This window comes from Spinacia oleracea, chromosome 6 (genome assembly GCF_020520425.1).
Source record: "Spinacia oleracea cultivar Varoflay chromosome 6, BTI_SOV_V1, whole genome shotgun sequence".
Classification (NCBI taxonomy): Eukaryota; Viridiplantae; Streptophyta; class Magnoliopsida; order Caryophyllales; family Amaranthaceae; genus Spinacia; species Spinacia oleracea.
The window spans coordinates 59,828,673-59,900,761 of record NC_079492.1 but is presented as its reverse complement, the minus strand read 5'-3'; the positions used below and the strand labels follow the sequence as shown (position 1 = coordinate 59,900,761).

Genomic DNA, 72,089 nt, shown 5'->3' with positions numbered 1-72,089 from the left:
TGTCTTTTGGTCATGGCCTTCGCCTTAATGACCCTATGATGATCCATCATTTGCACTTGCATTGTTGAGGAGTAGATTAATTTAGCAGGTTGGTAGATCAAAGTACGATCGAAATCATGTAGCTTGGGATGGTTGAGAGAGTTGCATTCTTTTGTGCTTTGAAACTATTTTAATACTTTAATCATGTTTTGGGTTTGTTGGATTTTTAATACTTTGGTTTTTGGGCCGTTATGGTTCCAACTTGTAGGAGGCCTCAATAATTATTATTTATGTTGGTTTGAAAGTTAGTTAACATTAGTTTCCGCTGCGTAATTCTGGTACTAGCCTTAGCCGTTATCACGGTGGCGGTAATAGTAATTCCTTTATTTTAAGTTGGAAAATGGTTTTATAAAAGCAAGAATTATTAGGATTTTACAAATACTCGCAACGTTTGTTATTTTCACGCATGCCAATGCACAACTTTGATCATTTATATCTTAAATTCTCTTTAAGCAAAAGTTATAAAGAGTTAACATTTTGAAAATACACATTGAGACGAATCTGACAAGATCCTACATAAATATGTTTTATGTTATAAATAAAACACCAACAATAATCAAAGTAGATTATGTGAATAGTGTAAAAAATCTAAACGTTGCGAGTATTAAAAAACAGAGGAAGTATAAGTTAGCGACGTGATACACTTTTATTTTCTTAAATCCATAACTTACTGATTTACTTACAAACCGTTATGAAATTAGTTGCGATGAACTTTTAAAGAAAATCTCGTGGCAATAAACATGCATGTCGCTTTCTGTTAGGTTATGACAAATATAAAACATATATTTCATGCGGAAAAACCATAAAGCCAGGAATCCGGATTAATTGTCACATAGTCAATTAGCATAATTTAGGATGCATACATTCGAAGCGTGCCTTCCCTGGCTGCTCCCGGACCGAACAAGAACAAGTTTAGGACTCCAAGTGTCATCCCTCCGTAGATAGTCCACGTCACGTTCAGATCCGCCTTAGATTCAATTAACTAGAATTTAGCCTAAGGTATTATGTTATTCGTTTATAATTTTGTGGCAAATTATTAACCTTAGTTTTTAACTTAAAACTATATAAATACTTTGAATTGATGTATTATAAATTGTGATTGCCATCACCTATTTATAGGGTGGGATTATCGGAACTAGAAACCTACTAGGATTCAACTTATCTAATTATATTAGAATTAGGTTCATATTAAATCTATTAATTTCAGTGTTTAACTCAACAACTAATTCTAGTAGTTTCAGGAAAATAGTATAATCGGATAAATCCTAAAAGCTTAAGGATTCGTAACATGCACGAACACACCAACACGCACGAACAGCCCGCAAGGGGCATGCCCGCGCGCACGGTGGACTGGCTCGGCCCAGCAGCTGGTACGCAGCCCACGAAGGGCGCGCCAGCTTGCTGGCCTTGCCGCATGCTGGGCTTGGCCTTACTTCGTTGCTTGGCTGGGCCTTGCTTGCCTTGGCGGGCTGCTGGCTCGCCTGCTGTGCGCGGGCTTTTCTAGGCGCGGGCCTAGCTTCGTGTTGGGCCTTGCGTCTAGCAAGCTCGTCCAATGTATATTTCGTACGTCACGCTTCCGACTAATTTTCCGATTCCGGAATTCATTTCCGATTCGAACAATATTTAATATTTCCGATTCCGGAATTAATTTCCGTTTCGAACATATATTTAATATTTCCGATTCCGTAATTTATTTCCAATTCCGATAATATTTCCGATTCCGACAATATTTCTGTTTCCGGCAATATTTCCGATTCGGGCAATTTTTCCATTTCCGATAATATTTTCCGATACGTACCATGTTTCCGTTTCCGGCAACATCTACGACTTGGATAATATTTATATTTCCGATACGATCCATATTTCTGTTTTCGGCAATATCATCGTTTCAGGAGTATTCATAATTTGCCTTTTGACGATTTCGGCTACCATTGGAACCAAGATCCGTCGATTCCGAATATCCATAAATGGAGTATTTAAGTCACTTAAATACTTGATCCGTTCACGTACTATTTGTGTGACCCTACGGGTTCAGTCAAGAGTAAGCTGTGGATTAATATTATTAATTCCACTTGAACTGAAGCGGCCTCTAGCTAGGCATACAGCTCACTTGATCTCACTGAATTATTAACTTGTATAATTAATTAATACTGAACCGCATTTATTAGACTTAACATTGAATGCATACTTGGACCAAGGGAATTATTTCCTTCACTTTCTTTCTTTTTTTTTACTTATAGAAAAATATAAAAGAACAAAATAAAAAACAAATCTAATTCAGTTCCAAAGGATGTTGCGCCACACGAATTTCCAGTTGAATTGTTGCTTGCTCCAAGTTATGAGCCTGTCGAACTTGATCTCGATCAACCTTGTGAATGACGCATCTTCTGAAATTCTTACCTTTATAGCGAATGCTCGAAAGCGTCTATTCCTGTTGATAGTCCGGGGTACCAAAATTCTGCAAATTTGTAACTAAAGTAGCAGAATCTGTAAAAATGCAGATTGAGTCAATTGAAAGTGAAATAGCTCAATCTATTCCTTGTAAACAAGCCTTAGCTGCTGCATGAGCCGCCGAGCTTGTTATACCCCAATCATCGTCTTCCTTTCCACCATTCACCACAACTGCAGGTGACGATAAAAACCATCCAATTCAAGCACGGTGACTAACTTTTTTCCATGTTGCATCAACTTGTTGTTGATATGTCATTGGACCCTCATTACCTTGACTAATGTCAATCTTAAGAAATCTTGGAGGATAAGTAGAACAATGTTATTCCATGATTGATATCCGAGTTCCGGTAAAAACCTTGTATTAAGTCATTATGTCTTCTGCCTGAGCTAAAACTACATGTATTGTGGGATTTTGTCCTATAGTTTCTAGAAATCCATAATGCCCAAAGAGCACTGAGAAAATACAGGAGTCTGTCCCCTTGACGACAATCCGATCTTATAAAAAGCTGGATATAGTAGAGAATCCATTCTTAGAGGGAAATATTTTCTTTGAAAGTAGAGTAGATTCCTAGCAATCCACATATCCAAACCTGCCTTGCTATCGAATGTTAGAGGAACACATGCTGATAATCCTTATCCTGATTCCCACAAATTTGGCACTCCACATCGATTTGTATTCCTCTAGAAAGTAAATTTATTTTTACTGCAAGACTCCGAAGCATAATTTTCCAAACAAAAATTTTCTACTTAGGAGGAATGTTCAAAGCCCAATGTTGTTTATAGAAAACTTGACTCGATTGTAGAAAGTTCACATTTGTATCTTCCTTGTTTAGATCATGTAGATATGCATAACCAGATTTAACTGTGTAATAACTTGATTTATGTCGTGGCCAAATCAGGTAATCATCTTCTCGCTTCCCAGGTAACTCTGTTGATAAAATAGCGAGCACCGGTGCTTTCAAAATTCTCCCATACCTTGACCGCATCCTATTGAAAAGTTTCTTGGTTTATAAAAGTAGATACTTTTCAATTTTGAGCATCTCTTTGGTTTATAAAAGTAGATACAAACATGGGATGAGAAAATAGGAATCCGACCATTCAACCATTTGTCTCTACCTGCGGAAACATTACCTCCAGACCCAATTTTCCAAGTGTAACCCTGGAAAAGAGTGTTTTCTGCCTTCCGAATACCACGAAATCCCTAGGAGGTCCCAGCCTTTATTTTAGTTGTTCTTCCTAGCGACAAGGTGGAATTATCTTTTGCATGATAATTCTTGGAAAGGAGGAGTTATGGTTTTCGATGCAACCTCCATGGTTGTTTCATCAAAAAGGCGGAATTGTAACAAGATATACCTTGAATGCCTAAGCCTCCCATCCCTTTAGGCAAGTGGAGTATTTCTTTTCGCACTCAGTGCATGTCTTTCAATCCTTGCTTGGCCTAGAAGAAAGTAGCAATCATGGAATCTAATTTGTTTGCAATCCCTAACGGTATTTCCAACACATGAGACACCATTGAAACCACCACCGAGTTAATCAAAATAAGCTTTTGTTGTTGTGATAAGGGAATGACATTCTAGGATGTTAACAATTTGGAAACTTTATCAATCAAAAAATTGAAATGAGTATAATGTTTCCCCTTGACGTCTATAGGGACACCCAAATGTGGATCAAACTGAGTTATTTGTGGCATCCTTAAAATGTCCTTATATACCTACCTTGATCCTCCATGGATGTTTTCTGGCTGAACTTCACAAAGGATTTCTGTAAGTTCAATTGTTGCCCTGAAATGGCACAAAACCTCGCGAGAATATTTCCAATCTTCGAACAAGCATCATCACTTACTTTGAAGAATAGCACAATGTCGTTTGCAAAAAGTAGATGAGAAATACAAGGGCCACGACGAGCAGGTTGAATTCCTTGAAAGAATTTCGACTCCCTGCCTAATGTTAGCATCCTACCTAGTATGTCCATGCTGAAGAGAAACAAAAAAGGAGAGATTTGGCCCCCTTGCCTGAAGCCACACTGAGAGCGAAACGGAGAAGAAACTTTCCCATTTAGAAGGACCTTGAAAGAGGTTGTTGAGATGCATTGATGGATTAACGAAATTCTCCTTGAATGGAAACCATAAGCCCTTAAAACCTTTAAAAGAAAATCCCAGTGCACACGATCATAAGCTTTACTCATGTCAATCTTGACAGCTGCTAGGTTCGAACCAGACAAACTGAATTACGGATTACAAATTACAAATTTAAAATGGATAAGATTTTATTAAACTTTTCATAATTTTACAAATATAAAAGATCTTGCACGTATTAGGTGTATAATAAATTTATTGTTGATCAGGGTAACTATTACTTAATTTTTAGTACCTTTTAACCTATTTTTGTTAACTTTATATTATACTTTTTGATGGATAAACATTTTAAATGGTTATATAATCATCTCTATATACATTATTAGTGATTTTGAAGAGATAATATTTAATAAAGCGAAAAATTTATCACTGTATACTCCCTCCGTATTTTATTAGGAGGAATACTTACCATTTTCGGCCATATTTTATTAGGAGTCATACTTCCATTTTTAATAACTTTTCTATCACACCATCTAATTAAGTAATATATCTAATTTACCCTATGACCCACCACCACATTAAACAATTAATTTCAAAACCCCCCACCCCTCCAAAATTTAATGGTCCCCACATGTTTACTTGATTAAAATATTTATCCCAACCCCACTTACTTTATTATTTTATTTCATTCAACTATTCTTCCTTAATACCCGTGTTCGACCATGTGTGACTCTTACTTAAATACGGGTGGAGTATTACATAAGCTTTACATTATATAAAGATCAAAATGATAAAGGTCGCAACATGCGACCTTTAAGCCATGTCACAATGATAACATGTCATGCTTATGTGTCATGATGTAAATTGGAAACTAAAATATTTTACTTATATAACTTATTATACATGTTTCATTAAAAGGAAGGAAAATCTTTATATTCTAATTTGTTTCCTTTTTTATTATTGACTACCTTATTACATATTTTCATAGTAAAATTATTGCATTGATAGTAAAAATATTCAGATGACGCATACCTATATGTACCAATTAAAATCCGACACGTAAGATTGCGACAACTAAATGTTGTCACAACTTGCGACCTTTATCATCACCCAAATATTTTGACTTAACTTTTACTCTGACATTTATCGTAAACCACCTTTAGATAAGACTTTGTGCTACAAATAATTCACACAAATTCTTATTTACAAGTGGTGTACAATCAATATTGTACGCCGAAATAAAAGTTAACTCAAAATGCTTAAAATGTACTCTTATATATGTAAAAATTATTTATTTTTAGTGATAATCTTTTAATTAAAATTATTTCTTCAAAAATCACTAATAATGTATAAAATTAATCATTTGACCTTTTAAAGTATTTATCTATTAAAAAAATTTTATAATATAAATATTACTATAAATATAGTAAAAGTTATAAAAAAAACTCGATAAAAATTATGTTGGTGTACAATAAATTTATTATACACCTTATGCATGCAATACCTTTTAAATAATTATTTCTATCGTTAAACCATTATACCACCGTTCATTATCGCTTACCAAAAGGTCAGCGTACTCCGTATATTTTAATGGTATTAACGGTAGGATAGTCAATCTCGTGTTTATCCGTAATACAAACATCCTATACCCTTTGACGACACAATTCAATGATAGCAAATTTGAAATTTCCCTTTCCATGAATTAACATAGAAAAATGAAACCGTTACGTTGTTGAAAATATTGCTTGTTAATGTATGGTTGAGGTTATTGTACATATATGTTTTAATGAGAAGTATACAAACAATTCACTTATAACAAAACACTTTCTTGCAATTTTCAAGCAACAAGTAACTAATCAAGGATTAAAGGGTAAAGTTATGTACTGTTTCGGGTATAAACAATCCCCACGAGGGTATTTATCTGATTGGGAAGAATGTATCTGGGATTAATGATGTTTTTATGATAGCTAATTGATTTGCTTTACGTGTCCCTCATTTAGAGGGCAGAATATTAGATATTTGTATTGGATGTGGAATGAATCTACCAATCACATTTGATTGGTATTTATAACTTATTTGTAGGTCATGGGGTGTGCCAGTTGTGGGTTTCTTGATGGCCTAGCTGGCTTTAGCCCATAATGAGAACCTAAGATCCCTGCTGGGCCGGATCATGTTTCCTATTTTACAAGACCGTAAGGCCCAAAATGGTGAAGCCAATTTGGGGCCCAACAACTTGCCCCCCAGACCCGTTCCTATTTTATAAAATGGGGCGGGTTGATTTATTTAGCGGGTTTTAAAATTCGAAGTGAGTCCCTTGGCCTTCTTCTGGGTTAAGTAAATAACGGCCTTCCTCGGGAGTTGTGGGAATTTGGGCGGTTTTTGTTCGATGTTTTGCTATCCTCGACTTTCGCTCCTTGTTGGGTATATAAACCCCCATACTCTGACTTCATTTCTTTTGGTTTGAATTTCAGAAAATTTTCAAAATTCTTCTTCGAATCTCCTCCTTTTCTCTTGCTCCTTTCGACTTCTGGTGACTTCACTCGGCGCGACGGGATCTGATTGGGTGTGCTTCGGTTGAGGTAATTCGTCTTTCTTTTTGTTTTTCTCTCTTTTTCTTCTGTTCCGGCTCTTTTCTGCTCGTTTCCGGTCATGGTGGGTGAAAAACATTCGAGTCAACGGCCGGACTCCTATGGGGCTGGTTTTTCTGGGCGTGTTGAAGACGTGGGACCTCGGAATCATCGCCGGAATTATTTCCGGGTCGAATCCGGTGATTTGGAGGGTGGTAATGCTGATGTGACTGTTGATGCAGTTCCTCTGAACTCTATTCCTCCGCTTGGGGGTCGAGGTGGTGAGAATTCGAGGTCGCTGACGCCGGATGATGTTCGTGAGGAATTTGGGGAACTTCCTTCTGATACGCCTACTTCTGAGGGGGATCCTACTGATGCTTCGAGGAGAGTTTGGAATATCGACCTGGATTTTGCTGAGGAGGCGGTTGATGAGGCTGATTTTGAGTGGGCTGACAGGAATGAGAATTGGGGCCCTATGACGCAGGAGCCTTACTCAAAATGGATGGAGACACAGGGCGGTCGAGCGCATTTGGTAGCGGAGTATTTGTACAGTGTTCGGCCGCAGACGGGTTATTGGCTTCGTATGCCGACACTGACGTCAAGGTCTTACTATCCTCCCCAAGGGGAGATAGCGATGTATCAGCACATGTTTGAGTTCGGGCTTCGTTTTCCTCTAGATCCCTTCATCATGCGTCTGCTGTCTGCATATAACATATGCTTGGCACAACTATCTGCCAAATCTACCCGGCATGTTATCTGCTATCTTTGGATCTGTCATTTCAAAGGTTGGAGCCCGTCCTTGCAGTCGTTTCACCAAATGCATGTATTGAAACCTCTGCGTGCTGATGGAATGGAGAGGGGGTGGTGGACGATAAACAACAAAGCCGGCTTTCTGACGGTGTTTCCTCCATTGCCGACGCTAAAGAATTGGAAGGACTCTTGGTATCTTGTAAGAGTTCCGACAGCTCCTGGCCACCCTTATCGTTTTACGGCGCCTCTGCGATTCCGTCGACCTGATCCTGATATGAGTAGAATACCTGAGGTTGTCGGGTCCTCGTGATCGCAGAATTTTGAAGGCCTTTTCTTCCGAAAAGCCCGACAAGATCCTTGTGCCCAAAAAATGGCTTCCGCATTATCATTGTCTGCAGATGTAGAGGGTATTGCCTTTGGGAGGTCTCAGCGACAAGTTCTCTGTAGGTAAGTGTGTTGGGCTGAGTCTGACCCTGATAGCTGTCCTCTCCTCTGCTTATTTTAGTTTGCTTATATTTAAATAGTTGCAATTTTTATTTTTTTATGCACATTATTGATATAGGCCGACCTTTTTCTTTCAGCCGACGTTGAGGCGGGCATCGAGTGGGGCAAGCTTGGTATTCAGAGTGATCGTCGGACTGTTATTCGACAATTGCCTCTTGACCCGGGCAAGAATTGGCTGACTGTGAAGCATCAGTCTGCTGTTCCTCGGGATATCTCTGCACGAGCATCGGTGGTGAAGGCGGATCCCTTTTACTCGTTGGGGGCTCGTGCTTGGAACGCGACCGAAACTTCTGCGCGGTCAGTTCCATTTTCTTCTGCTTTTACTCAGCCTTCTTCGTCCAGTCAACCACCAGTATCTTCTTCTCAACCCCCGATCTCAGCACCTTTTTCCCGACCTCCCAGGCGACCTGTTAGTGTTTTTGGTCGGCCTGAATCATCATCTCACGAGCTTGCTTCTGCCGCCGACAAAGGGAAGCAAAAGTTAACAGAGTCAGATCCGGTTGAGGATTTGGATCAAGATCCGGTTGAGGAGTTGGATCAAGCTCCTTTGATAAGACGGGTTCCAAGATTTCGTCGGCTGCGATCTATGGAACATCTGATTCCTTCATCTCCTGCCTTTGATGCAACCGATGAGTTGTACTCTGACCTTAATCCTTCGACCCCTGAAGATCAGCGGTCTAGCCCAGTTCGCATTGTGTTGGAGGATTCTCCTGAAAAGAGGGCTGTGTCTGACCTTATTGACGCCCCTGATCCGAAACGCCCTAAACATGGGCCTGAATTTCAACCTTCTGTCTCTCAACCCGCAGGATCTGCAAATACCCTTGGGAATTTGTCCATGGGCGGTATTAACGATTTTGTGGATAGTATGTCTGGCATGGCTCAGGTGACGAAGCTGTCTATCCCAGAGGAGGTTTGTCAGCGGTTGTCTGGGCCGAGCCAGATTCAAAATTTTGATTCGGCTCAGTCAACCGATTATTTGGCCATGATCGAGTTGTCGCGGCGGTGGATGGAATCTTCCTTTCTGCCAGCTGATGTTCCCCGCGGCCCTGTTCCTGACCCTCTTGGCATGACCCTCTTCCATTTTATGAAGGTAAGTAGTTTTGATAGGTTTAATTTCCTTTTGACATTGATCTTGTCGGTCTTTCGTGTTTACTTATGTTTTATTTATCTTTTTTAGACATTTGAGTATCTGGCTCTGTATTCTCGGTCTGCCTATCATGAGAGAGGGATTCAAGCTGAACGGCAGAAGAAGATGGTTGAGGATCGGCTCGAGCTGGATCGGCTGATAGCTCAGACAAAGTCTGCGGGCGAGAGTTTGCAGAAGGAAATAGAGGATCAGAAGGTTCTGCTGAAGGCGAGGGATAATCAGGTGAAGGCCAAGGGTGATCAGCTCAAAGCCAAGGACGCTCAGTTGGAGGAGAAAGACAAGGTGTTGGCTGAGAAGGAGAAACTGATCAAGGAGAAAACTGCTGAGGCTAAGTCTGCTGCAGCCCAAGTGACTGATCTGGAGAAGAAACTGCAAGATGTCACGGCTGAAAGGGATAGTCGGATTTCTGTCAAGGAAAGTCAGGAGCGGGGAAATGCTCGTTGGAGGGACGGGTTTCGTGATGCTCGGCGTTCTGCGCAGAAGGTGGATCCGTCTTTGAAGTGGAGCGAGGTGATGAAGGCTTATAAGGGAGGTGCCCACAAGTTTCCCTCTGCCGAAGAGGCTAAAGAGTTATCTGACTTGCTTGCTCGGAAGGCTCGAGAAGCAACTGATAGGAAGGCTGCTAGTGCACAAGGTCTGACTGTGGCTGCGCCTGGGTCGTCTGGTACACAGACAGCTGCGGAGGGGAAGAGCCCTGGTGATGTTCCGAAGGAGAATCCGAATATCGCCTAGGAAGTCGGGCAGCCGTCTCCCGAATCTACGGGATCTTGCGGGGAGCTTTGATGACTTTGACCTTGTTTTTCTTTTTTGATGAATTTCACTTCTGATGCTGCCATTTGTACAAACAGTTTTATCTTACTTCTTTTTGCTTTGCTGTTGTACGGTTGGTTTTTTGTCTGTTTTTGGGGACAGTGAAGGAAATAATGCCCTTGGTCCAAGTATGCATTCAATGTTAAGTCTAATAAATGCGGTTCAGTATTAATTAACAAGTTAATAATTCAGTGAGATCAAGTGAGCTGAATGCCTAGCTAGAGGCCGCTTCAGTTCAAGTGGAATTAATGATATTAATCCACAGCTTACTCTTGACTGAACCCGTAGGGTCACAAAAATAGTACGTAAACGGATCAAGTATTTAATGGCATTAAATACTCCATCTATGGATATTCGGAATCGACGGATCTTGGTTTCAGTGGGAGCTGAGATCGTCACAGGCAAGAAATGAATACTCCGGAAACGATGATATTGCCGGAAACGGAAATATGGATCGTATCGGAAATATAAATATTATCCAAGTCGTAGATGTTGCCGGAAACGGAAACATGGTACGTATCGGAAAATATTATCGGAAATGGAAATATTGCCGGAATCGGAAATATTACCGGAAACGGAAATATTGTCAGAATCGGAAATATTATCGGAATCGGAAAATAATTCCGGAAACGGAAATATTAAATATTTGTTTAATTCCGGAATCGGAAATATTAAATATTGTTCGTATCGGAAATGAATTCCGGAATCGAGAATTTAATCGGAAGCGTATCGTACGAATTAGCATCGGACGAGGCCTGCCAGACGAAGGCCCAGCACGAAGCCGGGCCATCGCCCAGCAAGCCAAGCGCAACAACCACACGCCAAGCATACGACCAGGCCCAGCGCAAAAGCCAGGCCCAGCCGAAACTTGGGCGCGCGCGGGGCTGCGACGAGTAGGCTGGCGCTGTGCGTGGGCCGCAAGGCCTGCGTGCGGTGCTAGCGTATTACTCGAAGTGTGTTACTCGAATCCTAAGGCTACCGGGATTCGTCACATGATTAAATCTAATCCTAAAAGATTTAGTTTATTTAATTAGAGTCCTAGTAGGATTATAATTAAATAAATTAGTATCCTAATAGGATTCCAAATCCTTTTCCATAACTCTATAAATAGGTGCCTAGGGTCACATATTTACAACGAGCTTTCAAGTATTCAAAGTGAGTTTTTGAGAGAAAAATTCAGTCACACATTTGCCTAAAAGTGCCGAAAATAATAGTACCTTAAGATCATTCTAGTTGGTCAATCTTAAGGCGGATCCGGACGTGCTGTGGACTATCTACGAAGGGACGACACTTGGAGTCCTAAAGACTTGTTCTTGTTTGGTTCAGGCGCAGCTAGGGAAGGCACGCAACAAAGAGTATGCATCTAAACTATGCTAAATGATTATGTGTAAATAATATGTATTCCTGGCTTAATGGTTGTTTCCGCATGATTTATGAATTGTCATATGTATCATAACCTAACAGTGGTATCACGAGCCTCTTATTATTTTCATAATCTAAATTGCATGAACATGGTTAAATATTACAAATCTGCAAGAATTAAAAGGGGTGATTAATTTTCGTAATTGTTAATTAATTGCAAATTGCGTTTATTTAATTATACGTACGCAGTTTTTCGGCAGTTTCTTCGTTACTCATCCAAATCGAGTGATTTTTGTGTCAATTCCGCATGTAAAAGGCATTCTAAAATTCTCAAATTCGAAGCCTAACTATGACTTTTCGGAGGTTTTAGTTTTTCGAATGCCAAATTTCGTAAATTTAAGATGTTAAATTAAATATTTGCGATTCTTGTTGATAAATCTTGAATTTTAGATTGACCTATTGTATATGTTTAACAAGTTTGAATGCCTAGCCTTGTTAATTATGCAATCTAATTTGTAATTATGATTAATTTGTTGAAAATTAGAATAATTTAGAATTAATTTGATTTTCATAATTAATTATAATTTAATTAGATACCTATGATTAAAAACCACCATAAAAATTGTAAATTTATGATAAATTTTAAATTTTTATGACCTAGGCTTGAATCCATGTTAATCGGAAATCAATTGAATAATAAATTTTCGATTTTTCGCCCTAAAATTATGAAATTAATATTATTTATTAATTTGTCATTAATTTTAAATATAAATTTTTTAAATTTTATGCGATTCGTTCATATAACTTGCACGCACAAAGCAATGGACGCTACGTGTTACCCTTAAGGGGTGTTGTATAGTGCGGGCATGAGACGACGAGCAAGGGAGCTCGTCGCCCATGCGGCACGAATGCAATGAGCAAGGCCATGGTGCACGAGCACAAGGAAGCAGCCCTGCCTTGTGTCGTGGGCTGTGAGCAATGGACGCATGGGCGACGGCGAAAGCAAGGCACAGCAGTCGCGTGTGGGCAGCAAGCGAGCTGCGCCACAAGGCGCACTGCCTCGCGCAAGCGCGCGCAGCGAGCGCTGGCGAGCGCGCGCAGCGAGCGCTGGCGAGCGCGCGCAGCGAGCGCTGGCGAGCGCGCGCAGCGAGCGCTGGCGAGCGCGCGCAGCGAGCAATGGCCCGTACAAAGCGAGCGCTGGCGAGCGAACGCAGCGAAAGATGGCTCGCGTGCATCGAGCGCTGGCGCGCGCGCAGCGAGCACCAGCTCGCGTGGTGACTTGCGCGCACATGGCCAGCGATGGCTGTGTGCGTGTGGCCCATGGGCGTACGTTGCGTAGGGTGTTTGCGTTGCGATTAGATCGTTTTGAAATTTTAATTTGAAATTTTCAGTTTATGTAATTTTAATTAATTTTAAAATTAATAATTTAAATTATTTTCTTGGATTCTAATTTTGAATATTGTAATTATAATAAATTTTATTTATTCTAATTATTTTACTAAAATTAAAATCATGAATTAATTTAAATACGACTGAAATTAAATTAAACTTTTTGGATTCAATTATAAATTTATATGAGCTTTAAATTTTAATTAAATTTGTATGTTTCCGGTTAGACTAGAAATACATTTTTATGTTTAAAATTAGTAAAGCATATGAATTTATTGGTTTAAGTGGGAGCCCTTTTAGTCATAAACTCTTGATTAGGTCTACAAATCCTTAAGGTTAAAACAACTTGATTAGAATTAATAAGGACTGAATAATTGGTAGATTATTGGTGCCCTTGATTAATTGCTGCAAATGTTTACGTGATGCATAATGTATTTAACTAACCAGCTATGTGGGCCATTCATGATAATGAATGGGTGAATGGTATATATTGTATATGTACTGTTTTGCAGGTTATGAAGTGACTAGTATGGCCCAAATAGGATAGAAAATATGGTCTGCGTACCATTAATTTGAATGTAATTGGTCTAAAGTACCAAAGTTGTTTTTCAATTCAAATATGGTCTGCGTACCATCAAATAGTTGTAATTAGTTTTAATTATAGCTTATCCTATTTGAAGAAAATGGTGCCTCCCACGTAGATTTTCAAGACGGACTTTGAAGTTAAAGCTTCAAGATGAAGTCGGGCCATACTAGATCACATTTATCTTATGCATGTTTTAAGTTATTTATTGCTTTTAAATATGTCTTAAAATGCATGAGATCAAAAGCTTGATTATGTTGCATGATTAAGGATTTTAGTTCACTTAAAATCTAACCAACATAGTAAGAGCCTTAAGTTCCAAACTTAAAAATTGATTTAAAAGGTGCCATGCCAAAATATACACTTGCTTGGATATCCTTTACATCAATCTAGTAATAGTTTTCGCTCAGCGAGGTGTTACTTATTGGTCCTAAAGGGGCAAGGTACACAAATAATTGTGAGTACATGTTAGTTTTGGTGAAACTCAACGATATAAGTAAGGAGTCCTTTTATGTCGTGGCAAAACCGATAGGTTTACCTAATAAGTTCTTAGACGTACCTGTCAACCAAGAATAGTTTCTAGACTATTAGCAAAAGCTTTTGCTTACCTAAGATGTTTTAGGATTAAGTCGACAAACTGTGCTTAGTTCTTCAATGATTTTAGGATCTTGGAATCATTTTATTCACACCTGCCGGAACACATAACTTGAATAAAATGCTTAATGAACATTGAATTATGCATGTATGCTAGAATTTAAGTTTATTAAGAGAAACTGTGAATGGTTATTTATTTGTTTATTCTTTTCAATTGTAGTTTTTAATATGGCAAACATCAATTCATTCAACATTTGATCAATTCTCGAAAAGGAGAAATTGAACGGGAAGAACTTCCTTGACTGGCAAAGGAACTTGCAAATAGTTCTTATGCAGGAAGAAAAGGAGTATGTCCTAGAAGAGGCGATGCCCGAAGCCGCAGGCGACGGGGTCACTCAGGCAGCCCTCAATCGTTGGATTGATGCCAACAAGGATGTGAAATGTCTAATGCTCGCCACCATGAGTGCGGATCTGCAGAAAACGTTCATCAACTCAGATGCTTTCACAATCATCAGTGAGTTGAAGAACATGTTCCAAGATCTGGCTCGAGTTGAAAGATTCGAGACTCATAGGCAAATTCTTGAGACCAAGCTTAAGAAAGGCGAGCCCGTAAGTCCACATGTTCTCAAAATGATTGGACTCATTGAGAATATGAGTCGGCTGGATCAGCAATTTTCTCAGGAAATGGCTATAGACACCATCCTCCATTCTCTTCATAGCGGGTATGATCAGTTCAAACTGAACTACATTATGAATAGTCTGGACAAAACGCTCACTGAGCTTCACGGTATGTTGAAGACCGCTGAAAAGACGCTCAAAAGTGATAAGCAGGATGTGCTTATGGTGCGTGGGGGCAAGTTCAAGAAATCTGGAAAGAAGAGGAATGCTAAGAAAGGTGGCAACAAGGCCAGCCCAACTAAGCAAACTGGCGCCAAATCTGTAAAGAGGAAGGTCAGTCAACCCACTTCTGAATCCGAATGCTTCTACTGCAAGAAGAAGGGGCATTGGAAGAGAGATTGCTTGAAGCTAAAGGAAGATCAGAAGAACGGAACAGTCGTTCCATCTTCAGGTATTTTCGTTATAGACTGTATACTTGCTAATTCAACTTCTTGGGTATTAGATACAGGTTGTGGCTCACACTTATGTTCCAATCCACAGGGACTAAGAAGAAGTAGAAAGTTAAGCAAGGGTGAAGTCGACCTACGAGTGGGAAATGGAGCACGGATTGCTGCATTAGCTGTAGGAACTTATTATTTGTCGTTGCCCTCCGGGCTAGTTTTGGAACTGGAAGAGTGTTTCCATGTTCCAAGTCTTACTAAAAACATCATTTCAGTTTCTTGCTTAGATGCTAAGGGATTTTCCTTTTTAATAAAAGACAATAGTTGTTCGTTTTATTTTAAAGAGATGTTTTATGGATCTGCTAGATTAGTCAATGGACTTTATTTATTAGATCACGACAAACAAGTATATAACATAAATACCAAAAAGGCCAAAAAGGATGATTCAGATCTCACCTATCTGTGGCATTGTCGATTAGGCCATATAAACTTGAAACGCTTAGAAAGACTTCAAAAGGAAGGAATTCTAGAACCATTTGACTTAGAGGATTATGGTAAATGCGAATCATGTTTACTTGGCAAAATGACAAAGCAACCTTTCTCTAAAGTTGGAGAAAGAGCAAATGAACTATTGGGTTTAATCCATACAGATGTATGTGGACCAATGAGTACAAATGCTAGAGGTGGTTTCAGCTACTTTATCACTTTCACTGATGACTTCAGTAGATATGGTTATGTCTACCTAATGAAGCATAAGTCTGAATCCTTTGACAAATTCAAGGAATTTCAGAGTGAAGTAGAGAATCAATTAGGCAAGAAGATTAAAGCACTGCGGTCTGATAGAGGCGGTGAATATCTGAGCTATGAATTTGATGACCATCTGAAAGAATGTGGAATTCTATCAGAATTGACTCCTCCAGGAACACCACAATGGAACGGTGTGTCGGAACGGAGGAACAGAACCTTGCTAGACATGGTCAGGTCAATGATGGGTCAGGCCAAACTTCCATTAGAATTTTGGGGACATGCACTAAATACAGCTGCACTCACTATAAATAGAGCTCCGTCTAAAGCTGTCGAAAAGACTCCATATGAGTTATGGTTTGGAAAGCCTCCAAATGTGTCTTTTCTTAAGATTTGGGGATGTGAAGTATACGTCAAACGATTAATTTCAGACAAACTTCATCCAAAATCTGACAAATGTATCCTTATGGGCTATCCAAAGGAAACAAAGGGGTATTACTTCTACAATACATCTGAGAACAAGGTGTTTGTTGCTCGAGATGGTGTCTTTTTGGAGAAAGATCACATTTCCAAAATGACAAGTGGGAGAAAAGTAGACCTCGAAGAAATTCGAGTCGAACAACAAACTCTAGAGAATGCTCAAGATGACATTCAGGATGAAACTCAGAGATCTTTAGAAAAATCTGGTGAGAATCATGGTCAATCTAGAAATGTTACCCCGCGTAGATCGCAAAGATATAGATCTCAACCGGAAAGGTACTTAGGTATTTTGACGAACGAGAGCTATGACGTTCTATTACTTGAAAGTGATGAACCTGCGACTTACAAACAAGCTATGATGAGCCCTAGCTCCAAGCAATGGCAAGAAGCCATGCAATCTGAATTAGACTCCATGTCTGAAAACCAAGTATGGGATTTGGTCGATTTGCCAGATGGCTACCAAGCCATTGGAAGCAAATGGGTTTTCAAACTGAAAAAGGACAAGGATGGGAAACTTGAAGTTTTCAAAGCTAGATTGGTTGCAAAAGGTTACAGGCAAGTCCACGGTGTGGATTACGACGAAACCTTTTCACCAGTTGCAATGCTAAAGTCTATTCGGATAATGTTAGCAATCGCTGCATATTACGATTACGAAATATGGCAGATGGATGTCAAAACTGCTTTCTTAAATGGCGTTTTAACAGAAACTGTGTTTATGACACAGCCTGAAGGTTTTGAGGATCCAAAGAATGCTAAAAAGGTATGAAAGCTAAAGAAGTCAATCTACGGATTGAAGCAGGCATCCAGGAGCTGGAATATACGTTTTGATGAAGCAGTCAGTGACTTTGGTTTCATCAAGAACGCAGACGAATCTTGTGTATACAAGAAGGTCAGTGGGAGCAAAATTGCTTTCCTAGTATTATATGTCGACGACATATTACTTATCGGAAATGACATTCCTATGTTGAACTCTGTCAAGATTTGGCTTGGGAAATGTTTTTCGATGAAAGATCTAGGAGAAGCACAGTACATATTGGGCATCAAGATTTACAGAGATAGATCTAAAAGGATGATTGGACTTAGTCAAAGCACTTATATCAATAAGGTGCTTGATAGGTTCAAGATGGCGGACTCCAAGCGAGGCTACCTACCCATGTCTCATGGAATGACTCTAAGCAAGAATCAGTGCCCAAAAACACTTGATGAGCGTAGACGAATGAATGGGATTCCATATGCATCATTGATTGGTTCAATAATGTATGCTATGATATGTACACGCCCGGATGTTGCGTATGAAGGAAATAATGCCCTTGGTCCAAGTATGCATTCTATGATAAGTCTAATAAATGAGGTTCAGTATTAATTAACAAGTTAATAATTCAGTGAGATCAAGTGAGCTGAATGCCTAGCTAGAGGCCGCTTCAGTTCAAGTGGAATTAATGATATTAATCCACAGCTTACTCTTGACTGAACCCGTAGGGTCACACAAATAGTACGTAAACGGATCAAGTATTTAATGGCATTAAATACTCCATCTATGAATATTCGGAATCGACGGATCTTGGTTTCAGTGGGAGCTGAGATCGTCACAGGCAAGAAATGAATACTCCGGAAACGATGATATTGCCGGAAACGAAAATATGGATCGTATCGGAAATATAAATATTATCCAAGTCGTAAATGTTGCCGGAAACGGAAACATGGTACGTATCGGAAAATATTATCGGGAATGGAAATATTGCCGGAATCGGAAATATTGCCGGAAACGGAAATATTGTCAGAATCGGAAATATTATCGGAATCGGAAAATAATTCTGGAAACGGAAATATTAAATATTTGTTCGAAACGGAAATTAATTCCGGAATCGGAAATATTAAATATTGTTCGTATCGGAAATGAATTCCGGAATCGGAAATTTAATCGGAAGCGTAACGTACGAATAAGCATCGGACGAGTCCTGCCGGACGAGGGCCCAGCACGAAGCCAGGCCATCGCCCAGCAAGCCAAGCGCGCCACACGAACAGCCAAGGCCACACCAGGCCCAGCGCAAGGCCAGGCCCAGCAGGCCGTGGCAGCGCGCACAGCGCGCGCATCGCGCGCAGGAGCTACGTGGGCTTGTAGCTCGCGTAGGCCTCGCTGCGTGGGCTGCTGCTCGCACGCACGCGCATGGGCGGCCCATCGTGGCTGCCGTGTGTGTGTGCGTAAGTGTTTGTGTTCATGCACGATTCCTAAAACGTGCAGAGTTCGGTTAATGATTAAATTCCTAATTCTATTTGATAAATTAATTAATTAGAGTTCTTGTAGGATTCTAGGTTTAATTAATTTGTATCTGAATAGGATTCCAATTCCCTTTCCATACCCCTATAAATATGTGGCCTGGGTTCACAATTTATAACGAGTTTAAAAGTATTCAAAGTGAGTTTTTGAGAGAAAAATTCAATCACACATCTTGCTCAAAAGTGCCGAAAATTCTAGTACCTTAAGGGCGATTCTAGTGGGTCAATCTTAAGGCGGATCCGGACGTGCTGTGGACTATCTACGGAGGGACGACACTTGGAGTCCTAAAGACTTGTTCTTGTTCGGTTCGGGCGCAGCTAGGGAGGGCACGCAACAAAGAGTATGCATCTAAATTATGCTATATGATTATGTGTAAATAATATGTATTCCTGGGTTAATGGTTTTTTTCCGCATGATTTATGTAATATCATATGTATCATAACCTAACAGCGTACGCACTCAGTGCTACGAGCAGATACCAGTCAGACCCAGGAGAGGCGCATTGGACTGCTTCCAAGAATATTCTGAAGTACCTGAAAAGGCACAAAGATGACTTCCTGGTCTATGGTGGAAATGATGAATTAATTGTTAAAGGCTATACGGACGCAAGTTTCCAAACCGACAAAGATGATTTCAGATCACAATCTGGGTTTGTCTTCTGCCTCAACGGAGAAGCAGTAAGCTGGAAAAGTGCTAAGCAAAGCACCATTGCGGATTCTACAACTGAAGCGGAGTACATTGCTGCACATGAAGCAGCAAAGGAAGCTATATGGCTAAGGAAGTTCATAGGTGAACTTGGTGTAGTCCCCTCCATTAAAGGACCAATAGCCCTGTATTGTGATAATAACGGAGCTATTGCACAGGCGAAGGAGCCTAGACACCACCAGAGAGTCAAGCATGTACTTCGTAGATTTCACCTTCTACGAGAGTTCGTTGAAAGAAAAGAAGTCCAGATAAGCAAAATTGGAACTGATGATAATATATCAGATCCATTGACTAAACCTCTGCCGCAGGCGAAGCACAACTCGCACACTGCAGCTATGGGAATCAAGCATATTGGAGAATGGCTTTGATATCCTTGTTTAATGTTTTAAAGTTTTAGAGTTTAAATCTTTGTAAAACATTATTGGTTAATCATTCACAATAAATGAAAAGAATTCATTTTTCCATTTAATTTGTGGTTTATTAAATGATGAGTCCCTTCAATTTGACAATATATTCAAGATAGACTGCCAGGACCAGTCCTGTGACTAAGAAATGTCTATCAAGTGAACTTGAATGTCAAAGGTTGAAAATGGTCCCTAGTCGGAGTTTTCTATAAAATTGGACGCATAGAAAATGTTAGACGACTAGAATGCAAGATGACTAGTAGTTCTGTTTCTTGAACTATGTGGACATGGCAATGTCATAATCATTTGCATAGATACTTACTTTGGGAAGACTAGTATCGGACAAGACCTATGAAACTTTACTGTAAGAGATGAAAATCTGTCATAAGTAAATTTCATTAAAATTATTAGACACTAAATCCTCAATACCTGAGTGATTTGAGATTACTTGTTTGAGAACTAGTTACTTTGACGTTGACCAACCGTCGCACCGTAAAAGGAGGCTATAAAGGCAACGCTCAGGTAATCACCTATCAAACGAAGTCTAATCTCAAGATCGCAAGATTGGGATTGTCCTCCCATAAATCGGGATGAGATGCTTAAAAGTTGTACAAGGCCACTCGGAGAGCTAAAAACTGTGAAATGCATGGCCGTGCTCGGATGAATCATAGGCTATGATTATCTGTTTATTTGATCAGTTGAACTCTGAAACCGAGGAACACCTCTGGACATAATAAGGATGACAACTCTTACCTTATGTTCAAGAGCAAGCGTCGAGCGACAAAGGAATTAGGAAATGCACACTTGTCCCTAAGGACAAGTGGGAGACTGAAGGAAATAATGCCCTTGGTCCAAGTATGCATTCAATGTTAAGTCTAATAAATGCGGTTCAGTATTAATTAACAAGTTAATAATTCAGTGAGATCAAGTGAGCTGAATGCCTAGCTAGAGGCCGCTTCAGTTCAAGTGGAATTAATGATATTAACCCACAGCTTACTCTTGACTGAACCCGTAGGGTCACACAAATAGTACGTAAACGGATCAAGTATTTAATGGCATTAAATACTCCATCTATGGATATTCGGAATCGACGGATCTTGGTTTCAGTGGGAGCTGAGATCGTCACAGGCAAGAAATGAATACTCCGGAAACGATGATATTGCCGGAAACGGAAATATGGATCGTATCGGAAATATAAATATTATCCAAGTCGTAGATGTTGCCGGAAACGGAAACATGGTACGTATCGGAAAATATTATCGGAAATGGAAATATTGCCGGAATCGGAAATATTACCGGAAACGGAAATATTGTCAGAATCGGAAATATTATCGGAATCGGAAAATAATTCCGGAAACGGAAATATTAAATATTTGTTTAATTCCGGAATCGGAAATATTAAATATTGTTCGTATCGGAAATGAATTCCGGAATCGAGAATTTAATCGGAAGCGTATCGTACGAATTAGCATCGGACGAGGCCTGCCAGACGAAGGGCCAGCACGAAGCCGGGCCATCGCCCAGCAAGCCAAGCGCAACAACCACACGCCAAGCATACGACCAGTCCCATCGCAAAAGCCAGGCCCAGCCTAAGCTTGGGCGCGTGCGCGGGGCTGCGACGAGTAGGCTGGCGCTGTGCGTGGGCCGCAAGGCCTGCGTGCGGTGCTAGCGTATTACTCGAAGTGTGTTACTCGAATCCTAAGGCTACCGCGATTCGTCATATGATTAAATCTAATCCTAAAAGATTTAGTTTATTTAATTAGAGTCCTAGTAGGATTATAATTAAATAAATTAGTATCCTAATAGGATTCCAAATCCTTTTCCATAACTCTATAAATAGGTGCCTAGGGTCACATATTTACAACGAGCTTTCAAGTATTCAAAGTGAGTTTTTGAGAGAAAAATTCAGTCACACATTTGCCTAAAAGTGCCGAAAATAATAGTACCTTAAGGGCGATTCTAGTTGGTCAATCTTAAGGCGGATCCGGACGTGCTGTGGACTATCTACGGAGGGACGACACTTGGAGTCCTAAAGACTTGTTCTTGTTCGGTTCGGGCGCAGCTAGGGAAGGCACGCAACAAAGAGTATGCATCTAAACTATGCTAAATGATTATGTGTAAATAATATGTATTCCTGGCTTAATGGTTGTTTCCGCATGATTTATGAATTGTCATATGTATCATAACCTAACAGACATCTGCCAATCTGAAACAAAATGTTTATCTTAGGTTTTTCTGGTGGGTCTACTGATGTCCACCTTGTCTGACCTGATGGTGTGTTCGTTTTTTATTTTAAGAGTAAAGAGTGACTTCGTTTATATTTGCATGGATGTCTGATCTTCTCATCTTCTGCGTGTGATGGCCTATGTGCCTGACCACTATGCTTTTTTTGCGGGAGATATTGCCTGCTGTGATTTTGCAGATAAATACATTTGTTTTTTATTTCTTTATTCTATGGTGATCCTTTTATTTGGCTTTCATTTATGTGGGATACATGGTCAGCTACATGTCGGTAGATCTGACTCCCTGTTGTGGGAAATATTGTCAGACTTTGTGGTCTGACTTCCCTTATTTTGCCTTAGGATTTATTTTTGGTGGGAAATATTGTCAGTTTTGACTTCCCAATTTTTGTGATAATCCTTTTGTTTGTCATTTATTATGTGGGAAATATGGTCAGCTGCGTTTTACCGGTGATAACGCTAGATCTGACTTCCCTGTTGTGGGACATATTGTCAGGTGTTACTTTTAAGCAAGCCTGACTTCCCATGTCTTGCCTTTAGGATTTATTGGTTTGTGGGAAATATTGTCAGCTGCGTTTTTCCATAGGATTCGCTAGATTCTGACTTCCCTTTTTGCTTTGGTGGGAAATAATGTCAACCTTGAGGCTTAAAAACATTGCTCATGTCTGACTTCCCAAACATTGGATATCTTTCCTTGACTGGTTTACAAATGGTGTGAGGTGAATGTTGTCAGTTATTGAGGACCATTTTAGTTTTTATCTTACAGAGGAGGTTCTAAACTCTATAGGCCTATCCGAGGGGGGATAAGCCGATGGGTTTAAACAAAGTATTTCTTCAAGACATCGGCGTTCCAGTGACTGGTGACTTTGCTGCCGTCTGGACGTTGGAGTTTATAAGTCCCGGGTCTTTTTCTTGGTATATTTCGTAGGGTCCTTCCCAATTGGCGCTCAGTTTACCTTCTGCTTTTCCTTTCCCTGTGGCTGCTGATTTTCTGAGGACCAAGTCTCCGACTTTGAGGGGCCTTAACCTTACTCTGCGGTTATAGTGTCGGCTCACACGTTGCATGTAAGCTGCCATTTTGAGTCTGGCGCTGTCTCTCCTTTCGTCGAAGAGGTCTAATTCTTCTCTAAGTCGTGCCTCATTTTCTTCTTCCGAATAGCATCTGAATCTGAAGCTCTCAGCCCCTATTTCCACTGGAAGAACGGCTTCCGATCCGTATACCAGGCTGAAGGGGGTGTATCCGGTGGACTCTTTTTCGGTGGTTCGTAGCGCCCATAGGGTTCCTGGTAGCTCCTCGAGCCATTTACTTTTCTGATCCTCAACTCTTTTTCTGAGGGCTCCCAATATCTGCTTGTTAGCGGCTTCGGCTTGGCCGTTACTCTAGGGGTGGAAGACTGCTGACTTCGCTATTTTGATCCCGAATTGGTCGAGCCAATTGGTTAAGGGAGAATTGTCGAATTGTTTGCCATGGTCCATTACTAGGGCTTTTGGGATTCCGAAACGGGTGATGATGTTCTGCCATATAAATTTCCTGACGCTGTGTTCGGATATATTTGATAGTGCCTCGGCCTCGATCCATTTTGTGAAGTAGTCAACCCCAACGATTAGATATTTCTTTTGATATGTTGTTGTAGGGAAAGGTCCTAGTAGATCCAGTCCCCATTGGGCGAAGGGTAGGGGATTGAGGATCGGCGTTAAATCTCTGGCTGGCATGTTGATAACGGGGGCGTACTTTTGGCACTTCTCGCATTTTTGGACCATTTGTTTAGAGTCTGCTACCATTGTGGGCCACCAATATCCCGCTCTGAGGGCTTTATGTGCCAGGGTACGTCCGCCGATGTGGTTTCCGCAGATGCCCAAGTGAATCTCCCTTAGGATGTAGTCGGCATCCAATGGGCCGACACATTTAAGGAAGGGAGATTAGAATGATTTGCGGTATAGCTCTTCGTTGATTATGCAGAAGTGCGCAGATGTACGTTTGATTCTTTGTTGGGTGTTTTTATCCTCTAGGAGACTCTGCTCTTTTTTGAAAGCTATTATCGGGTCCATCCACGAAGGACCGGTGCTAATTGGAAATGCATCTACTGTCTCTTCTTCAATTGATTTTGTTTGTCTGACCTCGACGAAGACTAATCTATTTACATCTGCCAGACTGGAGCTGGCGAGTTTGGACAGGGCGTCTGCCTGGATGTTTTGGCTTCTGGGGATCAGTTGTACCTCTAATGATCGTAGGTTAGAACTTAGGGCTTTGATTTTTTCCAGGTAGAGGGTCATATTTGGATGAATGGCTTCATATTCTCTCTGATTTGGTTTGCAACGAGCTGGGAGTCTGTTTTGAGAAGCACATGTTCTGCTTCGATGGTCAGACACAGCTCAAGACCGGCGATTGCTGCTTCATATTCTGCCTCGTTATTGGATGCCTTGAAACAGAATTTGACTGCGTATTCGATAATTTTCTTCTCTGGAGAGATGAGGACGACTCCGGCACCAGACCCGCCGATGGTGGATGACCCATCTGCGTAGATTTCCCAGGTTTTCCGAGTTTCTTCTAGTGTTTCTTGGTAGGAACATTCTGCTAGGAAGTCTGCTAAAGCCTGGGCTTTGATCGCCGCTCGCGGTTGAAATTTTATTCCGTATTCTGTCAGTTCGAGAGCCCATCTTGCCATCCTTCCTGACTTGTCGATTTTCTCGACCGTTTTGCCTAGCAACTGGTCTGTCAGGACAATTATCTGGTGGGCGTCGAAGTACGGTCTAAGTTTACGAGCTGCGATGATCACTGCGTATGCTACTTTTTCTATCATTGGGTACCTGGTTTCTGCTGAGAGCAGTGTATGGCTGATGAAATAGATGGGTTGTTGTTGTTTGTCACTTTCTCGGAGTAGTACTGCACTGACAGTTGCTGGGCTGACGGCCACATAGAGGTATAGCGTTTCTCCTTCGATGGGTCGGGCCAAGGTAGGTAAACTGGCCAAGTGTGTCTTGAGTCGGCTAAAGGCTTCCTTCTGTTCTGATCCCCAGACCATGTCTTTATTTTTTAATGCTTTGAAGAAAGGAATTCCCTTGTCTGATGCTTTTGAGATGAATCGGGAGAGTGCGGCCATCCTTCCTGCCAGTCTCTGAATGTCCCTCTTCGTCTTCGGCTCTGGAAAATCTATGGCTGCTTTAACTTTATCGGGGTTGGCATCTATTCCTCTTTGGCTGACCATGAAGCCTAGGAATTTTCCAGATCTTACCCCAAAGACACATTTCTTTGGGTTTAACTTCATTTTGTACTTTCAAAGATTTTCGAAAGTTTCTCTGAGGTCCGCAACATGGTCGGTATCCTTCTTGCTTTTGACGATCGAATCGTCTACGTATACTTCGACGTTTCTACCTTTTTGGTCGGCGAAGACGTGGTCCACCAGTCTTTGGTAAGTGGCCCCTGCGTTTTTTAGACCGAAAGGCATCATGACGTAGTTATACACCCCTCCGCTAGTGATGAATGCTGTTTTTGTTCTATCGTGGCTGTCCATGAATATCTGATGATATCCGGAGAAGGCGTCCATGAAGCTGAGGAGGGCATGGCCGCTGGTGGAGTCTACGAGTTGATCTATCCGAGGAAGGGGGTAGCAGTCCTTTGGGCATGCCTGATTGATGTTGGTGAAGTCTACGCACATTCGCCAGGATCCGTTGGGCTTCTTCACCATGACTACGTTGGCGAGCCATTCTGGGTATTTGCCGGGTTCAATGAAGCCAGCGTTTTTCAATTTTTGGACCTCTTCTGACACTGCTTTACTTTTCTCAGCACAGTAGTTGCGTAGCCTTTGCTTGATGGGTTTCGACCCTTCCAGGACGTTTAGCTTATGGGTGACTGTTTTGGGGTCGATTCCTGGCATGTCTTCTGCTGAGAATGCGAAGATATCTTTGTGCTCCCTTAGTAAGTCGATGATCATGATTTTTAGGTCCGACCCTAGGTCTGTGCCGATCCTAATGCCTGATGGCTCTCCGCCATCGAGTGAGACTTCTTCCATATCTGTGTCTGTCTGGGGCTCCCCATTGTCGGGTCTGCCCTCTATGTCTGCCATCGGCGTGGGTTTTCTTGAATCATCCGACTTCCTTTTGATTCTTCCCTGTGTTGTGCTAGGGTCGGATCTCTCTTCGGCGGAATCTTCCTCGGGGTCGTCTTCTCGATGATTCTTAGTTTTGACTGCGTTGTAATTGCATCGTCGAGCTGATTCTTGATTTCCTCGTAATTTCTCGGGTATGCCGGAGTCGGAAACATATTGTATTGTCTGGTGATAGGTTGATGCTATGCCCTGGATTTTGTGGATTAGCGGTCTTCCCATTATGACGTTGTAGACTGTGGGAACGTTGATAACTAGGAAGTCGGTCAGGTTATTTCTTGCTGTTTGTCGTCTTCCGATGGTTACAGGAAGTGTTATTTTTCCGTCGGGAACTACGGATGAACCATTGAAGCCGATGACTGGGAAGTTAACCTTGGTCAGCTGTTGAGGGTGAATTTTAAGTTTATCGAAGGCACATCTGAAAAGTATGTTGGCCGAACTGCCTCCGTCTACCAAAACCCTGTGGACGGTGTGGTTGGCGATGTCCACCGATACCACAAGTGGGTCTTCATGGTCGTATGTTACCCCTCGACAGTCCTCTGCTGAGAAGGTCATCGTCGGGACCTCCGGTAGAGTGTCTGCAACGGCGCTGAAGTTGACTTGATGCTTCAGCGCTCGCAGATGCGTTTTGCACTGGTGGTTTGATTTTGTTCCTCCGTGGATAAAGAAAACATCCGTGCCCTTTTCATCTGAATACTGCCTGTAGTTGTTTTTGGCTTGGATCTGTGGTCTCGCCTTGGGTGTTTCTTTGGCTTTTTTCTCTTCTCTATGGTCTGCCAGGTATTTGGCCAGGTAGCCTTGTCGGATGAGATCTTCTATGTTGTCCTTCAGCTGGATACACGCCTCTGTAAGATACCCATGGTTGTCATGAAAATCGCACCACTTGTTTGGGTTCCTTTTTGCGGTTATCATTCTGCCGGGTTTCTCCCATTTGACGCCCGCTCTGCTCAAGGCGAAAATACGACTTCTGGTTTCCAGTAATGGAGCGTAGGTTTCGTATTTCGGTTGTAGCTTGGGGGCCTCCCTTCTGTCGGCAGTGAACAGTTTTGGTGGGGACTCGTTCCTGGCTATGGGTTCTTTGCCTTTGGTTACAACTGTCCCTCTGTCATCCTCTTGTCTGTCCTGTCGACTTGCAACAGTGGTGTTCCACTCTTCCGTTCTGATGTAGTCTTCAGACAGATGATAAGCTTCTTCCAAAGTGGCCGGCTGTTTCATTAACAACTTATTGCGATATTCGCCCGGCTTCAGACTGCTTTGCAGAGCGAAGAGCGCTACGTCGGCTTTGACGCAGCTGATCATTGTGGCTTCTTTTGTGAAGCGGGCCATGAAATCCCTCAGACTTTCATCTTTGCCTTGAGTAACCGCCATTAGTTCGTGTGTGCTTTTTTCTTTGCGATAATTGCTGATGAACTGTAGTCTGAATTTCTTGACGAGGTCGTGGTATCCTTCTATCGACCCGGGTTTTTGTTTGAGGAACCAGGTCTGAGCAATACCGGTCAGAGTGGTCGGGAAGTACTTACACCAGGTGGTTGTCGAGTAGGGTTGAAGGTACATGTGGCCTTCATATGTAGCTATGTGTTCCCGGGGATCTGTGGTTCCGTCATATTTGATATGTGGCGGTAACTTGACCCTGGATGACACCCTTTTCTCTACTACGTTTTTCGAGAAAGGAGAGTCTTTCTGGGTCATGATCTCGTCAGAGTGCGTGTCTGCCAAGTTGGCGGGGTTGTTTCTTCTTTCTCCTCTGGATCTGGGTGAATTGTGTGTTCTGGGAGAGCTTTGGAGCGGAGGCGAGCGAGTTCTTCTCGGGGGGGTCCGAGATCTCCTCGGAGGGGTTCTGGTCCTCCTCCTTCCTTGGATAGTCTGGCCTGCTCCTTCTATTGGAGGCCTTACATATCTGACGGGTGAGAGAGGAGTTCGGTTAGTTTGCTGACTAGGGAGGACTCGATGCCCTAATCTTTGCCTGACAGGGATTCTGCTTCCCAGGCGATCCATTACGGATCCCCTGGTTGTTGCAGATCTGGCTGTCTGCATTGCGGCGATCGACGGGGGAGTAGGGGAGCGCCCCGGGTATAACTGTCGGCGTAGAGATTGTCGTGCTGGTGGACGACGTTCATGGGAGCGGCGTCTGCTTCGGGAAGGGGTCAGGACTGTCTGATGGTTGGCAAACAGGGTGGATGAGGTGCCCTTTGTCCTATTCGCCTGGGCCACGCATCGCTGCATGATATCCATGGCTGCTGCGATTTGTGAGGCGGTAGGAAGGGTGTCTGCTCTTGAGCTGGTCTCCGCTCTTCTGGTCGTCCTGGTGGTGTTTGTTCTCCTGCTTTCGGAGGTTTGACGGGTCGATGGTTCTGTGTCTCGGGAACCGGTGGACTCCGAGGATGAGCAGCGTATGATGCGGGATCTGGCCATATGGTTATTATTCTTCCCCACAGACGGCACCAAATTGTTTCGGGTATAAACAATCCCCACGAGGGTATTTATCTGATTGGGAAGAATGTATCTGGGATTAATGATGTTTTTATGATGGCTAATTGATTTGCTTTACGTGTCCCTCATTTAGAGGGCAGAATATTAGATATTTGTATTGGATGTGGAATGAATCTACCAATCACATTTGATTGGTATTTATAACTTATTTGTAGGTCATGGGGTGTGCCAGTTGTGGGCTTCTTAATGGCCTAGCTGGCTTTAGCCCATAATGAGAACCTAAGATCCCTGCTGGGCCGGATCATGTTTCCTATTTTACAAGACCGTAAGGCCCAAAATGGTGAAGCCAATTTGGAGCCCAACATGTACATTTAGACGTCATAGAAGGCCTAACCCTGATTTAATTAACTAATAGGATTAACCACAATGCGTTATTGTTGTCGCACTAAAAAGTACTTCGTACTTAATTAATCAACTGAATGCCTTGTGCCCAAAGGCCATACAGAGATCAACCAACTTACTCATAGAGATCGCCTATGATACGTAGCATAGGTACAAGTATTTAAAGTAACACCTTCCTAAAGTTCTAAATCATAATGGATGGAATCAACAGACGATTCTTGGTTAAGCTTTGCAAAATCCTTGATACAAGGTGTTTCAGTTGGACCAGTTGTTAGCTACTACCTCCGTTTCAAATGATCTGTACACTTTTTGTTTTAGTTTGTTTCATAATACTCTTTACATTGGTGATTTATTCTATTTTTAGACACAAAAATTTAATATTTTACCCTCTTACCCCCACAACATTTATTCCACCTACTTTCTTTTACTTTATCTATTTTTTCCTTACATTAACCCATCTTTTTACACACTTATCTTACTTTATCCATATTTATTATATTCCTTCATCTTTTTACACACTTTCCGTATTTTATTTTAATATTTGTGTAAATAGTAACCGTAAAAATCATTTTAAAACGGAGGTAGTACATTGTAGCTTGCGTAAAAAGAAGTTTTATACACATGTCGCATTTTGAGTGGAGCTTGCATTTCAGTTTTTCAATCAAACTGGTAGCTCGTTTGGGGAACAACAACTTGCAAGTTACTCAATATTTTTGTTCCAATGGCAAGGTTGTAGCAATTCATTTTATTATTATCGCAAGCAGGTCCTTAAATATGTACCATTGGAGTTGCTCTAAGCCCCTCGTATTTCCTTGATCGAGGCAAGGATGCCCATGTCCTTCCCTCAATTCTACACCAAATTATGTGAAATATGTGATAATTTCTTTTAGCACTACCTAATAAAGTGGACTTAGTGACGATCTCAATCAAATTCAATACTTAGTGACGATCTCAATCAAATTCAATACTTGTCAAATATTGTGTAATCTCGTATCCTTCTCATTAATAACACACGTATATATATAGTACAACTCATTACCTAAACCCTAGATTACATATTAGGTAACATACCATATGTAGGACTCATATTAGGTAACATACCATATTTAGGACTCTACAGAATATTCACAGAATAATATCTAATATCTTAACATATCTTAACATCCCCCCTCAAGGTGGAGCATGTAGATCTCGAATGCCCATCTTGTTCAAAAAAAACTCAAATTGCTTCTTCCCCAACGCTTTAGTGACGATATCTGCTAACTGAACCTTCGTCGACAGTCTCGACACATACGACGGGCTGATGACTGCCTTGTCTCACTCTCATCACTACACGTCGTCTCATCGACACCTGTCGTTGCTGAGACGACGTCTGATTCCACTCGACTGGGTGTATAATGTTGTTGTTCCTCCCTCACAGGCGACGACACCCCTTCGTCGACGCCATTAGTCAACGACACTAGTCAACGACACGTCCTCATTGTCACATGTATGCGACAACACTCCCTCAGTATCACCCGTAGGTGACGACACTCCCTCAGTATCACCCGTAGGTGACGACACTCCCTCAGTATCACCCGTATCATATAACATAACTCTATCTCATATGATATTCTATCCTCTAGGATAACTACGTTATCCTTAACTCCCTCCCTCAATCGTAACGGCAGTTTCACGAACGTTGCGATTGGAATCACCATTCTTCGATTAAAAAAAAATCGAGCAAGAACGCCATTCTTTTCGAACCTGCACTTTTTTTTTTTCTCTCTTGATGAGAACGCCTTTCTTTTCGAACTCACCAATTATCTCAATATGAATACTCGAATTGGACGCGATTCCAAGTACGAGTCTTTTCTCCAACACAAACCTCATCTTCTACCAATTTGCAGCGGAATTATTATATTAATTACGAATCCCGCCGGTGGGTTTATTTTTCTAACCCACCGGCAGGGGATAATTTTTTTTTGTAGACGGGTCGTAGGATCTCCCTAAGCTCTTGATACCATGTCAAATATTGTGTAATCTCGTATCCTTCTCATTAATAACACACGTATATATATAGTACAACTCATTACCTAAACCCTAGATTACATATTAGGTAACATACCATATGTAGGACTCATATTAGGTAACATACCATATTTAGGACTCTACAGAATATTCACAGAATAATATCTAATATCTTAACATATCTTAACAATACTTCCATTGCAATATGCCAAACTTCGAATTAGAACAACTACAATATGATTTTATGAAACATAAATTACATAATTCAATATTTTTTCATATACAAACTTCGAATCTGAGTTTGTAAACTTGTTCAGCTGTCAATATTGAACCTTGTTTGGTATCAGTAACAAATCCTCAGGGGAACTCTGACATTCAAGTTGTCAAGTATTCAACCTTGCTACTCTATCATATACAGTACATAGGATAAAAATTATGTGTAATACACAGAAAGTAGATGAAAAATCGTGCAGTTGATCAAGAGTGTCCTGTTCCGGTTTCCTCGAGTTCAGGCAGAAAGTTTTGGTCCGGGGCTGAAATTGGCCGGATTTTTTTGTGACAGGAAAAAAACCCACAATCAGCACTAAAGAATTGAGGTTTGAAGCAAATTCTCTACATTGCTGAAATAACTATCAATCTCATCTTCTGTACTTGTGTGGCTGTTGAGATATGTAGGACTTGAATCAATAGGATGAAGAAGACTTGAACTGAGCGGCGACAGCTCTGTAGAGAAGCTGCTGCCGTTGCTAAAACTCTGGTAGCTGTTGTTCGACATAAAGCCTGAGTTGTCTGTTGATGAAGCGCATAACAAACCGTTAAAAGATGGCATATTTTGCATGCAGGGTTCAACAACTTGATTAACAGTCTGTGAGGTTGGAATTGGATGATCTGGGCCATTGACTAAGATATTGCTAAGATTTTGGTTTTGAATTCTGCTGAAGTTTGGGATTCCATTTTGTGAAGTGGCCAATCTCAGAAGTTCTGGGTTTAGGAGGTTCTGAAGATTAAGCAAGATAGCAGGCAAGTTCAGCAAGGATGAATTCTGAGGAGTGTAGAGCATGGATGAAAGGTCAAAATAATCGAGGCGAGGGCCATGAGTTACAGGGTCGATTCCCATTCGAATCAACTTCTTTCGAATGTGAGTGTTCCAATGATTCTTGATCTCATTGTCTGTTCGTCCTGGTAATCTAGCAGCAATTGCAGACCATCTGCAAATTTTATCAAATAGTAAGGATATCATTAATTCCATGTCTATTATGATAACAACTTTGTATGAAAATGAATGCTTTATATAGTAGAAGATAGAATTGAATTACTTGTTTCCTAATATACTATGGAGTTGAATTATGGTCTCTTCTTCTTCAAATGAAAAATTTCCCCTTTTGATGTCTGGCCTGAGATAGTTTGCCCACCGTAGACGGCAGCTCTTACCACACCTTTTGAGACCTGCATACAAAGAAAGTCATTTAGAATTGCACATGTACTAGCAGGATTACACACTGAAAAAACAGTAGTAGTATTGAAAAAACAGTAGTGTTACTCGGACTAATTGGTACGGAGTATATCCGTGTCAAGAATGAAGAGTCCAAATAACATAGTTGACATATAAGCTACCTGCTTTGTTTGGAAGAGATCTCCAGTTGCCAGGACCATATGTCTGGATGTAGTCAATAAGCTTCTGATCTTCCTCAGATGTCCATGGACCTTTTTTCAGACCTTCTTTGTCACAGCAGGGTTTTCTTCCCATCTTTTTGTCTGAGTTTATTTTTCTAGAGAAACCTAATTAATCACCTTTTTATCTTTTTTTTTTGTGTGAAGGGGTTCAGGATTGTTTGTCTGCATGGGAAACATTGACCTCTGGCTGAGTATATATATACTATATAAACAAAGGATAGTCAAATTTCCAGAATAAAAATATTATTGATTGTTGCGATTAAACCAAAAATTAGAACAAACTTATCTGATTCGATGAACTGAACGAAGAACAATTGTTGCGTCGTGGACACCCACTGTCGTAAAAGACGATTTCACGCTACTTCCCGGTGCAGCAGAACAGAATGCGGTCGCCCTCCAGGATTAGCGCAACTCCGACGTTGTGTGCACTCACAAAGCCGGATGGAGTCAGAACATATGCCCAAAACCGAGAGCAATTTTTTTGTTTGAGAGAGGAAATGTATTTTTCGTATTTTTGTGTGAATGAATTATATATTTTTGAAAGAATCCGAAATCTGATTTAATCAATGTTGTAACTGACGCAATTAATGGTAATTAATCCAACGGTTACATAATCAATACAGATTACCAAGTACCAAGGCCCAAGGCCCACGGCCCACGGCCCGAGCCCGGCCCAGCGCGCGCGCGCGTGTGTGTGATGTGTCCACCCATACCACTCTCACACTTTCTTAAACAAGAGTTACACTCATTCCCCAATTAATAAACAAGGAGAATATGAAGAGTTTTTTTCCATGTGGGACTCTTTATTTTCACTCACTTTTTTCCCTTTGTGTTTCCCAATGAGAATTTCCAACAATCCCCCACAGGTTCGAATATGCGGAAAAGAAAGGAAAAAGGAGAAGGATATTGGTTTTGGGCAAAACAAAACAATTGAATAGGTGCCAATGTCTTTCGACTTGAATTAACACTTAGTGACATTTAAGCTATGATCTCTTTCCTACCAAGTGACTTTCGTATTGAACTTGATAGGGTGTTAGAAACCCGTCACTTAAAGCACGCAACTGAATATGTATGACACTCTGACTCCGCGAATAAAGTGACGCCTTATACTGGCCATACGTCCGACCTGGATATGCTCATAGGTGCTCTAGAGAATAGCCCACATCGCAATTCTCATAGGAAGCGGCCACACTTCCACACCTACGTAGGTGAATCCCATCAAGTGTGAGCTACATTCACACCACCAAACATATGGTATGGGTTCATTAAGAGCCGTATGCTCAACCTCTTTCCGATTGTAGCAAGCACATTATAACATCTAGGGGATGGACAAAAAAAGTAAAATTTTGTGCTTCCGAATTATAACATAATGTCGTCCTTTGAACTCTATGAGTAGGAGTTCATTATTTTACAATTCATTCAATGGGCTTCAAGCCCATCCCTTCCGATGTTTCCAAAACTAGTTTTCTACACAGGCCTTTCGTTAACGGATCCGCAATGTTCATTTCAGACTTTACATAGTCTAGTGATATCACCCCACTTGACAACAATTCTTTGACGGCCTTGTGTCTCAAACGAATGTGCCTTTTCTTCCCATTGTAGGCATGGTTGTTTGCCACAGCAATAGCCGCTTGCGAATCACAATGAAGTGCAACTGAAGGAGCTGGCTTCCCCCACAGCGGAATATCTGCAAGCACATTTCTCAACCATTCTGCCTCATGACCTGCCAATTCAAGAGCAATAAACTCAGATTCCATAGTAGACATAGCAGTACAAGATTGTTTACAAGATTTCCAAGACACAGCTCCACCCCCTAGGGTGAAAACATAGCCACTGGTAGAGTTAATTTCATCATTGCTAGAAACCCAGTTGGCATCACAATAGCCTTCCAAAACTCCTGGAAACTTGGAGTAGTGCAAACTCCAATCCATGGTACCCTTAAGGTACCTAAGCAATCTCCTCAAAGCATCCCAATGTTCATGACTTGGGTTATGAGTGTACCTGCTCAACCTACTCACAGAACAAGCTATGTCAGGTCTAGTGTAGTTCATCAGAAACATAACACTACCAATAATCTTAGCATATTCAGATTGGCTAACAGGATCACCATTATTTTTCTTTAAGTGGATGCTTGGATCATAGGGAGTCCTAACTGGATCGACGTCAAAAGAGTTAAACTTTTTAAGTAATTTTTCAACATAGTGAGCTTGGCTAAGACAAATGCCATTTGGAGTTCTCTTGATTTTCACTCCTAAAATCACATTTGCCTCACCCATATCTTTCATTTCAAATTTAGAACTTAGAAAACTTTTTGTCTCATTTACACGATCCAAGTTAGTCCCAAAAATTGACATATCATCCACATAAAGACAAATAATCACACAACCATCAGAATCATGCTTAGAGTAAACACAGGAATCACCTTCATTTACATGGAACCCATTACCTGTCATAGTCTTGTCAAATTTGTCATGCCATTGCTTTGGAGCTTGCTTAAGCCCATACAAAGACTTGACTAATTTACAAACCTTATTCTCTTGACCAGGAACAACAAACCCTTCTGGTTGAACCATGTAAATTTCCTCATCCAAATCACCATTTAAAAATGCAGTTTTAACATCCATTTGATGCACAACAAGATCATGAATGCAAGCAAGAGCAATCAAAGTTCTAATAGTAGCAATTTTAGTGACAGGAGAGTAAGTATCAAAATAATCAACACCATGCCTTTGGGTGAATCCCCTTACCACAATTCTAGCCTTATACTTGTCAATGGATCCAGTGGATTTCAATTTTTTCCTAAAGATCCATTTACATGTAATGGGCTTGCAACCCCTAGGCAAATCAACCAACTCCCAAGTGTTGTTACTTAGGATTGACTGAAGTTCACTATCTATTGCCTCTTTCCAAAACACTGCATCAACAGATTTCATAGCCTCTTCATAGGTTCTAGGATCATCTTCCAAAATAAAGACATAAACAAAGTCATCATCAATCAAGTAAGGTTCAGTTAAGAAAGCAGTAATAAAATCATCACCATAACTGGTTTCCTTTCTTGCCCTCTTGCTCCTCCTTGGCTCCAATTCAGAATTCACATTAGAGGTGGGAGGAGCAGCAACAGGAATACTGGAAGAAGTGCTAGAAGAAGGCACATCATTGATACAAGATATTTTCAAAGGAAATATAGTTTCCAAAAACTCGGCATCTCTTGCCTCAATGATGTTACCACCTGCATAAGAATTGTTAGCACCCTTAACAAGAAAGCGATATGCAGCACTTTGGTAAGCATAACCAATAAAAATACAATCAACAGTTTTAGGACCAATCTTGTCCCTTTTGAAGCTGGGTATAGCCACCTTTGCTAGACACCCCCACACTTTCAAGTAACTTAGGTTAGGTGCACGACCCTTCCATATTTCATATGGAGTCTTGTCTAGCTTCTTGTGAGGTACCCTGTTCAAAACATGACAAGCAGATAATATAGCTTCCCCCCACATGTTATCAGAAAACCCAGAACTAATAAGCATAGAATTCATCATGTTCTTCAATGTTCGGTTCTTCCTTTCAGCAATCCCATTCTGCTCGGGTGTGTAGGGAGCCGTTGTCTCATGAATGATCCCATTCTGCTCACAAAATGCCTTAAGAGTGTTAGGGTCATACTCACCACCCCTATCACTCCTAAGTCTCTTGATCTTCCTATCAAGTTGGTTCTCCACTTCGGCCTTGTATTTGAGGAACATTTCCTCAGCCTCATCTTTTGACCTGAGAAGATAAACCATGGTAAATCTTGAGCAGTTATCAACAAAAGTAATATAATACCTTTTACCACCCCTGCTCTCATAATTTTTAAAATCCCCCAAGTCACTATGAACAAGCTCTAGTACTTCATTTTGTCTATCTATTGATTTAAATGGCTTCTTTGCAAACTTGGCCTCAACACATACTTCACATTTTGCAAAATCAGTTTTAGAAAAACTGGGGATCAAATTAAGTTTTTTAAGCTTTTTAATTGAAGCAATGTTGAGATGACCCAACCTTGCATGCCATAAATCAATAGACTCAGCAATATAAACAGAAGAAGTACTAGCATTCTTATTCATAATTTCAAGTTTGACATCAAGAGTAAATAAACCCCCATTACAGAAACCCTTTCCCACAAACTCCCCATTGTGAGTAATAACAAGCCTATCAGAATCAAATGAAAGTTTCAATCCAGCCTTCATTAGCAAGCTACCAGGAATCAGGTTCCTACGCATTTCTGGAACATGCAACACATTGGTAAGAGTAATAAGTTTTCCAGAGGTAAGAGTGAGAACGATCTTCCCTTTGCCTTGAACAGTTGCAGAAGCTGAATTACCCATGAAGACATTTTCACCATCAATTTTGTCGTAGGTAGTGAACATGTCTTTGTTGGTGCAGATGTGTCTCGTTGCTCCAGTATCAACGATCCATTCAGCAACATTACCTGTCAAGTTAGCTTCTAAAACAACAGCAATAAAATGGTTAGGATCAGAAACTTCATTAGCTTCAGCAAGGTTGGCTTGGTTCTGATCAGGCTTCTTCTTGGATCTGCAATCTACAGACTTGTGACCAGTTTTCCCACATTCAAAGCATTTCCCCTTGAACTTATACTTCATTGGTTTCCCTTGAGGCTTGAAAGGACTGCCCTTTCCCTTAAACTTATCAGAATATGCATTAGGCTTAGGTTCTACAAGGTTAGCCTTAGCGGAACCGGAAAACACAAATTGACCCTTATCCTTAATACGATTTTCCTCCTCAATTTTCAGGTGACCTACAAGCTCCTCTAAGGTAAGGTCCTTCTTATGCATCAACTGATTACGAAAATCTTTCCAAGAGGGTGGGAGTTTCTCAATTAAAACTATAGCAAGAGTAATATCACAAATACCCAAACCCTCGGCAGCCATAGCAATGCAAATATTTTCATAAGCATGAATCTGATCAATAATTGGTTTATCATCTTGAACTTGAAAACCTAACCACTTACTGACACAATAACGCTTAGTACCAGCATCATCAGTTCCATACTTCTTTTCTAATGCATCCCAAATATCCCTAGCATGACCAAACCCCATATAAATATTAAGCAATGCATTCGACATATGATGCAGCAACATGCCCTTACACGTCCTATCATCTTTAGCAAATTTCAACTCAAAAGCATGCAATTCAGTTTCATCATCAGGTTCGACAACATCATCAAGCACATAAGCAACCTCAATTTGTTCTAAATAGAATCGCATCCTAACAGCCCAACGTTTATAATTCTTGCCATCAAGAGGTTCTAACTTAGACATATCAGGAATCATGAATTTCGAAGTCAAAGGCATAATAATCGTCTTTTAGAATGTTGCGATTAAACCAAAAATTAGAACAAACTTATCTGATTCGATGAACTGAACGAAGAACAATTGTTGCGTCGTGGACACCCACTGTCCTAAAAGACGATTCCGCGCTACCTCCCGGTGCAGTAGAACAGAATGCGGTCGCCCTCCAGGATTAGCGCAACTCCGACGTTGTGTACACTCACAAAGCCGGATGGAGTCAGAACATATGCCCAAAACCGAGAGCAATTTTTTTGTTTGAGAGAGGAAATGTATTTTTCGTATTTTTGTGTGAATGAATTATATATTTTTGAAAGAATCCGAAATCTGATTTAAGTAATCAGAATCAAAGCAAGGCAACAGACAGAAACGGTTGAAATCAAACGGTCAGATTTAATCAATGTTGTAACTGACGCAATTAATGATAATGTCCAGTTACCAAAAAGAATAGGGTTGACCCACAAAACCCACCCCACGCCCGCGAACCGCATTCCCAAGGCCCACGGCCCGAGCCCGGCCCGACGCGCGCGCGTGTATGTGATGTGTCCACCCATACCACTCTCACACTTTCTTAAACAAGAGTTACACTCATTCCCTAATTAATAAACAAGGAGAATATGAAGAGTTTTTTTCCATGTGGGACTCTTTATTTTCACTCACTTTTTTCCCTTTATGTTTCCCAATGAGAATTTTCAACATTGATATCATCTACTATTACCAAGAAGTAAGCAACGTGGCGTCCCCTCCATTTGAGGAAATTATTAGGATTTATTATTATATGTAGAGAAAATTAGTATGTAATCACCAATTTAGATAGGCAAGACACTAAAATTAGTATCAACACCTTTATAAGACTAGAACTGCAGCTAATGGGGAGTAAACCTTTATAAGCATTGTAGTGTTTATAATTTTCTTTTATGAGGCAATTATATCGTACATCAGGGGATTTGTGGGCAGCTTGTACCATTGAGTGTATCGTGCACCGACTTGTGACATGGTAATACACGTGCTGCTTGGATGTACATATGCCCAGATGTACGATACACTTTGCTTGGATGTGCATATGCCCAATGTATGATGAAGTATACATTTTGCTTTTAGAGCATGTATATTGGTTGGTTCTTTAAAATGACTCTTGAAGTGGTTCTCTACTCTCTCTCTACCACCATCTCTCTACAAGACACTATCCAGAACTCCTTCGAAAAAAACACCCGACATTGATTGTTTCTTCAAAAGAGCTCTTTAATTTCTTTTTTACAATTTGGTGGTCCAATGTCCATAATTAATTGTCTTTCACAACCAAAGTTACTCTCCACTTTTCAACAAGAATCAATCCTTGGAGGTGTCTTGGCTGAGAGCCCCTAAACAGCCACGGCCAAGAGATAGTTCTTGTTGGAGAGCTACTCCAAGATCCTCAATGTACATGCTCTAAGAGTGATTGAGGTCAGTCTAACTATTTAATTTAGTTCAATTTTTTTTTTTGAAGGGATTAATTTAGTTCACAACTACAACAATCAAGCCTTAGTCCCAAAATAATTGGGGCCGGCTAACATGAACCGTCAATAAGAAACCATTCGGGAAACTACTTAATTTCACAATTGTTTAAAAAAAATATGATGAATTCTCATGTTCATTTTTTCTCTTAATGAACAACTATCCGACCTAATGGAACCCTTTTGTGAGCTGCTCACAATCATATTGATTCCTTCATAGCTGTAACCTTTAATCATCAGTTGAAACCATACGAAGTATGTACCAGCCTGTCTTAAACATCTACGGTCTAGCAGAAGAAAAAAAATTGAAAGACACTAGAAAAGTTCACATCACATCCGAGTAATCCGACTAAAAAAATCAAACTAGACTAAATCGTTTTGAGTTAAACTAACCTTGGACGTACTATCATACTACATCAATTAATTCAGATGCAAAAACGGGGTTAAAAAATTAATGAAGTAGAAGAAGAAAAAACAAAGACCAGGCCAAAAAAAATCCGATCACCTTATTTCAAGTAAACTCGGTCACCTTATTTCAAGTGAATAGACCATAGTCCATAGCTACTTGATATAACTTATAAGTCATATAACCACCTTGAGGCTTCGGCCCCCTTCCAAAAAAAAAAAAAGAAGGAAAAAAAAAATTTGAAGAAGAATTGGGAGTCATTATAAATTTGAGTACTAAATTCAGTGCCCTGGTTAATCAGAACCTAACCTGTCATCATATGGTGCAATACTGCTTACAATACCCAAGGTAACTGAAAAAAATGACAATAGGAAATTCCTTAAGTAAATCTTGGGAAGTAGCAATGTCTTCCCAAATGGGAAATCATGAATAAACTTCATACAGCATTTCTGAGTTATATTTTACAATCAGGAACAAAAATAGTATCCTTCAGAAGAACAGAAGTGCTAAAATGTTATTAGCAACTGTTGTAGAAAATATACTAGAATGTAAACCTGTGATACTTAAACATCTTTGTATTATTTAAGTTGCTAAAATATTTGACAGTTGGGATGATTGTCTATACCATATGCATCAACCTCTTGATGTTGTACGCCGCCGACAGATAATGAGCAATACGATTGTCAGATGTGTGCTTGGCCGGTGATCCTAACAACAATCTGCACAAACTATTCAATTTAGAAGAGCATACTAGGAGATTTTCTTCCCCGGAGGGGTGGGAGCATTGCAGGAAATGTATTCTTGTCCGTGATTAAGCAATCGATGTATACAACAATCAAAATGTACAACAGTGTACTACACAAACCACACCTAGTTAAAGTGATTTGTTGACATCTTACATTCAAGCCCATACGCGTTCAGGTCAAGGGATTTCAAAATTCCTGCTAAATAAAGCATGTAAAAGTAATTACCCCGTCATATTTAACATGCAGCGAGAAACGTTTAACAGTGGCAAAATGAATATCATATTGAACAGAAGGGCCAAACTATAAGCAAACAGGTTTAGGTACCCAGAATTTTCACCATATTTTTTTTTAACGTTTGTACCAAACAAGAATAATAAAAAAACTAAAAATGAGTATAATACTGTAGAATATATGAGCAGGGTTAGGTATATCAATGTCTAAAAGGGTCAATGATCTTCATTTGAAGAAAACTAATTCGGGTTATGATTCCTAGACAAGTATCAACAGAACTCGAACAAGTTGCTTTTGCCTAACTCAGGAATTACTTAGATGCTGAAGTGTTATCAACAGAGATTGTTGGCTACATTAGAATAACTATCCAAATCTTTTAGATTTGCAGGTGTGAACGAAAATATAAGTAAATTAATTCTGCAACGGAAAAAAAAACATTAAAAGACAGTTAACTCATTGAATCTTCCACTACCACAAACATTTGTATGATGTAATAGTTAGATTATCAAAAGTCCATGATCCACATAAAGTAGTCAATCCATGTAAGCCTATATAAAGAATACACGTAATAATAAAATTACGTTTTTCTGTCTACTTCCCTTCAACATTGGAGTCACTTGTCAAAGAAGTATGTGTTTTACCATATTTTTCTGAGGTTCAGGGGCAACTCAGAGGCTACAATAAAAAGTTCATAGCCTAATTTATACACATATATTGAACAACTCTGAAATTTAGATGCAACCACACATTCACAGATGATAGCGGCAATCTCAGATACTAGGAAGTGTTTTAGCACAAAAAGCACTTGCACTCTTGTACTATGCTACACGACTATAAGAAAAAGTACACGACTACAAGAAAACAGTAGGCTAAAAATAAATAAATAATAAAAACTATGTTACTCTTAAGTACTCCTCCGTATTTAATTAAAAGATACACTTTGACCGGCACGTAGTTTTAGGAGAGTGTGTTGAATTTATTAAAATAAGATGAAAGTGAGTTAGTGGGTGGATTATTTATTGTAGTAAAAAGATGATGTGAGTAAGTGCCACAAGAAGGAGAGAAATATTAATATAATAGGAAATGGGCACCATGACATGCCAAAAAAGGTAAGTGTGTCTTTTAATTAAATACGACCGATTATAGAAAGTGTATCTTTTAATTAAATACGGAGTGAGTACGTAGACGGTAATACAATTCATAATTTACAAATTTAATATTAGTAATACAATATACGATCAGAAATTCAGAATAAGTAAGCTAGAAGAATTTACCTTCATTTCCTAAGCTCGTAGCTTGTTAGTACAAGATTATTAGTTACGGAATGATAATGAGTTCAAAATCTTCCACGAATTGCTCCATCAGAATGTCCATGGTAATATATCTTCACTTTCAAGTTACAAGTATGTATTCTTCATTAATTTTCATTTACCGCTTACTACCACCTAGCAACGTGGGTGTAAGTGGAATGAAACATTGAAAACCAATGAAGAAAAAAAATAGTAGCGGAGATGCATGACCATATACATTCACATGGGACATTCCATTTAACATCACAAACTCATTAGCATTCCCTAATAGTTCTGTACTCTATTTGCATCCCAAGTTCCAACAAAGGCATCGAATTTCTTTTTTCCAGTATGAAGTATCCTGAAGTAGTCATATCACCAATGCAAACTCTTATCAGTCAGAAATTCATTTGCAACTTCTTTCTGAGCAGAAACAAAAAAGTTAAAGATGTTTAATGGCCATATGCACCATTATACCCTTTCCCTTATTGCAGTGGAACCCTCATTAAAAACAATTGTAATTGAAGGGTATGGCCGTATGGAAATGCATGAAAACAAGTAAGCAAAGTTTTAAAAAACAAGAAAGGAAAAGGAAATTCCATTTCAAAATGCATACTGCCATAATTGGACTATCAGTTATCACAGTGCTCAAATTATGGTCCCTAAGCCATTCAAAAACATAATCAAAGAAAAGTGCCCACTAAGCAAATGTGAAGAGTAACTCCATCCACTATAAGATTGCCTTTCGGAAAATTGATATTTTTTGGGGGGAAATAGGTCTCAAGAGGATGCAATGAGTTGTAAGTTGAGAATTCTCTCTTTGTTATGTAAATAAATGAGGTCCCATGGGAAATTCAGTAGCTCAATGATTCAGCTGAATCTCAGAGCCCCTTTCCACACCCTTCCACTCAATGCCAGATCAATGGCCAAGCACCCTCAACCGATGTACATTACGTATTTACTGATGTGTGAACCTTCTAGGCATATGGTTGTGGTGAGAATTTAACTCACATCTGATTTTGTACTCTGTAGAGTCATAGTCCCTCATTCTTAGAATACTAAAATGGTAATTCTTTCCATTTGACAGACATTAGTCTGAGAGCTTGTAGAGTTGTAGGTGTCCTCAGGGAGCATAAAACTATATTCCAAATTTACAGTGTGTCATTAACCAGGTTAAGGGAACATATTTATTGTTTTTTTACAGAACATTTCAATCTCATGGCACTAATTTAAGCATAAAAAGTCACTGTATGATGGGGAAGAGCAGGATGATTATCCAAATACCCAATTGCCCATATGGGAACAGAGGAAACCTTAACAAAATTTATTTGCATAGTGATTCGTCTTTGGTCTAATCAAAGGCTCAAAGTTACTTTTGTTTCTCCTGATAAAATATAAAGAAACTTAACAACTCATTCCAATCTTAACCAGTTTGTCTGATCTCATTAATTTATTATTGGACTAAGCATAAAGTTGCACGGAAGCTAGAGCAAAAAAGGTAACCAGAAATAAGACAAAAGCAAAAAGATGAACACATGAGTTGTGCAAACTATTTTATAGACGGGAGGTATGCTCATCATCCCCCTCCCGGCCTCCCCAGTCCTCCTAAAGCAAAAATATATCTAGAAATAAGACAAACACAAAAAGATAAACACATGAGATAAGTTTAGTATTTTATGGAGTTAAATAAATAATAAGCATATCCCTTCGCATCAAGGTATGTCGGTATAAAGCATAAACTTAAACAAATGACCAGTTTGTGATCATGGATCACCAGGAATTGTCATTAACTAAAGTAAAGCCATACATGTGGTTGAAAAATATCTGATTGTTTAAAGTAAAGCCATCCATGCATTGTTTAATGAAAGCTTACAACTGATACCTGATTTGGTAACAGCTTGTCCAAATCTTAGGGTTTCTAGTCCATGGTTACTCCAATAGGCTTCCAAATTTCTAAAGTAGGAGAGGGTGATCTGTACAAATTACGCAATACATCAAAAAACTGCCAAAAATATTAGCAGATTCTGTTCAGAGCTGTTCAAGTTCACTAACAAACTTGGATACTTAATTGGATTTAGGCCACCTGTTTAAATATCCTAGCCACAAATACAAGAAAAGTGAAAGATGATGCTATTTTATTACTCCTTCCGTCCCTGTTTGTTTGCCCCATATTCTATTTTGGTCCGTCCCTTAAAAGTTGCTCCATTTCCTCATATAGTAACAAGTCCCCATAATTAGCAATAACTGAATTTTGCACCCTATCCTCTTCGACTTACAAAAATCAGGTTCAGCGAAGATTTTTTTTATCAATAAAAAACAGTTCTAAATGAGAAAAATCAATATTAACTAGTAAATATCAATTTTGTTAAGAAAATTTTAGTTCAGCCTATGAAAGAAATAGTAGAGAAAATTGTAAAGATAAACTTTCTTCAACGAAACTCATTTTGAACAGTAAAAATCACTTCAGATACACAATAATCAATTCTTCAATAGAAATTCAAGAGAACAGGGTTGTACTATTTACATAATGTGTAGTATAATGGGAAAAAAACATAGAAATAAAACACGGGGGTTTTTATTCGACGTCCTATTCCGCTAAAAACGCCCTCATTTCAAAAGTAAAAGTACATTACTACCCCTATAACAATTCAACCCCTTCCCCTCTCACCTCAGCCCTTACTTCCCTGCAAATCATCACCACCACCACCACCACTTGTTATTGCACCACTCCTTCACCACCACCACCAGAAACCACACCACACCACAACCACCACCACAAACCGCACCTTACCACCACCACCATCACCATCACCATCACCGCACACACTCCACTTGTAACTGCTCGAGAGAACTTCAACCACCGCGCCGGAGAAATGGCTGCACCCATCTGCTGCTGCGTTCCACCCCACCCACCGCGACAGTCTGTTGCTGCGTCCCGGAGATGCCGTGAAAGAGGGCTCCAATGGCCCCGCCGTCTAACCCTCCACCTGTGTGAGAGGTTAGTTTTTAATTTCTTTTTTTAATTTCTCTATTGTGCCGCCCAGAAATGGCGGGTGAAGCCATGGTTGTGCCGCCCTGGATAAGCGGTGGCGGCCATGGTTCAGCCGCAGATCTTGGGTTGGTGGACCATGGCCGTCGCCGCTTATACAGGGCGGCACAACCATGGCTTCACACGCCATTTTTGGGCGGCATTCAACTCTTAAAAAAAAAAAATTGATTTTATTTTTTTGAATTGTTAACATGCAGTGTTTAATTTTTGGGTGGCCGAATTTTTCTTTTGAATTGTTAACCGTGGTGAATTAGTGCAGATTAATTATTTTTTTGATTTTCTAAATTTCTATTTTTTTTTTTTGAATTGTTCCGTCTTGTTGCTGCGGTGGAGCCGCTGTTGCGTGTGGTGAAAGAGGTGGTGGGGGTCGTGATATGGTGGTGAAGGAGATGGTGGTGAACGAGATGGTGGTGGAGGTGAACGAGATGGCGGTGGTGGAGGTTAACGAGATGGCGGTGGAGTCGGTGGTGAAGAGGATGGTGGTGGAGAGAGAGCTGCCGGAATAGGTGGTGGAGGAGGTGAAGGAGATGGCGGTGGAGTTGGTGGTGAAGAGGATAGTGGTGAAGGGCACAAATGTCCTTTCATGTAAAATACGCGGACGTTATTAGCGTACGAGGACGTCGAATAGCGATACACTAAAACACTGGCCATCAAAAGAGGCTTGACTGCTGAGACAACATAAGCATATGAGCTCATTGTTCCGGGAATGGTTAGTGGTGCAATGGTAAATACGTACTATTTATTAAAAAAATGCAGACAGAATAGGCAATCAGCTAATCTACAAGTAGGATAATAAACAAATACCGCGATTCTATAATTATAAAAAATAAAAATATTGGTGAAATACCTGGATGTAGACACGTAGTAAAATCTCTAAGACACAACTGATGACTTAAGAGAAATTAAATCCAAGATCTGGCCATGCAAGGTTCCATTTGTCACCAGTACACCACCTGAAGGAGATATGATTCTTCGTGCCATTTCATCAGCAGCTAGATCGATTTTTCTCCCCCTCCAATCAGTGACCTGGTCAAAATAGATCAGATTTCATAAACCAATCTGATAACAAGGTGGGAATCGTGGGACCAGTAACTAAAAAAGTTGCAGATATGTTGCATCTGTTTGTAGTACAAAACTTCGAGGGAGAGTGACGCAACCTTTCCACCAGCTTCATGCACACAAATCATGCCAACAGCATGGTCCCAAGCCTACATTTTCGTGTAATTAAAGTGTCAAGCAGTAGATATAAGTTGGAGATATCACAAGAAATCCTGCGATCTTCACCGTAATAATGAACTAAGTGAAACACAAAAACACAGGTAAATACCTTCATTATTCTTTCAGCCCTTGCTCGAACAATGAAAACAGATGCTCTACCTGAAGCGACCGTCAAGTACTTGCATAAACTGCACAGGAGGGGAAAATAATTTATTAATATGGATCAACCAAGATAAAGACAATCAATATATACAGCAGTGAACAGCCAGAACCCTAAATATATAATCCCTCTTAGAAAGAATAGCAAGACGTAAGTGTGTCGTAAAGCCTGTAATGATAAGGAAGCCATAAACTACTTCAATGGAGAAGGTTTGGATAGGATCAAGATCTGAAAAGAAAACAAGGATGACAAAAAATCCCGAACAAATTTTATGATGGTGGAAATGCACTAGTAGAATAGGCCATGCAGCTGACATTTACATTGCACCACTAACAATCCCCAAAACAACAAGCTTCTTAGAGCATACAGACATGATAATTGTATGACGACTTTCCGACATTAAATGTCCATTTGGTTTAAACATTAAGGTAGATACACAGAGTGAGTATCACTCTGCCTGCAAGTAACAAGCATTAAACACTGAAATGTGGATAGCTTATTTAGTTAGAGCTGTCCATCCCTAATCAAGAGATTAGGGATCAGAATTTCACATTCATAAACCTCATGGCAGGACAATGTTAGTTTGACGTGGTGTAATCTCAATCCCCCCCCCCCCCCCCCCCCCCCCCCCCACCCACCTGGCGTGACAAGCACAATCTTGCCTCAATGGTATTCAGAGGGTTAAAGGATCTTTTTATGATCTTATTCAACTAAAAGAAACCAACAAAATACACAAAGGAATCAACATCTTAAGACCAAATAAATGACCAAATATCCAAGCAATGCATTCATATCAAGTACAGAAGAATTAGGTATACCTTCCACAGCACATTGGGAGAAGAAGGATTTGCTTATCCCCTGCATTAGTAGGGTTAGTTGTCGCACTAAGAGAATCTGATAGGGGAAATGAATCCCACGTTTGACTCTCGGGGATACAGAAACGTCCCTCGTGAACTAAAGAAGATCCATCAACAAAGCATCTTTCCCAAAAACTATCCATATTCTGTAGACCACCAAGCAAGTTAGGTAATCTAACTGTCCATGTTCCACAGCCCACGTGAGCCGCCATAATGATCCCTAATGAAGATTCATTCCCTTGGCATTCTTGGACATCGGTAAGAGATTCATTTAAAGAGTCTTCTTTCCAATTTGGACAACCCATAACACCCAATACCATCTCCCCTTCAACTATAAGTGCCAGTCCAACCTGAAAATGACATCACAGCAAGAAAATTATATATACAATGAAATCACAAATAAAAACAAAATGGCTAGAAAGTCACTCATTTTGCTAATTGGTGATATTTCTTCTTAGGGAAAAAGGGTGAGCAAACGGAATGCTAACTATATATCTGGATCTCCCTAGAACAAGCCAAAGGTAATGGTGGTGGTGGTGGTGGTGGTGGTGGTGGTGGTGGTGATGGTGGTGGACTGGTGGTGGTAGTGCTGGTGGTGTTTTAGTGACAGATATTGTTGAGTCCAGATCTTTTGCAATCTCCTTGCACAAATGCATTATGAATACAACTAAGGTTAAAATCATACTTGTAGTCACTGTAGCTTCTTGCGTTATTGAACTACTTTTCACTATGGTAATATGGTTTCACAATAAGGGTCACAAGTTGCTGCATGATATTTTCTATTGGCTGAATAGAAGTCAAGAAATGCAGCCATGAAAATTGTTTTATACGTTGCACTTCAGTTGTCCTTAGGAAAAGTTGTGCATCTTTAGGTACATCACCAAAGCTGTTCATCCAAATGTTCTCTACCCTAAAACCTGTTAGAAATTGACAAACCAACAAAAAATTTTTAACCCTTTTAGCATCGCACCAATCTAACTACATCAAATCCTCAAATAATAACACCAAGCATAATTCAACAAGACTCGCCACTCAAAAATCGACCAAGTCCTCTCTGATAATAGATGTCTATATTTGTGCATTTAAGGGGCACTAAGGCTAGTTTAGGATAACTCGTGCTCAACTTTACAGGGTTGTTTGGTTGTTTATGTCTTTTTTATGACCTTCCAGGAGTCTTAGACAACCTACAAAGTAAGGGAGGCCTATAATGGTTTGGATGTGGGCCACAGAGTCCAAGAAATCCAATTTGGGGACTACAAGATGATGAAATTGAAGGTGCTCAAAGCTGAAAGCTCGCACATCCATGTGGTACTGGAAAAAAACAGTACAAAAGTTGTTACTGAGTGGTTTCCCACGCCAGAGTGAAGGGGTGCACAATTGCACATTCATGAGGTGATGTGGACTTGAGTTCAAAATCTGCTTCTATTTGCTACTGGATTGCTTTGCACTTACGTGGGAGATCCAACATATCTGAGCATGACATTGCTGAGCTGGACCTTTCTTTATGACTGTCAAGTCGGTTTAGGTAATCACTTTAGACCCCAACCAACTTTCACTACTGTTTGCTTTCTTTATAATCTCTTGGCACTTAGAACAGTTTTTGAAACAAGTTAGAGAAAGAAATGATTAGATGTTTCAAACTTTCAATGGTTCTTCAAGATTCTTACTTTCATCATCCATTAATTGAAGTACTTATTTTCCTCTCTATTTCTCTTTACATTATGTTTATTATAGCTTTTTTTTTTTAAACTATGTTTGTCTTTACATATGTTTATTATAGTTTTTAATAGCTTTTGTTTGTCTTTATTGTTTAATTATGAATAGTGACTATTTGATAATACAAGGTTAGGTGGAACACTAGCCATGAATCACATTACATGATTTCTCCTATTCTCCAATTAAATTGATTATAGCTCTCGCTTACCTGAATTTTGATTATTATTGATACTAGAATAGAAAGAGTCGGCATTGCTATTGAACACCAATATCTGGATGTCAATGGAAGTTGAACTCGGATTGGTTACAGAGATTTCAAATAAGAACAAGGATTTTCTATTAAATAAGTGGACTTGACGGTATGGAAAGTAGAATGCAATGCTTAATGTCTCCATATTGCATGATCCCAAGATAATAGGTATGATCACATGTTAGAGAAGCCGGCATAATCCATGGAGATTTATTGGTAAATTAAAAAGATAAATTGGGGTGGAGAATTACCATTGCATTAGATCTTAGTAGTAAGATAATTTACTCAAGATATTTCAATTCCAGATTCTTCTATCATTATTTACTCTAATTGATTGCATGAGATTGGCTTTAGATTAGCTCTATTTTAGTCTATCAAATGTTACCTGCTTAGCCGATTAGATTAGGCGTACATTGATGTTACTTTAAACATACCATGTGTCTTCAACCCTTATTTGCGGTACAATCCTACAATAACATGTCCCGCTTAAGGATTATAATTCGCTCAACACTTCCCTTTCATCCACACCACCAAACAGCCACAGGATCTAGCTACTAAATTTTTGCAACCCGTTCCTTTCTTGGCAGAAAATGAATTAACAATCAATTATCATAAATAGTTCTTTGACAGAACCACAATGGGAAAGTCAACTGACTGAATCAGAATAAGAAAACTAGGAGTAAAGAAGGGACATACAACATATAAGGCATTGCCACCTTTGAGAAACCCCCGTGTCCCATCTATTGGATCCAGGACCTGCAGTGGATTATGCACAGTTAATGTATATAAGAAGTGAATTTAAACCAACAATCAAAAAGACTTTGCACTTTTAATCAATGAAAGACATGTCACGAAGACACATGGAGAACACGAATGAGGAGTGCCACAAACAGACCTCAAAAGAGACAATTTATGATGTAATGATTATTGGAACCATGAGTAGATCGCACTTTAACAAAATGCGTTCAGTACAAATTACCAAAAGGCAAGGACGGTATACTAGTTAAATATAGAAGATATGTGCATGTCGAAGAAAGAAAGCTTTGAGGTTGAGGGTGATACAGGGGTATACGACAGTTGGTCATAAAAGAAATAGTGGATAAACATTTAAACCTGAATTCATCAGATGATTAACGTTATCTCAAAAATTACCCAATAAGTAGCCGGCTTGGCCTCAAAAGAAATGGCATTACTCGCTCCTCTGTCAATTGCTTCCAGCACTTCATCATCTGTTAATTGTTCAGATGTGAAGCTCGTGTTATCTTTGACAACATTTACCACAGCATCAGCAAGATTATTAGAACGCAAGAAAGCAGAGTCCTCTTCAGCCACCAAGGGAATCCATGGAAAATCTCTTTTCAGCTCTATCCAAAAAGAAGACAAAAAGTTGTTACAGAAACAATAAAATATGGAACGAAATTTTGTTTAGGCTCCATGCTTATTACTATAAGATCAGTTAGATTTACATGATTGAACCAATAGGCAATCATGTAAATGTTAAACATATGTTTGTGCTCTAAGACTATCACAATTAATCTTCATCAAATTTTATCATAAGCAAATAATGTAAATGTGAAAAGTTCATCCATCAATGAACTAGTATTAAACACTTTAAATTCATCCGCAGAAGCAATCAAGTTTTTAGAACTTATATTGGAGTAATTTACATTAGTGGCAGTCCCCTTGTTTTCCTGAAATGACAAGGCATGGAAAGTGATAGGTCTTTCCCTACATCAGCAAACCTTCCCTGTAATTACTATCCACATTCTGGAGTCAGTAGTACATAGTACGCTTGTCCAGATCTGCTAGCCTGCTAGGTACAACTGAAGTCGGAAATACCAGGGAATGAGGGTCCGGACTTCAAATTTGCTGAAGAGAAATGACAGTATATCTTAATACTCTCTTATTGGCAAAGCATGGGCACAGTTGTTGAAGGTCGGGGGGGAACAGGATAAGAAAATATATGACTTAATAGGCAACCAAATTCCATAGTGACAATTATACGTATGAAAAAAAAAAAATATTAAACCCCGTCCATAGCAAAGTGAGTACATAAAAACATGTCAAACAAGACAGAAAGTAGGAAACCTCCCCTGAGCTAGACCCAAGTCCTCACAAGCATAGCTTATGCAAACAGTCTATCTGACGCCATATTCAAATCCCATGTTCGACCTCTTTCGGCCATATACCTTTCATCAGTGGCGGTGCCAGTATGGGTTCAGTGGGTTCAACTGAACCCGTACTGGAAAAAAAACAAATAATAAGTTCACAAGTTTCTGAAACTATGTAAATTCACTGTTATGTACAATTTAGCGCTAAAAATAGATAAGAAGTGAAAGCTGGATCATTGGTTGGAGTAGGAACAATCTTCCACCTTCATTTTTGGTGTGTATGAGGTCGCGGGTTCGACTATCCTCAGACATTTGATTTTTTTTCTTTTCTCTCTCGGTAGCAATAATTTTAAACTTTTAATAAATAATTTTGAAAGTTATCTAATGCTCTAGCAAAATTTGGATTTTGTTTTTATTCATTTTTTTAAAAACTTTTTCGTTTAATAATTTATTTATTTTATTTATTTTATGAACTACAGTACGTATTAAACCCCCGAAAAAATCAATGAAATATGCTAATGTGCTCTTTGCACACAAAAAATATGACTTGTGTTTTAATTTCGAACCCTTAACACAAATTTTCTGGTACCGCCACTGCCTTTCATTAAGTTCAACAATGTCGAGGTTAAAAACCAGTACCATATGTCAGAAGCAATTCTTTAACCCAAGTCTGAGATACATGATCCAACTAAATTCTCATCTCTTGTATACCATGTATCTCTTTTGGCAAGTTGACAACTAGACAACTAAGCCAAAAAGAAATTATCCTTCAAAGCATATAAAAAGGAGATAGGTCCTCATAATAGCAAAGGGCGAACAATGTTCATAATGATCCGTCAACTGGTAGGTAAATTAATTTATTATTATAAGTACTAGGGAAACTGCTAAGGATTATATAAGTACAAGTGTACAACTATAATTTCAGTTTTGACAAAAACTACACAACACTCTCTAAAATTTCTCGCCGACTACATTGATGAATATCATTAAAATAAGCAAATGTGAAAGAGCTTTCATAATATTAAGTGTATAGTTTTGTAGAGTTTGAGGGAAATTAATTTTCACAGTTCAACATTTACAACTGAAACATTTTAGACGGAGGGAGCACCCCTCAAAGTAAACGCTATTACTCCGAACTACAAATATAAGGGAAATCTAGAAACAAAGTATTCAATGACACCCAAATTTACTGTGGCCAGCTTCAGCTTTTCCCATGTGATAAAAAAACCACGTCCCTTTTTCAGTTGTCCCAAGACTTTCTTCATACTTATAGTTCGAACTGAATTACAACTTTATATTCTCCAACACCGGTGTGTAAAGGTGCATTTAAGGCGAGGGACTTCAAAGAGGTGCACCAAGCCCCGAAGGCACTTTGAGGCGCACCCTGAGGCGCAAATTAATCAACTTTTTTAGTTTACATAGTGCGTCTCACTTCAATGTGGCGCACCTTGCCTAGGCGCAGCAGGAAGCATGTCACCTCGATGCGCTTTGAACCTTTTTATACATTGCACCAACCTGTTTTTTGCACTCCATCCCAATACTCTCTCTTCTATTTCTCTTCCAACTTTTGTATTCTACTTACACAACCACTCTTAATCTAAGTGCCGACTCCGAATGTGAAACTACAGTGGGACTGCTACCACATAAATTAAAACACAGGGAATTCAACTTCAATATACACTTTCACCAATGAAAGTGTACGAACAGAGTTCAAATAGCATCAAACAATGTGCTTTAGATGATGCCCTTATGTGGACGGAACATGGTTATCTTAAACAAATAGTTATATCGATTTCAGCTATCTAAATTGCTCCTTCAATCCTTCCTACCAAAAAGAAAGCATGTATCCAAAATATTAACAGTATTTTTCTAACCAAACAGTAGAAAAAGGATAAAATAAGAACTCATTTACTAATTCCACAATCATCATATTAGTATTTTTCTTTTTCTTCCCCGCATTAAAAAGCTAGTAGCTGAAAAATCAGAGAATTGTTACCTAAACTAATCAAAGCTTGAACACTGAAGTCAGCGATGGTGACTGGACTATTGTCATTCTTCTCCAGAACCCCTCCGTCGTCGGAGAATAACGACTTCTGCACCTGCAATTCAACACTCGATTAAGATAATAAACAACACAACTCCAATAAATAGAGAACCGTATACATCCTCAGCTTTTTTTTGTCACAACATTTGCTTTTTCACGATCTTGAATGCACAACTTTGACAATTGATATCTTTGATTAGTTTCTAATATCTGAAAATAACGAATAAATTTGATCCGGCCAAAGGCTAATGTTGCAATTAAAAAGTAGCTGATGAAGTATAAATCAATCAATTTCACAGCTAATAAGAAATGGGAGGAAAAGAGAGAGAGGAAGTACGTCAACACAAATGCGACAAGCTCTCTGGACGACATTAACAGCAGCTTCAAGCTCTTTGTAATGCTTTGCTTGCTGAGGCGAAAATGGCAAGCTTGACCTAGAATTTCCGACAAATAATCATCACATTGAACACAAATTGAAATTGAGAACAAAAACCTAATTGTTTTTCCTACTGTAGCAATTGAAATCAATGCGATTTTGATTTAAGAAGAAGTAACGTATAATACCTGACAGTGAAAAGCTTAGAGGAAGGATAATGGCGGAATTTGGAAGACGAAAGAGGATTAACAGTGGTCAAACTTCTTGAGAATCGAAATGTGGAGAGACGGAGATCCATTGCTGATAAGTTTTGAGAATGCAGGATGAGTGAAGGAGAATTGCCAAATGCAGTAGTCTCGCGCTCTTTGATGAACTTAGGACAGACGAGTGATTATCAGTGGCTTAAGAACACTGTTGTTGACTTCTTGGCGTTGTTGCCGATTTGGAGCCGTTCCGAGTTAATTTCAGTAATTAGGAAACTTTTCCAATCAAAAGGCATTTTCGTAATAAAACATCGAAGTTTTTACGAGAATATCATTAAATATGGGTTAAAGTACAATGACATGTTGTTATCAAATATGGGTCACATGTACCGTTGTTATTGTATTTTCATAATACATCAACAACTATTTAATATACCGTCAACGACACGCAATATACAATAAGCTTCTACTAATAAATTAAACAACCCACAACTATAAACATACCGTCAATCACTTACCAATAAATAATATTGCATTTTAGTAATTTATCAGCAATCATAAAATATAGTAATATACAGTCAACGATAAATGGTATATAATCAGCACCGAGTAATATGCAGTCAATAACACAAATATACAGTCAACACCTAACATTATACCACCTCCAATTTCGAAGCAATATATTTACGAAAATGTCATTTGATTGGATTTTTTTCCAATCACTGAGATTAACTCGGAATTTCTCACCAGTTTGCCACCCTTCTTGTTAGTGGGAAGATTTATATGCACACAGTGCCAAAAAAAAAACCAATAATTTATATTCATTCTCTTTTACTTTATATGTTGTACTCTGCAATAGATGCATTGTTTCTCATTTGGACACTATTCATCAACCAACTTTTGACAATAATTATTTTACATTATGTAAGAATAAGCTTAGTTAAGTGAGATCTTGTTACATTCGTATCAATGCGAGGATTCCAAATATCAAGTTTTTATAATTAACGATATTAATGTTCAAATGAGCGTGTTGGAATACGTGAAAAATGAAATGATGTTAGTATTGTGAAATGAAGATAGCAATATAGTAAAAGGTTTTTACATTTAATTTGTTTTTACTTTTCTAATTTAAATAAAGGGTAAACATAGGCAAACCATTTTTTGACACCGCTTCAAGCGTTCCATTATATAATAGTGATGCTTTTATTTTAGTTAAGATTAAAGTTCCTTTCAATTCGACTTATTTTGTCTAAACTTATATTATAAACTTAATTTGTGTGTAAAAAAGTATGGAAATACTTATTTTTTTCTGAACTTATCTTAACTCATCTGAACTTATTTTGTGTGAAATAAGCCAAAAGTCGAAAAGAATATAACCTGAATTTATTTTAATTAGTACTAATTTTATTTCAATCATAACTATTTGACTCATAAAGATAACTATGCTTTTAGTACTTTTAGTTTATGTTCTACACTAATTAAGTTAGTATTGAAAAAATTGAAACAAAAAAAAGTTGGAAAATTTGTAATTATTAATCCAACCTTTGCCCGATTTTCTTTAATTAAGCCTACGGCGCCTACCTATGCTATATTTCTAAATAATACAACATTTATGACCCAATTACTATTATTAAGCCTGGATGACTGGTTACCTGCTACAAAGTCAACGTAAAAAACGTTGACAACCTTTCCCTCCTAAAATATTGGACACGTCATCATACTTGCCACCTAAACAAGGATTTCTTTTTTTTCCCACAAAACCCTTAACTCTTCTCTGTTGTTTCTCTGTACCGTGTTTCTAATCCTCTCTCCTCTATTACTCCTTCAACAACAATTGTACTACTTCATGACATCATCAGCGATTTTTTGTGGAAATAGGTGACTTCATCCACGGGCATTCAAATTTCTTCTCTATAATCGTACAATTGCAGTAAGTTTTACGAACCCTGGCGTTTTTGGTCTTTTTTTTTGGTAAATTTTGAATTTTTGGTCTTTTTTTTGGTAAATTTTGAATTTTGAACCCTAGCGTTTTTGGTCTTTTTTTTGGTAAAACCCTAGCTGAATTGTTGATGCTCTGTTCGTAAAAAAATAATATTTTTTTTTTTAATTTTGTGGGAGGTTGGTTATTGTGGTCTTGTTGAAAATTTAGTAAAAAAAATCGTGTAAATTTGTTGAAGAATTTGTTGTTTTCGCTCTCGAATTTGTTTGAGTAGGGTTAATTATATGTTAAATTGAGTTTAATTGTTGTTGATTTTACGTTTTATTTTTGAAAATTGGTAGGATGGCTCCGGGTACTCTAAAATTTTGTCATGGAGGTGTGTTTAAAAAGATTGCGAATGGTGAGACAGTGTATGAGGGAGGACGAGGTGTAACATTTTCTGTTGATGTTGATGAGTTGTGTTGGTGGGATTTAGAAGCCTTAGCTAATAAATGTGGGTATGACAAAATCGAAGGGCTTTACTACTTGATTCCCGGGTATAGTTTAGCGAATGGATTAAGGATGAAGATGCAGAGGTTTTAAAGATGGCTGATTTGGTGTTAAAGTATAGGTGTATTGAGATGTATGTATGTCATGGAGTTGTGTTACCAAACCTAGAAAACAAAAACACAACAGGAAATAATGATGCCCTGTCATCTTCCCAAAAAGGCATTGCCCTGTCATCATCAGCTAAAAGAATTCCTGCCACCTCATCATCACCCAAAAAAGATGTTGTCACCTCATCAGTAGTACCTAAAGCTACCATATCCACCAACAAACTGTCTCCCACCCCTTTAAACCCTACACCAACCACAACAGATCTTCTTCCCCAGCAACCCCAGTCCATTCCAAAAGGCTTCACTCAAGCTACTGAAAATTCAAGCAGTAGCCAATTCATAGAAAATTATGAATTGGAAGATCCAAGACCTGACAGGTCATTGAAGCACAATGATTTATTCAGTGACATAAGTGATGAAGATGATGATCCCAACTGGAGTTCAGGTAGTGAGTTTAGTGACCATATCAGTGATGACAATCTGGAGAGGAAAATACTGAATGAGGAGATATTAGCTGATGGAAAACAGTCTGATTCAGATGAAAGTGATGAGGAGTATTTTGCAGCTAGGGCAAGGATGAAGAGCCATAACAACAACCTATTTGAAGTAGCTCAAAAACTTAAAAATGATTTAGCCGCGGGAAAGTTAGGTGGTGGTCAGTCAAAGGATACTACCGGGAAGGGAACTAGTGCTGCAGGTGGTTATGTGAGTGAGTACGAGGATAGTGAGGATGATATACATACGCCCCCCGACAGTGGTGACGAGGGTTTGGCTATCAGTAGGAGGAGAAGGCAAGCTATTTTAGTAGGTGAACACACTGATTTTTCTGTGTTCAAGTGGAAAGTGGGGCAAAGGTTTCCCAACAGGGCTGCTTTCAAAGAAGCTGTGGCTAAGTATGTTGTTTTACAGGGAAGAAATTTGTTCATACAGCCTAGCGATATACGTAGACAACAAAGGTTAGGGGTGAAGTGTGTAAAAGGTTGTCCGTTCTACTTGTATGCATCTTGGAACTCTAGGAGAGCAATACTAGTCGTTAAGATGGTAGAGGGTGAGCATACTTGTCATAGAAATATGAAAAAGAATCGACATTTGAAGACGACTTGGGTTGCAAAACAGTTTCTCGAGGTGTTCAAGGCAAGACCTCACTGGCCGGCTAAGGAAATAATGGAGACCATAAGAAGGGCATTTAAGATTGTAGTGAAGAAGGAGTTCGCGTATAAGGTGAAGTACGCTGCACACAACTTGTTACATGGGTCGATGCACGAGCATTACAAGAAGGTTGGAGGGTATGTGGCAGCACTGAAGAGTAGTAGTCCTGGTACTGTGGTGGAACTAGCGACTGATGTTTATAAACAAGAATTTCCACCTGTTTTCCAGAGGTTTTATACTTGTTTTGAGGGGTTGCAGAAGGGCTGGAAGCAGGGTTGCAGAATGGTGATAGTTGTTGATGCATGTTTCCTTAAAACATTCTTGGGTGGGCAGTTGATGAGTGCAATAGGCAGAGATGGGAACGACCAGATGTACCCTATTTATTGGGCAGTAGTAGAGGGGGAGAATAACTTGTCTTGGCAGTGGTTTTTTCTTCTTCTCCAGAGTTCACTCGATCTAGGTGAAGGAGAGGGAATTGCTATTATTTCAGATGAGCACCAGGTTTGTTTTCTACATCATACGAAGTTGTAATTTTTTTTTTAGTTTTCTGTTTTGGTTCATCCACACTTTGTTCTGATATGTTCTGTTGCTTGCTGTTTTGTTCTGATCTCTCTGCTGCTTGCTGTTCTGAATTATGGTAATGCTGATCTGTTTTGTGTTGCTGCTTGTTGTTCTGTTTTGTGTTGTTGATCTGTTCTGAATTTTTTTTGAACTTTTCAATGTAATAGTGCAAGTTAAACTTGCAGAAGTACTAAGTGAAGTAACATGCCTAAATTTGACCTAACTTGGCCTAAATTGAACTAGCATGCCTAAATTTGCCTAACTTCGCGTTCGTTGACCTAAGTTGACCTTATTTTACCTAACTTCGCCTAAATCGAACTAACATGCCTAAATTTGCCTAACTTCGCGTTCATTGACCCTATTTGACCTTATTTGACCTCACTTGGCCTAAATCGAACTAACATGCCTAAATTTGCCTAACTTCGCGTTCGTTGACCTAAGTTTACCTTATTTGACCTCACTTGGCCTAAATCGAATTAACATGCCTAAATTTGCCTAACTTCGCGTTCGTTGACCCTATTTGACCTTATTTGACCTCACTTGGCCTAAATCGAACTAACATGCCTAAATTTGCCTAACTTTGCGTTCGTTGACCTAAGTTGACCTTATTTGACCTCACTTGGCCTAAATCGACCTAACATGCCTAAATATGCCTAACTTGGCCTCAATCGACCTAACATGCCTAAATTTGCCTAACTTCTAAATACCTGTGAACACACTATGATCTGATCAGAATGTTGTTAATATGATCTGATCAGAACTCAGAACCCAATCAGGTTAATCTGATCTGATCAGAATGCTGTTACTCTGATCTGATCAGAATTATGGTAATGTTGCTTGTTGTTTTGTTCTATTTTGATCTGCTGCTTGTTGTTTTGTTCTGATCTGTTATCTTCCTTGCTGTTTTGTTCTGATGTTTCTGCTGCTTGTTGTTCTGTTTTTGGTTGCTGTTTGTGTTGCTGTTGACCTCACTTGATCTGGTATGTTAGTGAATAGTTGTTGAACCACTACAGGCAGGCATAAGGCACTACAGGGTTGTGTCTGATCTCTCCTAAGGACAAAACAATGCACTGCAGGCCTATAAAGCCATTGCAGGCCTTTATAAGGCACTGCAGGACTGTGAGATGGACTGCATTCATGACCAAAAAAGGCCTAACTTCCCCTTAGTTGACTTAGTTGACCTAAGTTGACCTTGGTTGAACTAACTTGTCTTAAATCGAGCAAACATGCCTATATTTTCCTAACTTCGCCTTCGTTGACCTAAATTGACCTAAATCGACCTAACTTGACTAAATTTTCCTAACTTTGAACACGTTGACCTAAGTTGACCTTAGTTGACCTAAATGGAGCTAAGGTAACTATATTGGTCTAAATGGACCTAAGTCAAGCTAGTTTAACCTTTTTTGACCTTATTTGACCTTTTAGATCTAAGTTGACCTAACTTGGCCTAAATCAAGCAAACATGCCTATATTTGCCTAACTTCGCCTTCGTTGACCTAAATTGACCTAAATCGACCTAACTTGACTAAATTTTCCTAACTTTGCATATGTTGACCTAAATTGACCGTAGTTGACCTTATTTGACCTAAGTTGACCTAACTTGGCCTAAATCAAGCAAACATGCCTTTATTTGCCTAACTTCGCCTTCGTTGACCTAAATTGACCTAAATCAACCTAACTTGACTAATTTTTCCTAACTTTGCATACGTTGACCTAAATTGACCTTAGTTGACCTTATTTGACCTAAGTACCTAACTTGGCCTAAATCGAGCAAACATGCCTTTATTTGCCTAACTTCGCCTTCGTTACCTAAATTGACCTAAATCGACCTAACTTGACTAAATTTTCTTAACTTTGCATACGTTGACCTAAGTTGACCTTAGTTGACCTAAATGGACCTAAGTTAACTATATTGGTCTAAATGGACCTAAGTGAAGCTAGTTTGACCTTTTTTGACCTTTTAGACATAAGTTGACCTTATTTGACCCTAACTTGGCCTAAATCGAGAAAACTTGAGCTAAATTGAGATAAATTTTCCTAAATTCATATAAATTGACATAACTTAAACTGACATTTATGTTTTGTTTTCTGTCTGGAATTTGTTTTCTTTTTTTTGTTTTTTGTTTTGATTTTGTTTTATGTCTATAATCTGTTTTCAGTTTTGACATTTAATTCTTTTTCCTGTTTTATCTTTGTCCTAGGCTATATTAAATGTTGTCGCAGTTGTTCTACCAAAAGCAGAGCACAGACATTGTGCGAGGCACATATTTGCGCATTGGCATAAAGATTATAGAGGTGATGAAATGAAGCTTCTATTCTGGAAAATTGCAAAGGCGTACAACCTTGTTGACTACAATGATGCCATGTATGAACTGACACAGCTGAATGTGGATGTTGCCACTGCATTCAAGGGATACAAACCAGAGGTTTTTTGTCGAGCTTTCCTAGATACATCAATGAAAACAGACGCAATAACCTCCAACATAGCAGAGACATTCAATGGCTACATTATTCAAGGCAGAACCAAACATCTGATTTTCATGTTAGAAGACATCAGGAACAATTTGATGCAAAAGTTGGTGTTGAAAAGACAGCAAATGGAGAAGTCGACATCAATCCTCTGCCCAAGAATCCAACAAAAGCTTGAAAAGGAAAAGACAAAGGCTGCAAACTGTGACGTTATACCCTCAACGGATACCTTGTTCAATGTCAATTACTATCTAGATCAGTTGGTGGTTGATTTGGAAGCAAGGACATGTTCGTGCAGAAAGTGGGACATGCTTGGAATTCCATGTTGTCATGCCATTGCGTGTATCTTTTTCCAGAACAAGGAAGCCGAAGAGTTTGTTGACCAATGCTACCGGAGAGAACAATACTTAACTGCATATGCAGGTACACGTCTTGTCTCAATAACTTTCTTTTTTTATTTCGTTCCCACAATTGTGTATGCTTAACATTCTGTTTGTTTGTGTAAAGGTTCAATTCCACCTATTGACGGAGAGAGGTATTGGCCAAGAATTGAATATCACTTGGATCCCCCTCCCATCAAAATAGGGCCAGGCAGACCAAGGAGAAATAGGGTCAAGGATCCATTTGAGAACCCGAAGAAGCCTGGTCACCTATCAAGGACCGAGATGGAAATGACTTGTAGTGTGTGTAAAGTCAAGGGGCATAATAAAAGAAGGTGTCCTAACAGAGACACTACTGTTGTTGCAGAACCAGCCCCAAAAAGACCTAGGGGTAGACCAAGGCATGATGGTCAACCACCCCACTCTCGCGCTCCATCTGTTACTGCACTAGCATCTACGGTTGCTCAAGCTACAACACCTCCACCAAACACAACCACTTGTGGTGTTGTATCTTCTCGAATAACTCGAGCAACTAATACTCATCAATCTTCTTCATGTCAACCTACGCAACTTGGTAGAGGTGGGAGGATGATTCTAGGTGGTAGGGGTTCTAGGGGTGGAAGTATGGGAAGGGGAAGGGGCAACATTGGAGGAAGGGGCAAAAACAAAGTAAGTTGGTGTTTCCATTTTCTACTGTTTTTGGTAGTTTGTTTGCAATTTTTTTTCTACATCATCTGACAGGTACCTATTGGTGTTGGAATGTACATTGCCTCTGATGGGAAAGCAATGACAAGTGGAGGAAGAGGGAGAGGGAGGGGGAGGGGTAAACAGAAGGTACAACTCTTGTTAAGAGTTGCATGATTTGTTCATTTTACTGATGTCATTAAGTATTTTTACTTATTTTGTGTAATTTGGTGACACAGGCAACAACTCCTATTGGAACACACTCGAGCCAAGTTTCTAGTTGTCATAAACCAACTCAGTAGGACCTCTAACAATGTGTGAACCAGGGGCAAAATCTTTGTGCAGCAACAGAAGCTAACATTACCAAACAGTAGCAGTGGCCAAAGTCATTAATTGCTAATTTAAAAGTCAGTTATGGGCTTATTTTGTGTAGTTCATAAAACAACAATTAAGCAATGAATTAAGTTAATTTGTATTTTGGTAGATATTGCACAGGCAGGTTTTGCCTTCTTATTTTGCGTAGTTCATAAGATATGTTTTGGAACTTAATGAAGGAATGAAATGAAATTGATTTTGATAACTAAATGTTAAAGTCAACCTATGTCGGTGCAACTTAAGTACACTTACGTTCATTTAAAGTCAAGTTGCACAATTCTCGTCAACTTAAGTCCATTAATGTTCATTTTAAGTCAACTCTTGCTCGTTTAAAGTCAACAGTTTGCTAATTTGTTCATAACATTAGTATTGTTTGAAGTAAGACTATGTTCGTAAATTAGGGAAAATAATTAGGTGTTTGAAGTGAAAACTCCGTAATTTGAAGTAACAACCTTGATCGTTTTGTTGATGGTTAAATTGCCAACATTAAACAACATACATGGAAATATTCCTACTGTTAACTATTTTAACCAAAAAACAACAAGGGAAAAAAAAAACCATGAAAAATATAGAGCCATGGTACCATTTCTTTCGTTTCTTGAACTCTTCATCATTTCAATACGCATTTGGCAAAGCTCATTCTTCATTTCTTGTACATCTTCCTCCAGATTATCCTTTTTAGTCTGCAACTTTTTAATCTTTTCCTCCATCAACTTCTTCTCATACTCCATCTGAGCAATGGTAGTGTTAGCTTCAAGTATTTGAAGTTGAAGGTTGTCAAGTTTATTGTTATCAGGAATCCACCTGAAAAATTCACACTTCGTATTCTACAATACGATTACAACAACAAAATTAATCAACCAAACATGAAAAATTCACACTTCGTATTTACAATACGATTACAACAACAAAATTAATCAACCTTCTCTTACTCCTCTTCTTATCTCTCTTATGCCTTCTGTCCCTAGACCTGCCTCTCTTCTTACTCCTAGAATCATCCCCTGGACTAGAACACGATACTAACTTAATCGAAATCGAATCCTCATCAGAACACGAAACCGAATGATCCCGTTGTTTTAATTTCCTGGGTTTCTCCCTACTGCTCCTAGTTTTCTTGTTGCTATGTTTCCGAATTTGGGGAAAACAACCCTAGATCATACTTCATATTTTCAAATTCAGGCGAAAAAATTTCACTTACATCCTAATTAATTACGAAAACTATATCCTTGTTAACTAAATTAAAACCAATTGCAACGAACCACAACGAACCAACAACCCTAGATAATTCGTGAATTTGGGGAAAAAGGAACAAAAATTGCCAAGAGTCACGGAATCTTACCGGCCATAAAGGACAACCATGAAACTTTATTCCAATGTTTGGCCCGCGCTTAACAGTCCGCACAACTGAGTAATTTCCGCACTCACATAAAAATGGTGGCACCATTCCTCCCCTTGAATTTGAAGAAGACCCAGACCCAACAGTTGATTGGTTTAACCCAGTCATAGCAAATTAGCAATTGCTGATTATTTTTGGCGAACTTCGAATGGAGAGGTATGAGGGATCAACAATGGTGGAGAAGAGGTAGAAGAGAAATGATAAACAGAGGAGAGAGGAACGAAAATTGCAGAGCAGAAGCAATTAAATCGCAGAGGAGAGAGACGAACATTAAAACAACAATCAAAGAAAAAGAGGGGAAAAAAATAAAAAATAAAATTGTAACGGTTATATTGCCACGTAAGGGTGAATACCAGTTACAGCACGTTATTAACTTGTTAGGCTTAATAATAGTAATTGGATCATAAAGGTTGGATTATTTAGAAATATAGCATAGGTAGACTTAATTAAAGAAAACCGGGCAAATATTGAATTAATAATTACAAATTTTCCAAAAAAGTTTGCAAACGCAACCATAAGGTGGTCTAATAATAGGAAAGTTGCCACAAAATTATGTAGCTTCTGCTCGTGTTAAAAAATCAAGGATCAATTCCAATTATTGAAAGTTTTAATCTTTAAATATCTAGTAAATTTTTGTTGAACTTAAGTTGCTCGGAATAATAATTTACTTGTAGTCTTGTAGATGAATGTCATTTGATCCTCCTCCAATTCTCTACGCAAGATTTCCTTACGTGCCCAAAAGTTATTTAGTTATTTTAGCAAAAGTTACTCCTAAGGGCATGCTTGGATTAAGGGTAATGTATTAAAGGGACAATAAAAGTCAAACTAAGGTAATTGAAGGTGATGATGAGGGGATGAAGTGGTGGCAAAGGGAACAAGCTAGTGTTAGCAAGAAGAAAATAAAAGGGAAGGTGGAACAAATACCCTCATCATGGGGGGAATAGTTACCCACCATCCCACTAGGGTGATTATTACCCTCATTTGTGGGGTAATTACTTCCCCCCTTCCTCCCTTCTCCTCACAACACCACCACTGCCACAACTTCTCATCACAATACCACCACACCACCCTCCATGCAACCACCACAATTCTCCTTCATTGTCCTTTTATTATAGTGGTTTGACTTTTATTACCCCCATAATCCATTACACCCAATCCAAGCGTGCCCTAAAAATTGGATTATCTTAGTGTTTTTTTTTTCCCGACAAGGGGACTAGAAAAGAGAACAACAAAAGCAAAGAAGAACAAAACAAAAACCAAAAAAACAGACAAACTAAAACCTATGACAAATAAGATGACGACGAGTATAAAGTAGCCAACATATGAGCCAGGAGAACAGCCGGGCAAGAGACCTTACGGATGGAAACCAAGCCAAAGAACTAAGCAGGCAACCTTGCGTCTTAGGTAGCTTAGGATAAAAATAAGAAGTTCGGAAAGTTATCATCCGTTTTCCCTAACTCCCCGATTTTCCAACTCCAAATAAAAAACAATGGACAAAATAACGAATGGAGCGAAAATATGAGAAGTCACACCAATTTTCCTTGATCCGTTTCCATCATAATATTCCACCATAATATTCACAAAATATCCAATAACTTGCCCTCCCCACCACAGTAAATCAAAATCATAGACACAGTCACACAATGATGAACTCAGGAAACCACCTTTACTGAAATGGAGACCGAAAAATCACAAGAGAATGTACTGCTGAAGTACCCTGTAACAAAAGGCAATAAGTTACTAACTTCTCTAACAATCTACTTTTGATTTGCCGCATTTTTCTTTAATCAAAGATACCAAAATTCCTGATCCAGAAAATCAGCTTCAGAATCAAAAACTCGGCTCCAACTGGAAAGATGGTTGTGGTTAATGGTGCTGATAGGCTCATATAAAAGCAGTCCGTCCTCCCCTTCTACTGTGCCTGTCGTATGCAATGTTGATTTTGTCGACAAGCTCGCTCATCGTACTGCATAGAAGAACCAAAAATTAGGCTTAACATTCATGCAAAATAAGAAAATTTAGACATGAAATAGAACAAGAATCTAAAACAAGTTCAGTCCTATTTAATCTAATCAAATTACACATCAACAATTTGTATATTGACCGACATTAGTATCCCAAAAAAATATACAGTCGCTTTACGACTACTATAAAAGCCTTCCCACAGTCTTACCTGCGTTAAAATAAGGTCATGAGAATCCCGTGGAAATGGCAACAGCCTTTCTATGTTAGGAGCAACAGCCAAGTAAAGAATATGTCCACTCACCCAAAAATGACAAATTCAAAGAGACCTCGCTGAATGGTCAGATTGCAACGAAAGAGATCAGGTAAAGGAGAAACAGACAATAACACCTACTCGTATTATCGAATATCAGATCTAGAGAATTCAAGGTGTACACAAGAGACCTCGCTGAATGGTCAGATTGCAACGAAAGAGATCAGGTAAAGGAGAAACAGACAATAACACCTACTCGTATTATCGAATATCAGATCTAGAGAATTCAAGGTGTACACAACTACTTTGTATATGGTTAGCACATAAAAGGCTATCAAGTAAAAGAATCCATAGTGGTAATGTAAAAATATTTATTGCCAAAAAATAAAACATAGAAAGCTCGAAACATTGCTAGACATAATAGCAACAGTTGTTCGGTAGGTAGATCTGTAGATGGAAAAGTAAGCACGTCTTCAAAACTAGTCATAACTGGACTGACCCAAAAAGAGAAATAAGGGGTTCAATCAGAAGAAGGCTTAATTCTGAATGTCCATTACCTTGAGCAGTTAGTCAACATGGCAAGATAGGTAACCAGAATGGTGTCGTTGTATTCCTGTAAAAGAAAGATCCCTAACTCAGATAACTCTTTTTGCATAAATACGAATCCCGTAGATGACTAAAAGATAAGTAAAAAATTTCATATCTCCAAGAGAAAAAGTATATTCACAATCCTTTAAGCTGCCAATAAAGACAGAGTACTCACCATCAGAAAATCATCTTGAAATTTCCCAGATTCAATAGCTGGTAATCTCCGCAGAAGACTTGAAACTTCTCTCAACAGTGAATTCTCGCAAGGAATTTCACCTGCAATGAAAAATGAAAGCAATTACAGACCATGTTAATTAGTCAGCCACACGAGTCAAACTATACTATGCGTCTCATCTCACTTTTTCATGCTAACATGATGACACAGTAAGCCTGTTCATATTCCCAAAAGTGATGTAAAAATTTGATATTGTTAGACTTGCAGCTTATCAGGAATGTATTGAACAACGTATGAACTGTATGGCCAATTGGTGAACAGAACAAATATATAGTTCTGCTGTTAAATTATCGGTCACGGAATATCAAATTCTACTAAAGCCAAGGACATGCTTCATCCTAGATCACTAAATAGAACTAGTTGTATAACAAACACTGTCACACAGCCCATCTTAAATAAGGTTTCAAGGTAATGGATAAACCGATGAACAGATAAGTTACCTTTCTGCATAGAAGAAAGATATTGGAGCAGCACTTTCACTCGACTATTCAACATCTTTATTGCACTGTGAATACCAGTCAAATGAGCAGCCACTGCATACAAAACACAATTTGTGAAACGCAGAAATTAAAACACCTGTCCACTTCAGTTTTATTTATTTTTCAGAAGGGAAATTAAGCAGCTGAGCTCACATTGGGTGGCAGCAGAACCACCATCAGCTGGTTTAAGATGTGCAACATGGTCAACTGAGATCCTTTCCGCTTCAACTGTCTTCAAGAAAATAAAAAGAACGACTCAGTCATGCAGCATAAATATGCCGAGACCGTTACAGAGATACCAGGAAAGGGAGAAGTGAAGCAGGGATATATCATACCTCAATGGTGTAGCTCGAACGAACAAAGGTTAGTTGTGGAAGACCATCAATAACATGCAGTTCTGAAATTTAACAATCACAACAATTAAACAAGGTCAGGTAGGGGAAAAAAGGCATCGCCTTGCCACAAGCTGCAACCTGGAAGTGATACAAATCTTGATTTCTTAGTCCAAGCTGAGATATGTCTAGTTCAAGGGACAACCAAGCAATAAACTCAGGTTACAATCAAGTAAGAATCTGCATTATCATTAACGATAACCAAATCTACCACAACCAATATAGCTCTTACCGATAGACCAGACAAGGGAGGATAAGAAGTAAAGCAATCCTAACTGGACGAAATCAGCAAATAGACCATTTCCCTTGAAAGTAGAACATCACTGAAACCAACTAATAAGATAGTATTATCTCTTCAGTTGAGAACGTAACATACATGTCCAAACAGACGCTTTCCATATCATGCAAATTACAATTCCTTTGCATTGGTCTCGTACATTGACCCAACAAACACTAACTTCAGAGTTTGAATCTCTTAGCACAGACCTCCAATGGTAAACTACAAGGTGTTGTAGTTTGGATTGCTACATCATATGTTGAAGCTACAACATTTTGAAGCTAGAAACTTCTTCAATGGTGGACTTCAACACTTTGTAGTTTGTAAAGTAAAATACTTACATATAAAAAATTGTAGTGCAATTGTCATAGTTTAACTGAAGTTTTTCTATCAAGCATGTAGCTTGTTTAAGCTACAATCGCATGCAAACTACAACTTTTTTGTTCTTGAATGGTAAGCTTGTAGCTACATGTTTTATTTTTATTGCAAGCAATATCCACTGGAGTTGCTTTAAAAATATGTAGCTACAAGCTTACCATTGGAGAACAAAAAAGATATTTAGCTTGCAAGTTGTTATGCTTGAAAAAAATAGCTCCAAGTAAATTATGAAAATTGTACTAAAAGAATATTTATTTTGTTTTTTATTTTGCAAGCTACAAAGTGTTGTAGCTCACCATTGGAGAGTTTGTAGCTTCAAAATACTATGCGACAATCCAAACAACAACACCATATAGTTTACCAATGGAGATGCTCTAACACTCTCATAAGACAACTTCTCAGAAGTTATGAAAGAAAAAGGCAGATAATGATGGCAACCCCGGTGGTTTGGTATCTCTTCAATACTAGACAACAAGTAATTAATGTAGAAAAGTTAAGGACAGCAATGAGACAGAGATCTCATAGCAGAGCTATACCAAATTGTTTCCCTAAACAAGGGGAAAATCTAATCATTCACAAACACCTGTATCCATTTTAATGCCATGAGAAACATCCGGGAAAATCATTTCACACACATTAGTAATCACTTCTTGGTGCAAGGGCTAATCCAATTTCAAGTGCACAAAATTCGTCGTTTTAAGTATTCCAGACTACCTCAAGAGTGTGTTTGTTTAGTAGGAAATGTGGACTTGGGAATGAACATTTATTTCCTAACTTGGTCCATTCCCCATGTTTGCTAGGGAGGAATGGGAAACGAAAATGGGTTTGGGAATCGGAAATGTTGATTTCAAATTTTCAATTCCATGATTTTATTCCCAAGGGAGGGGTGGGAATTGATGAAGGGAATTGAGAAATATCCAAAATGTCATTAATGAATAAGAAAGATGAATTGTATTATAAGGGCGTTTGGGTAAGTTTGTAATGTATTCCTAATTTATTTCTCATCACTACCCAAACAAGATATCAAGGAATTCCCACCAACAAATTCTCATTCCAATCTCACACTCTATTCCCCAAAATCCCAAATTCCTATTCAAACGTACCAAACATCTGCAAGGTAACAATATTTCATTGTCAATGTATGCAACACTGGACTGTTTGGAAAAAATAGCAAAAGGCGGCACAATATAACCAAGGGAGATAACTTTTAGGCATTATTTCTACACCAAATCATTTAAAACATAAAGGAAATATAAGAAAATCACAATTCACAAAGATAAAACAAAAGCGATGTCCAACATGGTCTTTAAATCATTAAAGAAAAGGGGGGACTGAAAACTCAAGTTCACATCAGCATGCTACACAAGTGGAGGAAATGGCTGGGAGAAATCAAACATACCATTTTCGAAGATGCTGACTGGAAGATCCTTTTGTGCATGATTAATGGAAGGATGGAGTAGGACATAAATAGGACTCTCGTTGATATCCATCAGCTGTAACAGTACCACAATCAACATTTACAGGTGGAGAAATAAAGTGTCGATGGTACTGGACACATGCATGCTTTTGAGGGCAGACATCTTATAAACTCAACAACAACAGTTAACCCCAAAATGGTGCTTTTTAGGTTATTAAAAAACTACCAGAGGATTAACCCAACTCTTAGAAAGCAATTTGAGCACCGTTGTCCAATTGCCAAATCAAAAACATGAAAATGAATCTACTGTATCACTGTGTAGGACAAGAGAAAGACAAGCAGATATACCCTTTATGTCTTATTAGCAGACAGTCTCTTTCAAGTTTCCACTGGGAGAGAAAGAAGGCCACCGAATTGACTTTTTAAAACAAGGATCTAACAGATAGTCTCTTTCAACTAGATACTCTTTGCAATTAACAAATTGCATACTTTTGACTACTCTACCGCGGTCTCGGTAGATGTCTAGTAAAAGATATTGTAATGAGATACAATATATTGAACAATAACAATATGGAGATAGATGTTTCTGATCAAAAGATTAATTGACTGACTTGGGAGAAAAGAAACATAATAGCCTCAGAAATCTCAAGCCACACACCACAAACTGTAGAGTAAAACATCCCCGTAAAAAAAATGGCAAACAGAATAATTTAAATCTTGGAATAGCTAGTAAAACACCATCGGAACATGACCAACATGTTTCAGAAAGGCAGCTTCAATATTGGCTTTACCCAAACTGTTCAAAAAATTGTTTGATACAAGCACACCAACAAACTCAGACAATTGAGTGATAAGTGCTAATATTCGAGTTCAAAACGACCTCTCTTTCCCTCTTCCTATGTACTAGAAACTCCAATATCATCAACAAATTCAGAAAACCACTTCAATACTTCCAGGAGAAAGAATTAAGCGATTAAGGTTCGGTTTTGCGGAACACAAATCCCTTTTAGGAGAAAGAAACTTAGTTTTCCAACTTTTATCTGTTTGGTTACAGCAACAACCAAGCTTTAGTCCATAATGAATGGGGTAGGCTAACATGAACCTTCATAAGGAACCGTGTGAAGTAAGAGAAATAAAAAAAGGTTATGTTAAAGAGAGTATACACGAGGCACGAAAAAGAGATAATACGAAAACAAGATGAGCCGCCGGTTTACAAAAGAGGCAAAAGAAAAAATTGTTTTGAAAACAAAAAGAAAACGAGAGAAGTTTACAAAGAAAATAGAAAAAAGAGAAAGTAATGGAAAATAAGTCATGTTGAGTCGTCGGCATGTCTTATCTTCCTCCACTCCATCTAACGTCATATTTTCCTCAATCCCTAATAAACTCATGTCACTCTCAATCCCTAATAAACTCATGTCACTCTCAATCACCCTCTTCCATGTTTGCTTTGGTCTTCCTACCCTCAAAATTACATCGGTTTGCCACTCTTTAATCCTCCTAACCGGCGCATCATTTGGCAACCATCTTACATGGCTAAACCACCTTAGTCGATTTTCCCTCTTTGTTGCCATTCGGTGTAAGCCCCACTTTTGTTGCTAATCACCTCATTACCTCAACCAATCCTTCCTTGTATGGCTACACATTCAACGCAACATACGCATCTCCGCGACATTCAACTTATGAATGTGACATTACTTTACATCCAACATTCCATACCATATAATAGTTCAAGTCTAATTGTCATACGGTACAATTTCCCCTTCCATTTATGGGGCATACCTGGATCACATAGAATACATAGAAACCCTGAAACACTCTTCCACTTCAACCAACATTCTATGGGTGACATCTCCATCCAATTCCCCAAGAAATCTGAACTTTCTACGGTCCTCCCATCCAAATGGATTGCCCATGCCTCCGCAAAACTTACACTTCAAAATATTTTATTTTACTTCTACTCAACTTAAAGTCATTAGATTCCAACGTATGTCTCCAACGTATGTCTCCAACGTATGTCTCCATAATTCCAACTTACTTTCCACACCTTTCGTTTCATCGACCAACACAATTCATCTAACAACATGCATCATGGTATACTATCTTGAATTGAACTCGTCAATTCATCCATTACTATGGCAAAGAGAAAAGGGCTAAGTTCGAACTTTGATGTACTCCAATCGTAATAGGAAACTCCTCTATCTTTCCAACATTGGTCCACACACTCGTGCTAGCTCTCTCACACATGTCCTTAATGATGTCAATATATTTTT

The 72,089-nt window shown here is 39.1% G+C and overlaps 4 protein-coding genes across 10 annotated transcripts in view; all 4 read right to left on the bottom strand.

Moving 5' to 3' along the window:
• Positions 1-31,376: 31,376 nt before the first annotated feature.
• LOC110787327 (transcription factor MYB41) lies at positions 31,377-33,276 on the bottom strand. The gene is made up of 3 exons (XM_021991935.2): positions 32,739-33,276; positions 32,441-32,570; positions 31,377-32,332 (listed from the first exon to the last, which is right to left on the bottom strand). Exons 1-3 carry the CDS (start codon positions 32,869-32,871, stop codon positions 31,708-31,710), a joined length of 888 nt encoding a protein of 295 aa, XP_021847627.1. The 5' UTR covers positions 32,872-33,276; the 3' UTR covers positions 31,377-31,707.
• Positions 33,277-40,392: 7,116 nt separating this feature from the next.
• Positions 40,393-54,510, bottom strand: LOC110787332 (putative PAP-specific phosphatase, mitochondrial). Of its 5 annotated transcripts, none has more exons than XR_002533080.2 (12): positions 54,275-54,510; positions 54,048-54,144; positions 53,663-53,765; positions 50,708-50,919; positions 50,252-50,311; positions 47,551-47,939; positions 46,682-46,760; positions 46,512-46,562; positions 46,202-46,380; positions 44,188-44,278; positions 42,291-42,666; positions 40,393-40,758 (listed from the first exon to the last, which is right to left on the bottom strand). XR_002533080.2 is itself a non-coding variant. In XM_056831067.1 (10 exons), the coding sequence occupies exons 1-9, from the start codon at positions 54,382-54,384 to the stop codon at positions 46,228-46,230; spliced, it is 1,254 nt and encodes a 417-aa protein (XP_056687045.1). In that variant the 5' UTR covers positions 54,385-54,510; the 3' UTR covers positions 40,393-40,758; positions 46,202-46,227. The 5 variants fall into 5 exon arrangements, 2 of the variants coding, with proteins under 2 accessions (XP_056687045.1, XP_021847634.2); XR_008923083.1 differs by lacking the exon at positions 44,188-44,278 and adding an exon at positions 40,910-40,980 and having other exon boundaries at positions 54,275-54,509; XR_002533081.2 differs by lacking the exon at positions 44,188-44,278 and having other exon boundaries at positions 54,275-54,509.
• Positions 54,511-62,963: 8,453 nt separating this feature from the next.
• LOC130463194 (uncharacterized) lies at positions 62,964-65,206 on the bottom strand. The gene is made up of 2 exons (XM_056832250.1): positions 63,782-65,206; positions 62,964-63,269 (listed from the first exon to the last, which is right to left on the bottom strand). Exons 1-2 carry the CDS (start codon positions 63,944-63,946, stop codon positions 62,964-62,966), a joined length of 471 nt encoding a protein of 156 aa, XP_056688228.1. The 5' UTR covers positions 63,947-65,206.
• Positions 65,207-65,355: 149 nt separating this feature from the next.
• LOC110787334 (COP9 signalosome complex subunit 6a) overlaps positions 65,356-72,089 on the bottom strand; it is an 8,181-nt gene continuing 1,447 nt past the window's right edge. For 2 of the 3 annotated variants that reach the window (XM_021991943.2, XM_056831417.1), the window contains 7 exons: positions 69,802-69,895; positions 67,691-67,752; positions 67,509-67,587; positions 67,317-67,409; positions 66,817-66,917; positions 66,611-66,666; positions 65,356-65,804 (listed from right to left, as the gene is read on the bottom strand). In XM_021991943.2, coding sequence (XP_021847635.1) covers positions 65,723-65,804; positions 66,611-66,666; positions 66,817-66,917; positions 67,317-67,409; positions 67,509-67,587; positions 67,691-67,752; positions 69,802-69,895 — 567 coding nt within the window. In that variant the 3' untranslated portion in view covers positions 65,356-65,722. Of the gene's footprint in view, positions 65,805-66,004; positions 66,134-66,610; positions 66,667-66,816; positions 66,918-67,316; positions 67,410-67,508; positions 67,588-67,690; positions 67,753-69,801; positions 69,896-72,089 lie in introns of those variants that run through there. The other variant, XM_056831418.1, reaches the window with a different exon arrangement.

Excerpts from the sequence above, each read along its gene's own strand:
- LOC110787327 (XM_021991935.2), bottom strand. The coding sequence starts at position 32,871 with ATGGGAAGAAAACCCTGCTGTGACAAAGAAGGTCTGAAAAAAGGTCCA. Across the intron at positions 32,571-32,738 it reads ATCTCTTCCAAACAAAGCAG|GTCTCAAAAGGTGTGGTAAG; the intron begins GTAGCTTATATG and ends CTTTGTATGCAG. Across the intron at positions 32,333-32,440 it reads CATAGTATATTAGGAAACAA|ATGGTCTGCAATTGCTGCTA; the intron begins GTAATTCAATTC and ends TAAAATTTGCAG.
- LOC110787332 (XM_056831067.1), bottom strand. The coding sequence starts at position 54,384 with ATGGATCTCCGTCTCTCCACATTTCGATTCTCAAGAAGTTTGACCACT. Across the intron at positions 50,312-50,707 it reads CCAAGCCGGCTACTTATTGG|GTCCTGGATCCAATAGATGG; the intron begins GTAATTTTTGAG and ends AATCCACTGCAG. Across the intron at positions 46,761-47,550 it reads CTCCCAATGTGCTGTGGAAG|TTTATGCAAGTACTTGACGG; the intron begins GTATACCTAATT and ends CCTCCTGTGCAG.
- LOC130463194 (XM_056832250.1), bottom strand. The coding sequence starts at position 63,946 with ATGACTGGGTTAAACCAATCAACTGTTGGGTCTGGGTCTTCTTCAAAT. Across the intron at positions 63,270-63,781 it reads ATGGTTGTCCTTTATGGCCG|AATACGAAGTGTGAATTTTT; the intron begins GTAAGATTCCGT and ends ATCGTATTGTAG.